This window comes from Mastacembelus armatus, chromosome 20 (assembly GCF_900324485.2).
Source record: "Mastacembelus armatus chromosome 20, fMasArm1.2, whole genome shotgun sequence".
Lineage (NCBI taxonomy): Eukaryota > Metazoa > Chordata > Actinopteri > Synbranchiformes > Mastacembelidae > Mastacembelus > Mastacembelus armatus.
Window position 1 is genome coordinate 6369375 of NC_046652.1, and position 58959 is coordinate 6428333.

A 58959-nucleotide genomic window follows, 5' to 3' on the forward strand; every position below is an offset into this window, starting at 1 on the left:
CGTCACAAGGGGCAAAGGGGGGAGAAGATGTTACTTGAAGGCCCCCAAGTTCCAGATGTCACTCTTTAATGACATAATTATGACCGCCTTATGACTCCCCTTGGACTTCAGTTTTATGTGAAGCTTTGTACACACGTACAAACACACACACACACACACACACACACACTATTATTATTCATTATTATTATTCAAATCTATGCCATTCATAATTTTAGCAACACATTTCTCAAACACAGTTAGTTACATAGCAGAGGTAGCTAATTTACATTTCTTCTTGTTGTCAAATAGTCATTTAGGCCTGTTAATCACATGAAATGTGTAGAAGAAATTTTGATGACAGATTATCAGTCAAATATCAAAAACTGGCCAACTTATTCTTTGCTGACACCCTGGAGCTGAGGCCATCTGGAACTGCCATTTTCTGGTCATTAACTATGCTCTCTTCTCAATAATTTTGGAGTACCTTCTCTTTTCTGAAAGAGTAACTGAAGCTGATACGTCTGTGATCACAGTTAGATTCACCTTGTTTGTTAAATTCTATCTTTGCTTGATGTGGGAGAGATGCTGCTTTTGGAAGAGGGCTGTGATGAAAGCCATTTATTTCAACTGGAAGCATACAGCACAACAGGGTGAGACTCAGAAAATGTTAGACATCAAGCTGAACTTTAACAAACATACTCTCCATGGATATATAGGAAACTGTGAAGAATGCACACAGTGGATACAACAATGAGCTGTTGTTTCAGTGGGAACCTGGTAATGATGAAGGCAGTCCCTTCTATAACAGGGCTAATTGGGGTTCAAAGGCAACTAATACATGATAGATGAAGACAGAGAGGGTCTCAGTGGTGTATGGCACTGCTGGCATGAGATCACAAGCATTAATTGAGCTGAACCTTTCACTCTGGGCTAACAGACATCTGTTGCCAGCAGGTGACCTCGGCTTTATCATTACGAGCTAGACCCACAAATGTTTTCCTGGCATGACAATTTAAAGCAATATATACATTTGCTGGTTAATTCAAGCTGTCAACATCATCCCTGTTTATAGGTGAATAATGGGTGCACCACACAGTGCACCAGATGGCAGGAATGGATTATCAATCTGAGACAGCAGTCATGTGATGGATGGATACTCCAGAGTAAACAGTTTCAGACTAAGAACCACACAGCGATGAAATTTGCTCACAAATGAGCACTTTTGTATCAACATTATGCACTCTTTAAAAATACAAAGGCTGACTTTGCCTGTTCATGTTTTTATAGCCAAATCTGGATATTCCAGGATAGATGATTGATGGATGGAAATTACAGGCACAATGCATGATCCAAATAGATTTTTAGGCAGTCCCACAATGACAAACCAAGAGGCAAGTGATAAACTCACAGTGAAATGCCAAATCTGCAGACTTTCAGGTCAATGCTCACCACTAACAGTGCTGGTAGCCCCAGCATGGAGTCATTTTCAGCTAAAAAACCTGCCCAGTACCAACTGACAGATAGAAACTAGCTGGTTAACCAGTGCCATTAACAGCTGAAATGCCAGACATTTCTCTCTGGAACTGGCAGAGACCAAAAACAAAGCTGACAGTCTCAATATCAGATTCGCTTTTCTGGATGTGTAAATAAACGACTGTTAGTGAACATGTTCTCCATAAAAACATTAAAGATGATATATCAGTGTTGTCTAAATTAGTTTTTACCTTCTTCTTAGTGTCTGTTTTACTTTTTCAGAGCAATACAGAACTATATGGTAAATATAAATATGAAGCTATGGTCAGCAGCTGGTTAGCTTGGCCTAGAGCAAGATTTAAAATCAGTAACTAACATACCAGCACCTACAAACATCCCTAGTTAACACATTAGAGCCTCTCATATTATTTGTCATGGCATAATGCCAAATAATAAGTACAGGATCCAAGGATTAATATTGCTGGTAAAGAACACATGCCATAAAACCAGCGTGCAACAATGACAGCAATACATTCAGTTTTTCTGAACTTTATTTTATGTGAATATGAGACATTGTTAAACATGTTGTATTCACAGTGATTTTATGTATGTTCAATTTTCCAAAAACTGCCTCATGAAAAAAAGTGCTATTAAAATAGCCTATAGTCCTATACCGTGACCCCACCATTACAATATAAAGATACTTCTGGGTAAGGACTCAAAAAGTTTCACAGTAAAATATATGACATTTCTACAAATCTAATATTATTCATATAAACATCTAGTGTGTCATATAAAAAAAAAAAATTCATGAAAAATTAAGTCTGTGTAAATGTGTACGTCTCAGCACCATTGGAAAAGGCAAATTTAGCCATTTTAAGCTTCTTTTCACAATAGCCATGTAAGGAATGATGACATCTCAGCTCTTTGTCCATAGTCCTTCCACTGGATATAGGTGCTGTTTTATTGGAAACCCATTTTTGGTACCACAGGCCGCAAGACCTGTCCTCAGGCTTTTTTTTCTTTGTCTGCCATGGATGCTGGGATGTGAAGGTGCTTCCCGGATCTCAATCTTTCCACGTGTGAAGCAAAGAAAGTTTTTTGTTTGTTTTTATAACTGTTTTTTATATATTTTTACCAATTTAGGTTAAATCCGAGTGTCATGCCATCAAGCTGACAGTCGTCACACCCAACCTGGTCATCCGGCATTGGTCAGTTTAATTTTAGTACAGTTTAATTATGCACAGCCAGCCAGATGCCATCTCAACCTTCATCAATGCAGCACCTTTTGTCATCGGCTCCTGCATCACCAAAAAAGCTCTATAGTATCTCAGACCAAGATGTAAACACAGAAGGTCCTTTTTGTCCTGCTTTTTTTTCCTACTTTTCCCAGGAAAACAGCAAATGCAGATGTGATTCATCAGACCAGGCTGCCTTCTTCCACTGCTACATGATCCAGTCCTGACACTGCCAACTGTAGGAGTTTTTGCTGGTGGACTAGAGTTAGCATGTTCATGCTGGCCAGGCTGCAGGTACACTGCCCCATATGATGCCAGCAGCAATGCAAAATGTCCTGACACCTGTCACAGCCAGCATTACGTTTTTCAGCAGTTTGTGTTGCAGTAGATCTTCTATGTGATCAGAACAGACAGGCTAGCTTTTGCTTCTCACCTGCAGCAGTGAGCCTTGGACACCCATGAGTGTCACGGGTTGTGCTGCAAATTCAAATATATTTATAATGCATTTTACAGAAATTGTCTCAATAAATTGCAAAAATAAATACAATAAGAAACAATATACAACCAACACAATGAAACAAAAGTAGGTAGGGTTGCAATAAATCAATCAAGTGCAGAGAAAACTAGCCAGCTAATGTTGGAAAAGCGATATGTTTTGAGTTGCTTTCGAAAATTAGGACAGAGTAACCTGTTTTCTTTTCATAAAACAGGTACGTGATGAAAAAAAGCTGGACTTTTTTGACTTAAGGAACAGCCAAAAAACTAGCAGGTTGAGAAAAAAAGGGTCGGGTACTACCCCACTGCCTTTAGTCAAGCACAACCTAAGTTTGGTGATGTTCAAACAGTGAAAAGCAGATTTATTGACAGATTTAACGTGGGGTCCGAATGTAAGGGAATGATCAAAAGTAACGCCCAGGTTGTTTACTAGGGAGGCACAGGGTGATACAGTTGCTCAGCCATTGTACAGCAAATGGAATTTAGGTGTTAGGGGCTGACCACCAGAAAGTCAGCTTTTAGAAATTTTGGGACATCCAAAGGTTGAAAGACAAGAATCAGTTCTTCAAGTTGGCAAGTGTCGAGAAATTGCCGAGGTTCACAGGAACATAACTGAATGAGCCAATTCCAGCTGAAATAGGGTGAGAGGCAAGGTACACCCTGGTTTGAAATCTAATATGCACTCGCAGATAAGACTGTGGACTAGTAGTGGATGAGAGGTGTTAAAAGACCAATGTTCAAACTAGTGTGTGGATTGACACTGTTGGTTATATTGTGTTTTGAGAATGGAAGAGCACCATGCCTCCCATGGTTGCCAATAGCAGGAATATTAAGTACACAATCCAGTTTAGCTGTTGCAGTAGTTCTAATGTGGTGGATAGACCTGGTGGGTCTGGGCAAATATTTTAGAGGAAAGGAAGTGCTGGACCTTCTGTTTAAATGATGGTGGGGATATTAAATATATGATCTGATTCAATAAGATCTGGTTTACTAAGGTATGAGTTGGGATGCAGTAATTGTCAGGAAAGCAGCATAGAAAGGTAGACACAATATGATATTCACAGCAAGACGTCTGGATCCCAGCTTGTTTAGACGGATCATGTTCTGAAAAAAGGAAAAAAAAAAAAAAAAAATCAGACCAGTCCTGGAGTACAAGAAAATTGTCTCCAAAAAGCAAATCAGAGAAAAATCAGTATCCTTTCATCCAGAGATATTGTTGCCTAATTCAGCAGTAGTTCAGATCACCAAAGCGAGACGCAGAAGGGACAGGAAATGGCACAGCATTTGCAAGAGTCTTACAGTGACCCAATCAAAGAGACAAGGTCTTTCCTCAGGACTTTGGATTATTGATGAAAGAGATCGTCGAGCCCAATGTGCAGTAGTACTGTGGTGATCAAATCAGGAGGCCACAGTTTATCCAAGATAACCAAAACAGTACCCCAAGGAGGGGGTAGCTTTAAAGAATCTGATATTCCTGACTTGTGCACTTATCAATTATCAAAATAGAAAAGAGGAATAATGGTGCAATCGGTTTGAAAAGCAGCAATGGAAGTGGCTGAGATCTGGACTGAAGGCAATGGTAATACAGGAGCTGGTAAAACCGGGTGGGAGTTTCGCCAGGATGTTAGGATGCAGTGCAGGTGGGATTGGTATATTTAAGTAGATGTAATTCAGGCAGACTGTTTTTTGATGGCCTCATCCAGGAATGTAGGACTTTTTTTCTTTTTTTTTTTTTACCCAACAGTGAAGAGGCCAAGTTGGTGAACTGTGGTATGGGTGATGTATTTGTTGATTTGAATGAGATACCCACAAAGAGTGTTGCTGGTGCTGTATCCAGATGCAATCCAGTCATCAAGGTGGTTTTAGAAGAATCAAAGACGTCTGCCAGGGCTGGGGAACCTACTGATTTCATCCTACAGTGGAACTCCAGTCTAGGTGTAAGGTTTTGTTGTAGTGAGGTGGATATTTTTGTGGTGTTTTTATGGAAATTGGGTATCTTCTTGGAGATAAAGGAATAAGATTTTATGCTCATGCTTGCAAGTACCAGTGTGGGTGAGAGCAGTGACCCACTCACTTTTAATTGACTGTTTCTACAGTATCAGCTCCGGTCATTTCCACTTACAGTCCTTCCATTGCCACTTATTTCTTTAGGCAGTTACTCACTCTTCATTAGGAACACTCTAGTGCTATCCATCAGAATAACAGCTTTAGATCACTGGAGGTCCAGGTCTGACAGAACCATACTGTAAGAACCATGCCATAGTTAGACCGCTGCCCTGGAAAGATCAAGAGGAGCCAACAGAGTCAGGGTTCTTCATCAGACACACACAGGCTTTGCTGGGGCTGACTTTAGAGCATCTAAGCTGTGCAACAGGTGTCTCTCCGTCAGAAGTATGACACTGCCTTCCTGCTCACCATTAGGTCCTCAGCATCTGGTGACTGGTTTATTTATCCCTTAATATCACAGACACACAAGTGGGCACATCTCACAAGACCTGCTGTTTCAGCCATCACAATTTGACCCTTGTCAAAATCAATCAGATCCTTACACTTGCCCATTTTTCCTGCCTCCAACATAGCAAGTTCAAGAAGTCAGTTTGTTTCCTGTCACTCACTTCACTTACCAGAAGCTTTAATGTTGTGGCTGATCTATACATACAATAAATTTTTGACTACTTGCAACTGGGCTTTTCTTTGTCTATATGTCCAGATTACATTATACAAGGCCAGAAGTGCGCAAGTTGTAAATAAGTCTAAAGCTGAAGGGACAAAATATGTTAAACATCACATTGATGTGTCAAGATCCTTTTTCACTTGTGTCATTTATTGTTTGTTAAAACAGCAACAGACTTGACATTTTGTCAAGTGACAGCTTCTCCTCAAAAACAACCACACAAGTCAAGCAAAGTAAACATGCAACATCCTGGGTATGAGTGGGCAAAGCAATCCAGCTGAATATCACAACATGTGCAGACAATTCCAAAACCACTGAGATGCCATGTCACGTAATGACAAGTTGAACTCTCCCAGCAAAGTAAAACTTCACCTGTTAAATTCTGAATATAAACAGAGCTTAAAGTTGCAAATTTAAAAAAAGTAACAGTGGAAGGGAGAAATGAGTCCTTTCATGATGGCGGCATCTCCATATGACATGCGACCACCAGTGTGTGCCATGAATAAATCATCCTCAATGGGGCAGAGAGAGTAAACAGTTGTGTTTCTTCACCTCAGACGCCTGGAGAGGCCTGTCAGACACAGCAGTTAACAAAGCCAACCTCCTCATCATCATGCACACCATGCTGCAGCAGTCCAAACCTGACACCATTACCCCACCCCCACATCTTCTCCTCCCCCTCTACAACACAAGAACTCACTTGGTGTTTCTCCAGAATCGACTTAAAGTGAACTTAAAGTAAGGATGGTAGCACTGCTGATAATCTTTCCCCAGAGTCTCTGCTTTATTCAGTTGTATTTAAAGACTACCCAGATTGTCTCTGTAAATTAGGCACCCAGAGCTCTGGGATTAGCTGTCAATTTGTACACAGAGTGGAAAGAACCTGTTTTAAAACCTCCATGATTTAATCTATTAACACAACTGCAAGCATGATCAGGCTCTTGTCAAGTGCAACGCAGACTCCAAGTATGATATTAACTCTGTATGCATGATACTTCATCTAGCCATAAATCGAATGAGAGTGGTGATGGTAATGCTTGTTTCAGAATCATTTTTATAAGAACAGAAGTGTAAAAAAAAAAAAATCTTAACATAAAGATTTTTTAGAATATAGTTTTTTATTTATAATTTATGATTGGTAGATACAAAAAACTCTTGAACTGTATCCAAAATGTGCAATAAATCACTGCTGATTTTTTCCAAAAGAAAAATACAAAAAGACCATCTACTTTGGAAAGTTGACAACCAATGTAAACCGTAATGAACTGGTAATTCTACAGAGGGTTTCCTACTAATGCTCTTTTAAATGACTACGGTTGTTAACAAACTGCAAATCTGCTTTGTCCTCCCAAGATGATAACCAAAGTCATTATGTCTACATACATCTACATTGGTGACATTCTATTTACCCATTGTTAAATATGAGAAAGGCAATCATATCCATAAGCAGCACAAATGTGTATAACACATTAAAATGAAATAGAGTTCTCAAATTGTACCAAGATGTTCATATGAGAGAGTGTTAAAAAAAAAGGGAAGGCAGGGGCATTTCCAAGCATAATGTTGTAAACAATTACCTTCACTCACTGAGATGCACAAAAAAAAAACAAACAAAAAAAAAAAAAAACAGAGCTTGTTAAGTGCTTAACAGGTATTATTAATTCAAAATGCTTCAGCAGTCTGAACAAGCATCAACCTCTGGAATCAAATATTGAAGGCAATAATGCTTAACAAGAAACTAAATAAGCATTTAGAAAAATCACAGCAGCAACCCCATATGAAACTGGTTCCTGCTTGTCAAGGTTTACTGACAAAGGGCAAATTAAAATGAAAACACAATTAAAAGAACATTACCGTATTTTCCAGACTATAAGTCGCACTTATTTACTCCTCTGGCTTATCCTGTGACTTATATGTATATATTTACAGTAAATTTCTCGAGTAGTGACTAGCGTTAGATGGCACTCTTCACTCAATTGAAGATCATATTGTACCACCAAAAAAGTAAAAACACTTATGTTCATGCTAAACTATAACTCCTAGTCAAACACAACTGAAAATACTGCCCAAACGGAAAAGCACTATACTGCAGACTTCAAACTGCAGAAAACAAAAAACGCAGCAGAAAAGGTTTGGACTGAGTGTCAGCATTCAAACAACCCGAGGGGGTTTGTGGAATTTAAAAGTTATCGAGGAAGTTGTTTAACGTAACTTGACACGAATTAATGAATTTCATAATTGCTTATGTGTACCCTACGTTCTTCATAGGCCAATTTAGACTGTAATTAGCAACTTATACACCTAGGCAACTTTTTTTTTTTCCCCCATGTTTTTGCTAAAAGCTACTTATACTACATTGCCACTTATAGTACGGAAAATACAGTGTATTCCAAAAAAGACTAACATTTAGTTTTCACATTTCAACTGAAACACATACATGCACCCAAAAGGATAAGTAAAACACAATATTCGTGTCATGATCCCATTTCTTGAGAGCCCATTAGCAGAGGCTTTGATATGATGCTGGTGCCTTACCCTTTATATCCCACACATATGACAAAAATAAAACAACCTCAACTTCATCTAACATTTATATGAACACATAAGGACAGAAATGTGACTATTTCTTTTTATAAAACACCATCCGAAGGACAACTCTAGGCAAGAGAGAATCCAAGCATGTCAATGCAAAATATTCAAGTGCAAAACAATGTGTTTGTGTAGTTTTTATGATTCTCATGCTTTCTGAAACAGGTCTGCAGACATACAAAATGGATACCTCAAACAAGCAAACATTCCTTTTGAACAGCTCCATCCCCCAGATGGCAAATGTCACAAAAAACTCACTAAAGTGTTCTGAAAACAAAAATACATTTCTTGTACACAGAATGTCCAGCCAATACTTGTGACAGAAAAAAAAATCATCACTCTACAAAACCAAACACACAGCCTAGATCCTTCATTCCTGTACAACTCAAAGCTTTAAAATGCTAAGTCTTTAAACATGCAACACCATTCAACGTTCCTACCTAATTTCTGCTGTGCTAAATCCATGGTAACATTCTCAGACACCAACATTTCCATCTAACTAAAACTAGAACTATACCCTAACAACCTACAAAATTTGTCCAAGAGACAATATTCCAAATACTTTTAAGGACACTGATGTCAAAAAAGATGCTCATTCATAACATGAAAACACAATTCCCTGTCATAGTATCCATATAAAGCACTTGTGGAGCATACTGTGTGCTCTTCCCCTTACACCAGCACAGCCCAGTTGAGACAACCTGCGGGGAAGTGCAACTCTGTGCAGACCAGAGGACAATGTGAATATGCAATGTCAAAATTTGTATGCTTTCTTTTTTTATGTCCTTAAAACCCATATGACACCTACTGGTGCCGTGCAACACTGATGGAGTTTCTGATGTATGATGAAACCCATGGCATCACTCCAAAATTGAGAGGAGGACTTAACTCTGGCTTTCTCAAATCTGTTTACCTAAGATAACACCACTTTTGGGATTCTTTAATCTGGGTCCAGCTCATGCTGGCATTAAGAGACTAAGAAATAGCCATCCCTAGAAACTGATTTAGGTTAATTGACTAGAGGTCTGTTTATAGTTGTAGAATAATTTAGGGCAATTTTTATTAGATACATGAAGTTAAATGCAACTGTGGATTGAACAGTCTTTTTTGTCCAAGTTGCGCTTAAACAACACAACCAAAACCTTTTACCATTTTAACTGTGACATGTTCTCTCATTTAGAGCAACTCTACAGTGTCCTTAATGACAGTCCTAAAGTCTTTACTACATGCAGATACAAAAATCGCAGCATGACAAAATTGTTCGGCCTGAGCTACATTGCAGTGTTTTTTAATTTGTAATGCAAAAAGATTTAACTTTTAATGCTAATGTATTTTGAAAATGTTTATACATCATCTTGATACGGTTTCTACAAACAGCGCAATGTTAAAATCCAGCATCATCAGTACCTTTTACGTTTGCACATTAATGGCTGCACACAGCCATAGAATTTAAAGCTAATTCTCTGACCAGCTGTTGTCTCTGACAGACTAGAAAATTTTGGACATCTTTTGCAACAAAGTGGTAATACTGTTGATCTGTAAATCTGAAAAGTTGTTTTATACATTTTCACTGATTTACTACTGTTAATGTTGGTCAGGTTTTATAAAGCCAATAGCCATCCGTATTTATTAATATCCATATCTGTACACCACTAAAAGTAAGAAAAAATGACAAAAAAACAAAAAAACAAAACAAAAACAAAGCAAGTCAGATAATACTTGAAGAAACTACATCTACTGAAAAGTAGTTAAGTTTGCAAATTAAGTATGCAATAATACAATTTCAATAAAATGGAGGTTTGTATTTGGATTAAGATGAAAAAAATGGGCTGGTTATTACCACTTGTTATAAATAAAGGCTGGGTTTCCTATTTTGATAATCGGAAATTATGCAAGAATTATGGTGTAACTCGCTGTCTGGTCATACTGAAAAGGGTGGCAAAGTTCCACAATTGACAATAAAAGGCAAAAGCTGATCAACATTGTTCAGTCTGCAGAGGGATTAAAAAAAAATTACTATGATCTTCCATCATTCCAACATTATTGCAGATGATCAATTTATAAAAAGCTGCTTCACTTGCAGTTTCATCACAATGCAAGCCTAATGTTTGCATCTAAGATTACTTGGCTGTATGCCTCTTATATTTTCGCAATAATGTGTTGACCCATGTTTCTGAAAAAAGTGCCTCCTAAAACCACTGTAAAACTCCAGAACAGCAGAGTGGAGGACTAAACAGTGACACAGTCACATGGACACAAAAAAAGAGCCAACATCTTCTCAAAACTATGGTTCTCTGTAAACCTTGTTTAAATCTCTTAACTGAACACAAAAGTGCAAATTGCTACCATTGTTCTGTGTCTGTGTCCTCAGTAGTGCTTCTCCTGCAGATAATCTTTCATCTTATTAGGCAAGGGCAGTTTCTGGATCAAGTCTATCCTTGTGTATTGCCTAATGACAAAGCGACAAAGATACTGCAGTGAGCGCACTTGCATAAACCGAGATACTGGGCTGGTCAGTCTTACAGGGTAGGTTGCAGACCCTGGTAAGCGAGACCTAGAATAACAAAAGGCTCCATTCTCTGAGTCTCTGATAGAGTGTTCAATTAAGTCAACTATGGATGTGTGTCCCTCCACATCGGGCTGTTCGTAGAAGCTGAAGCGTCCATTGGAGTGTTCGATGCGGGTGTGAAGGGTTTTGCCCTGTGACCTGAAACTCAGGCTGAGCAAGTACCTGTCGTCTGAGCTGTCTCTGACCAAGAATGAGCCATCAGCCAAGTTAACCAGCTTTTCCTCTGCCTCCCAGCGTGTGATGGGGCCCCAGTACCAGCCCTGCCTCGCCAGCTTTTTAAGCTCCTCTGTCAGGCTGGTCACAACATTGTGCCCACTGCTCTGAACTGAGTCGTACACCCGACTGACCCCAGGAGCTGAATTTGGGTCAAAGTTGAGATGGTGTCTTACTCTCTCAGCTACCTGGTTGTCTGAAGAGCTAAACCCCGAAAAGGACCTGGGGATGTGTGCATTACTTGTCATGGGTGGAATGAGTGGAGAAAGGGGAGGTGGAATCTCTACTCTAGAACTTTGGAGCATGACACCAGCAGAACCGATGAGAAGACTATTAACTGAGGTTTCCATGAAGAGATCCGGAGGCATTACACTAACCAGATCATGTTCCTCTTGTCCCTGGTCTGTGTGGAGGGACCCATTGTCTGCTTCAGTCACCACCTCCATAGGAGAGGAGCTGTCCAGGCAGAAAGAGTGGGACCCTTCCGGGTACATTCCCTCATCTAAAGGCATTGTATACTGGATATAGTCCTGGGGCGTCAACCCCAGCACCACAGGCACATCATTTTCATCAATATTTAGATGCAGCTCACCATTTTGTGGCTGCTGGAGATTCTTTAAGGATTCTCCTTGCTCCTGAAAAAGCCCTTCCATTTGGAAGTCATGAAATTCTTTCCGGATACCATTTAAATTGGGACTAGGGCTAGGAGAGTGAACCATGGCTTTAACTTTTACCTCCATCTTAATACATGCCTCATCAGAGCTGACTGAACGCAAAGGCCATGGTGAAGGGCTATAATGATGGCTCCGTAAGGACGCAGATCTAAGGGGTCTCTGGGCTTTCACCTCATTGAAGCTGATGGGCACAGAAGAGGAGGAAAAAGTGTCCTCATCATCCATTGAGACTACAGCAGAGGAGCCACCTTTCCCTTTTGCCTTCTGTTTGGCAGACAGCCTTCTCTTTAGTGATCCCATCAGGCTCTCACTCTTTGAGCGGCCCTTATTCTGGCCCCCTTTGTCCTCTTCTCCACTAGGGTCACAGCCAGAGAGCTCTTTGTAGCAACCCCCAAAAAGTGAGTCTTCCTTGGAAAACTCTGTTGTCACCGAGGGCTGCTGGAGCATGACAAACTCACCCTCCTCTTTGCCCTTTATGTTGAGGGACTTGCGGATAGTCTTAAGACTTATCTTCTTCATTCTGACAGGCCCTCCAAAGTGGAGGCATGGGATGACTTTTTTGGTTTCCTGATGAAAGTACTATCCACAGTGTCCTCCCATCAGGCCACATGAAACAAGTCATGCGTACAGTGAAGTCCTGAAAAATGAGGAAACAAGATTATAGTTATTGTTTTTGTTCCTAAATATACTTCCAGGGGGTTGTAAATTATGTTCAGAGTATTGATTTGTACTTGTTAATGACACAACGCAAATAAAAAAAAATTAAAAACAAATCACAGGACACTGAAAACAAACAGTAACATTCCCAGTTGAAAACTGCAGAGCATTTCTTTTCTTTTTGTTGGGGCTATAACTAACAATTACATTCAGCAAGGATTTGTCTGAGAAATTATTTTCATTATTATCATGAGATGAATAAAATAACACAAAAAGAAAAGAGAGGACATGTTCTAATATTATGAAGCCAAACAATGTCATCAAATGTCTTTTCAAAAATCTCAGTTTATCATCATCTAAGAAAGAACAGCAGCAAATCCTAACAAATAAGCCAGAAACTAGAGATTTTGTCTTTACAAATGTCTACAACAATGAATTGATTAATAAACAGCATAATTTTCTGTGTTTCAACTAATTGTTTCACCTAGAAAGACTCATTTTCCCTTTTACTTAACCAGGCATGTGTTGTGGCCACACTGTGGCATTTTTAGGGGAATAAATTTCAAGCCCCTAATGATGCTGCCACAGTTTTGTCTTTAAATCTCTTATTCTGGCTTAGGACCACAGACCTGCTGCATTGTTTACTATGAACCACATATGAAAAGAGTTGCAGTAACCATACTGCCTAATACATATAGCTTTTATTTTGATGTAAAAGTTATGTGCTAGTTTACAGTCCCAAGCAAAAGACAGGCTAATACATCACTGTCCAAATATTAAGGGACCACACATTTTCATATCTAGAGACATGTGCCACTTAATGCACCAAAAGAAAGATGCTTGATCAAGACAATCCGATTACTCGCCATTACGTACAGGAAAATGGTGACTCAGTTGGTTGGGTCAGCTTCCACTTCCACCACCACCACCTTTCATCTGATGCCACGACAAACAAAAGCTGCTCATTAGAAAACTTCTCCACTTCTGATTCGCACATTAGTTTTGAAAGAAAAACACGTATAACATATAAATTACCCATATTTCCACTTACAGCTAACAGTGTTAATTAATTCAGCGTTAGCAATGTTTGTCCTGACCTGTCAAGGCCTACAGACACAACAGCATCCCCCTAGCCTAGCGACGCTTATTGCCTTCAATAACATTTTGAAAGTAGCTAAATGATCCCGCTTCGATTAAACTGGCACACTTTGAATATTAAAACCACAGGAAATAAAACGAGACCCCTCGACTTAATAATCCAAAATAACAGATACTAGCTTGCTAGTATGTCAACATTGCTAACAACCAGGTAGTTTGTTAACGTTAGCATGTGTGGCTTCAAAGTACATCTGTAGTCTATAAACAGGGTTTAAAGTGTGAATATAATACTGCATCTTACCCGATCACATCTGTGCGTCCTTCAAGGCAAAATAACACGGAGCTGTGGGCATTTGTCCTGTATACGCTGTCATGAAATACCGCTCCTGGGCGATTGTTGGCTAATGTTAGCTAGGTTAGCCTGCTTACCACCTAAGCCAGTCAGCTAGTTTTGTTAACGTTTGCAGTCGAAAATACTACCTTACCATCCCTTTGGACACTTTCTGTGCCCGGAAAACACAGTACAGAAAATATAAACCGTCTACATGGGCCGGATGAGGCACTTTTCTAAACGTTCACGATTATGCTGTGGATCACAAAGACACAACAAGGTGGCATCTTTCTGTCTAGGTTGGCTAACACCTTGTAGCTTACGGCCTCTTCCTTTGTTGCCTGTTGAATTATGGGAGCAGATTGAGAGGAGGAGAGTCAAACACACACAGCGGCTATAGCAAGTTTCTACATCCCAGAGTCAGACAGAGGCAAGCATGCACATATTGTTACTAAATAAAAAATAGATCATAAAATAATCAACTAATTAATCTATGGGTAACTTATAACAAAACATAGACTAAGCTTTGTAGTGCAAATTTTGTGTTCTGCAAATTAGAAAAAACCTTCTGAAAATAATCCTAATACATTGGACAAGAAATTTATATAGTGTAAATAGTATGTCATTTGTAAATATCTTCTCTACCCAATAAGGCCAGGGAAAAGAAATTATAATCAGAGCACACCAAAAATCTGGAGGCAATGAAGTTGCCACTCCCCCTGCCCTAAACAACCCACTACTGTAGTGTATGTTTCTGAGCAAAATATATTTCTAAAACGGCTCTAATGGGCCTTCTCAGTTGCCAGAAGTACAACTAGAGGACGTGGTCATCCTCAGCATCTCCCAGGATCTGTGAATCTCTCCTGGAAAAAAAAAGATTAAGTGTTTAAACCAAAGTAAATAAGGCATTAAGTCATAAAATGTGGTTTAAAGCCATAGCAAACAAATTGTATTTAAAACAATATACAGCCTAGAATTCAACACACTTACAAAGACATGAAGGACATTTAAAGGAGATTATATTACAGTATGATATTTACCACACCGAACACTATCAGCATTAAAGAAGTGACCTATCAGAAATGGAAATGCATCATATAAATAACCAACATATTTTGCAAAACTTGGAATAGGGAAAGATTGCGGCAGAAAGCTACCTTTTCAGCTCACAAATAAGAGCAGAAACCAGAAAAAACAGCTTTCTGTGACACTTGACATTTTTAGTTATGCAATCTCTAAAATTACTTTTCATCTGAACAAATGACAGAATTTTTTTTAAGGGGCTGCTACACTCCCTCAGACAGTGGTTTTAAAATGAGTATGGGCAAGGTATTTGCACTTTTCATAAGACCATAGCAACATGGAGTGACATGCTTATTAAATAGCGATATTTTGACCTAAATCACTATGTAGTCCAGACTATTAGAAATATGTGACTCTGAAACCTGGGCACACCGTATAGATTTCAAATATTTTGTTTGTTTTGTGCAACCAAGTTCTGTAGAGAGTAGTTAATTGCAATGACAGTGTTTGTATGGGGGATTTACAGCAGCCACTTATAAAAATGTTCAGTGTTTCAGAATTAAAACTATTAACTGAAATGTTTTTTATTTATAGTTTTAGAGGGTAGCAAAGATTTTAGTATTCTCATTTTAATTGTTTAAACCATATGACTTGTATACGGCACATACTCTGTCTCCAGTGCAATAATCAGAACCCCATTTCTACCATAGATATCTGAAATTGCAGAAATATCAACACTATATTTTTACCCCTTAATTCCAGCTGTGCTTAGCTTTTTAAATGAGCTTTTCTAATTTGTATTCCAGAAACATCAAGTTGGCTCTCCAAGTATTTTGAAGTTTTTGATACAGCAACTAAAACTTGAACTCTGAAATGATATATTGGTTGCCTAATTAGTGTCAGTATTGTTTTAAAGTAGGTTGTGTTTACCACTGCCAGGCTAATTTTGCCCATATACCGAACATTACATTGTTTTTTTCCACACTGTCAAGTGTATGGCAGTCCTTCCCCAACCTGCTTAGGGAAGCTGCGTGTAGACAGGCTCTATGCAAAGACTCTAATTACCAAGCCCTATTAGGGTTGATCATGCTGCCTTCACTTGATGTGTTGGCACAGGGAGGGAGGGCTGTCGGAGGGGGAGGAAGGAGGGGTGGCAGCTCTTAGATATAGCATCAAGGACACTGGGAAGCAAGAATACAATGTTTCTACAAGCTAAATTAGACCTGACAAACAAACTTTACTGTTGTTGATATTTGCTTCTAGACAGTAAAAACAAGTAAACATTCAGCTGTGGTAAAACCCAGCCTGATTTGTCATGACAGGATAAACAGATCTTACAGTTACTAATAGCAGTTTGTTTAGATTTTACATAAACAAAATATAGCTTTGATAGTTTAATAGGAATTGAATATCAGTGTGATGTTGTCAAACACCACAGCTTATGCTCTCAAGCATTGCTCTGTCATGATCAATATGTCCAAAAGAATTTGAATTTATGTACATGCACAATTGAAAACACTGAATCTCAGATCAGAATGGAACACTGAGCAGGCCACTGTTTAATGAGATACCTCTACATGTGGGGATGCTCATTGTGTTTCATCTTAATTTCAAATGAATGCTGCATCAGCCATAAATTATTTGCACAACATGTCTGTGCTTTCTTCAGTTTGACTCAGTCCTTTGACATGACTCCTTTGTTAAGTCGGGGGCTGCTCAGTGGCCACTGTCGTATCCTTAACACTTGCAGCAAAGTGGAAGACAGGTACAGTAGGCATGTCGAACAGTGACAGAGCATGGAAGACCACTTGAGTTTTGTTTCAGGAAAGACTGTGGAATAATATAGGAAGTGTAAATCTCAAAATACAATCTGAACATTTATGGTATAGATAATGTCCACACCCCTGCTTCATTTGTTTGGTGTCTCATTGTGATTTCACCATCTTTTCTGAAATATAAAAAATAACCCACAGATGAATCAGCCCTTTATCTAATTGTTTCCCTCCTAAACTAATCTATAACATCCTCCTTGAGTTCACATTATTAATTCTAGTAGTTACTCCTTGTATTTTGTTGCCATATGGGGTGCTGAATTTTGGACAATTTTAATGATGATATGATTAATTAGCTGACTTGACCTTGTTTTATGCATGAAATGCTATAAGGGCAACAGCTGATGCTTTTGCCCAGCAGCCCCTGTGAAGGATTTGGTAATAGGTCCTACTTATTGTTCTAAAGTCCTATCAGTGTACTGTAAAGAACTGTTGGAACACTATTAGAGTGAGACAGGAGGCCAGAAACAAGATATGGTGAAACTGCTGTTTTTATTTTTGGTGGAAAGACGGCAGATTGAAAATAGTCTTAAATTTATACGTAGCCCAGATGTATATGTCAACATAGAAATTTGCGCAACAAAAATTCACAAATTATGACAAATGATTTTGCTCCGGTGCATGATTCAGGGTACAAAAATCAACTAGCTAACAGGACAATTACTGTATGTCAGTTATTTATGAGTGTCATGCAGATCTTTATAGATATTTTCCAGAGATTTTTTCCTCCTTCCCCTTATGTGTGATTATATGAAGTTAACGTTTGTATGATTTCTACTAAGAGATCAGATCAGTCTCACATTCATTAACAGCCTGAGTTGGTGAGGTGCTGAGGATGAGATTTTGCATATGATTTACAATGTTTGAAATTCTTACATTTAAAAACAATGGCAATCAAGGTGGAAAGCACAAACAACAAAATAAACTCTCAAGGTAAGTATATACTTATAAGCTTAGAGTTACACAAGTGTTGATAAACAATATAGATTAAGGGATAGGTGCAATTTTTAAGACATGACAGAAGATTAAAACATATGTCTGAAAATACATATATGGATAAAGAATACATTATACATGGCTGATGGACACACATACAGGGCTAAATGACATACACCTTAACCCATGTTTTCATTTATTTAGTATGAATTTTTGCTTCTTGTCTGCAGCTGACACTGATGAATGACACACAGTGGTTGTCAAACAAAATAATGTGATGCACTGTTTGGAGTAGGCGCAACAGCTACTGAGAACTTCCAGTCTGACTTAGGGCAATGTATTTTTCCTCCAGGTAAAGAAGATCAGCCTCAGCTTTTTGGATGTCAGACCTCTCACTCTGTATTCTCATTGTGCTTCTGTAGAATGTCAAATGCATTCATAAAAACTCCTGTATACTGTACTGTATGAGAGGTCAGGGAAACTGAAATAAATTTTTTAACCTCCACAGGTCAATGTACCCTTTGGCAGGTCAATCAATATGACTCATGTTGTGCAGAAAACCTCTGTTCCAACCCAAAAAGCTTCATCATAAATTCTGGTCAAGTTTGCAAAAAGCAAAACCAAACAAAACAACAAAAAATATGTATGTGTGGAACAAAAATATGTAAAAAAAAATCTGACAAAGTGTGTGTGTGCTAAATGATTTTCTATTTACTGCAATGGTGCATATAAAAAGAAAAATTTCAATATTAGGTTCACTCTATAGTAAATATGATCTATGATGTTTTAGAACAAGAATGGATGTGCTGTTGTCTTCTAAAACTAAATAAAACTATTCTAAAACTGTGAAAAAATGTCCCTGAATAAAAATCATTTCAAGAGAATGTAGACAGTAACACTGATAAAATGTACAAATCATTCATGGATTATGAAAGTACAAATTTATTATCTTTTCTGGCCCCTGAAACTCCTAAAGAATAAAGGCAAATTCATACTGTACAATGCCAAATTAAATACAAGTTGAAACCCCTCTACAATTTTTACAGAAATGTGTGCTTATATCATTATCATATCAAATTATCATTTGCTAAGTTGGTTAATTATCACCCTGTCGGCTGATCAAATCTGCATCACTTCATGTGAGATCTCATGCAATTGAATTTAACTTACAAGTATGAACAGAATTTGTAGCTGCAGTGCTGCACATCATCTTCAAGATTAATCAAGAATAATTTTATGATAGTATAATGTGACAGCTGTCAAAACTACACTCAATATGTCAGCAATGCAAAAATCTAATGATTTTGAAATATGCCTTGAAAGAGATGGTCCTGGCAGGAAAAATGGCTTCAGCATGTTTTACAAATTATTTCACATGTGAATGGTGCCACAACTTGACACCTCATATGAATTAAAAAAAAAAAAAAGATTTCTTCAGGAAAATCTCTGTGTATCTTGGGGTTGCTTGCCAAATATATGATTGGTCTTTGGCCTGAAAAGGTTTGACTGGCTTTACTACTTTATATGTCAAGCGTTGTTATAATATCTCTCTTCATTAATATTGCTAGTATTCAAGTGTTGTTATACGATCTCTCTTTATTGTTATTACTATTATATGATTTTAAGAATCGTTTTCATTTGTATACTTTTATTATGTGCGATGTGTAAATAGCTTACGCATGTGTCTGCGCCCAATTTGTCCTACACAGTTCCAGGTCTTGAACGCAGCCCTGGTCGACTAACAGGAAGGAGAGTGACGCTGGCGCGGTTGTTGAAAACAAACCCGGGTAGACAACTGCTCAATAAACACAAGAGTCTCGATCCCATCCTAAACTTCTGTTACTCGGCTTTCACACAAGGATACGCAATATAACTATACACTGGACATGGAGCTGTCTCCCCTTATAAGGAAGATCGGTAGGCCGCGAACTTAGCTCGTCAATTATAACTAGTTAGCTCATTAATGCTACTTTACATAACTTAGTAGAACAATAACGATACCCAATTTCTTGCTAGCTAATAATGCTGAATCTCAATTTGATTTTTTGTTGTGTTTTTTAGACATAACTTTACTATAGCGGAGTAATGTGGAGGTCAAATTTATGTGCTAGTTAACGTTGAGTGAAGTCCGTTATTCAGTTAACGTACACTTTCCTAACTAAGGAGCCGTTAGTTAGTTTCCTAAATGCTAACTGCTAGCAACTAACTAGCTAAAACAAGACCTCGCAAACTCAAACGCTATTTTTATCCTTAATTTTATACCTTCTGCTTTCTAAAACCACAGGCCACTCTTTGGTGGAGATAAGAGTCCGAGCACTGAAGAGCCTCATATGTAAGCTGAACCATTCGCTGGTTACCGTCTCTGACATCGTCCAAGAAAAGATGCTGTTTGTGTATCTTCTGGAGTGGTTTAATTTTCCTGAGGTACCAATGCAGGAGGAGGTCCTTCAGCTGCTCTCTACTTTATCAAAGGTAGATAAATAGTTAGATGACAATTACTGGTCCTCTCAAATCAGTGTAAAGCAAGGAAACTGAAAATGCACTGACAAACTAATTTGTAATGGAGTTGCAGGGCTAACCAAACTTATCATGTTGCCAAGGTTCCTGAGTATATATGATGACATTTCATGTGGGGCCTATCCTGTCCACCTTACATGTACAGTGTACTTATATATAACAATATATTTTCATTTCAAGCCTGTTTATTTTGTCATTTGGTGTTTGAAGCATCCTAGCGCATCCCAGATGCTGAGAGACGTTGGAGTAGTGGACTTCCTCACCCAGCTGTCTCCTAATGTGGAGCCCAGACTGCGAGCTGTCATCAGTGAAACCCTGGACCAGCTGCTCCAGCTACCTGAGCTACTCCCCAGTCATACCTACTCATGTGGACCACATAATAGATCTCTAAGAGGTGTTTAAATTTAAGACAAATATTTATTTGTGTTTAGAAAATGTCATCTACCAATAACTAATTGTTCATAATCTTATATTGCAAAGATGTGGTGTAGTTGTTATTTTACATCTTTGATCAAATATTTGTTGTGAAACGTGATTTTAACAAATTGGCTGTCTCTTCTTTAGCCCCTACAGTTGTTTCACCTGGAGAAGACTGTCCTAAAATGGGCTATTTCCAGAGGTGTATGCCAGCCTATACAGATGTACCACCTCATAAAATAGCAGGTGCCAGTATTTTGAAAACATAATCTCAAGTTTTCTTGTTTACATTTTGAATTATCTCTTAATTTTTATCTGAAGGTGAAGTATAACCTTTGTTCTGTTTTACATCTTTATCAATTTATGTTTTACAGTGCATGAGTCTGTGAAATGTCTGAAGTTTTCTGTCTTTCCATGGCTGACTGTGACAAACACAGACAGACACATACTTACCTCAAATGAGAGGTGAGAAGCAATATTTTTAACAAATCTATCCTCTAACTTTTACATAGCTTATAACTTATTGTTTAATATATGCATAAATTGCTGTGGAAAATTTATAGTTAACATCTTATTCCTTTTAATTTTTGAATTAACGTAGTTATAATTTAACTTAGGCTACAATTCTGGACAGTTAAACCAGACTGAAGGCCTTTACATACAAGGGGCGTGAGGAAAAAATTGTTGTTGTGGCATGTTGTTTGTTCCATAAAGTGTGATTGGCAGTTGTCGTTATTTGTGGCGCAAAAGTCCTGAAAAAGCAAACTCATTACAAAAACAAGCAAACAAAAAAAAGGAGTGAGTGTGAGCTTGTGTGGTTGTTTGTCTCTATGTGGCCCTGTGATGGACTGGTGACCTGTCCAGGTTGTACACTGAACACACCTGATCCAGGTAATCAGCAGTGGGTAGGGCAGGGATCGTTGGAAAATAAACAGGACAGTGGCCCTCGAGGACTGGAGTTTAACACCTGTGCTGTAGAGAGTTGTGAGGCCAATCCCAGCTGACATTGGGTGAGAAGCAGGGTACACTGGACAGACCACCAGTACAGGCAATTTAGAGAGCATTTAACCTAACCCAAACCTATATGTCTTTGGACTATGGGAGGAAGCCAGAATACCTGGTGTGAACATCCACAGACACAGGGAGATGCATACCCCACACGGAAAGGCCTCTGGCGGTCAGCAGAGCTCAGTACTGTGCTGCCTTGTACTTAATTCCACATTTAAATAAATATTTGGATTTGATGCCTAGCCTCACAGGAAGGATAGGTTTTTATTTAACCTTAACTTTTTACTGAAGATGTTGGATTTAATCAACTTATATTATGCAGTGATATTAAATTATGGACTGTAAATAAGTCTGCTACAATTCTTTTAAAACAGTTCTCTAAAGAGCAACAACCCCAGCTTGGTGCGGAATACATGTGAACTTCTGTGTGATGTGATTATGCAGGACTTTCCTCCTGAGATCTTCCTACAGAGGCCCAGTATTGTAAAGGTACCATTATACCACTATATTCACAGACTATAGTATTGTAAATTTGCATAGATTTAACTAATATGTATTGGTATAGCAGAATGATGAAGACTATAACTCTCTGCTGCATACTCCTCAGTATTAACCTTCACAGGTTTGAATCCAAGCTGTAACAGAGGAAGTCATCTTGAGGTACCAGTAGTTACCTTAATATGTTTTATTGTCACCTCTAAGGTTATGTCGATCTCAAATATGTAACCTAATTTGAGTATTTAATTATTTCAAAATGGGGCATTAGAATGAATGTCAGTGGCATATTTATTATTTTAGTGTATGGTTGTTGACAGTCCAAGTATTGGCAACAGAGAAAATACTATATTACTATATTTGACAAAACATGAGCTCTTAAAAATGGTTGCTTGTTGCTCACATTGGATTCAATAATAGCATCTCAAGAGAAAATTTAAAAGGTTGTTTACATACTTCAGAGATTTTTATTTTCTTCTGGTTCCCAACCAACTGTTGTTCATAATACTTGGTACTCTTTTTATTTATTTACATCAGTTAGATAAAGTGTATTGTTTTCAGTGGCTAGCATGACCATCCCATAATGGATTTATGGGATGGTCACTCTAGCCACTGTCAAAATAATAACCTGTCAGATGGTGTCCTTGGACAATACACCAATTTATAATTCAGTGTCCCTGATCTTGTAGGAGGTTGTGGAGGCCTCTGGAGGCTTTCTTTGCTTGAGCAGGTACTAGATTACGGTGAGGATAAAGCTTGGTCATGATGTACTTCTTTAGGGGAGTGGAAGTCCTTGGTAGAACATTTTGCTTCTTTCCATTTAAGGCTCTCTTGAATATCAAAGATTATGAAGAAATGTTTCTAGTTCTCCACTGCCATCATCATGGTCTTGCTGGATAATTTTGGGCTGGCTGATGCAAAGGGCACAGTTAAAACACAGATGTCTACAATGAGCCTCCTGTCCTTTCGCATTCATTGGAAAGACTTTTTCTGTAAGAGTGAGTTGTACATTTTGATGTATTTACCAGTATCATGTAATCTGTTACGGGAGCTCTTCATTTCAATGGTATAGTCAGAGTGTTGGAGGAGACATAGCTTTTCCCCAGTGAGCTGCTGTGAACATTAATATTTTGTTAATAAAGTGGTGGTGCACTAAATTATATTAGTCTCAGGGCAGTATTAGCATACTGTCACCCAGCAGTCTCATCGTCAAAATTAAATTATTATGTGAAAGTACTTGTGGCTTTACTTGCCCCTCCTTTGAGTTACTAGAGCTATTAAGCTAAATTAAAATACTTGGATTTACAAACATGACATCAATAGCTACAGAGGGCAGGAAATTTTAACTTGGAAGGATATGCTACTTTAATAATTCACATCCACTTGGCCTTTTTATTTAGCAAGCTTTATTACGACTTTTCTGTCACTATAAACAGTCTGTCTCAGCCTTAGAGCCAGTGTTATTTCTACAATATTTGGATGCCACTGGTTGTTAACTATGCCGTTAAAAATCTTTGCCTTGATACCAACTTCTGTTTTTAGAGCCTTCTGTCACTGTTGAAGTTGGCCTCAAGTAAGGGTAAGGCAAGCCACCTCAACTTACAGGCTCTTTCCTGCCTGCAACATCTCTGTGTAGCACTAAGGAGGAGACTGCGCTTTCATCAAGACCCAAGCTTTTACTCTACAAAGCAAGGTAGTTAGTCTGATGTGAAGATATTTTAAAGGGATTCTTAAATGTTAATATTAGGTGGTGTTATTGATGAAAAATTATTTTAACATGGTTAGTTTGTTTGCAAGTTATTAACGTAAGTTAATAAATAGCAGTCAGTGACTGCAATGTGGCACTGATTTTGAATTCAGTGACTGAGCATTTCTTAAGTATATTCTTAAAGGTTCAGTGTACAATATTTAGTGCAATGTAATAGCAGAAATAAAATACATTATTCATAAATATGCTGTCATTAGTGTGTAATCACCAGAAAATACCAGCCACTGTATTTTCTTAATCTTAGAATGAGCCTTTGAAATTTACATAGGGAGTAGTGGTCAGCTATGTTGCACCCCTATGTCTCACCATTATCCCAGAATGGACAAACCAAACCCAGCTCGAGACAGGGAAGCACGATTTGGCGGGGCACCTCATCTCTTGGGTTGTCTGAATGCAGACAGTCACTACAAACTTCGTTTCAGCTAAAAAATGTATTACGTGCAGCTTGAAATCTGCAGTATAGCTCATATAGAACATATATTGTTCAATATTATATTCAGTTGAGTCAAGAGTGCCATCTAACACTAGTGACTACTCGACACAATGACTGTAAATATATAAGTCGAATGACAAGCCAGGGGAATAAGAAAATGCGACTTATAGTCCAGAAAATATGGAAGTAATTTCATTCTGCTTTATTGTGCAACTATGTTTTTTTGTATTAATTATTTACTTTTTGTCTTTTGTGACTGTATAGATCCAGTATCCCACAACTCCTCTTTCTCTTACTCCCAAGAGGTGCGGGGGACCCAGCGTTCCCAGACCTCTTCCCCAGCAGTAGAGTGCTCTCCTCGGCCCTCTGTTGTGGGACGCACAGGCCAGAGAGCCAGGGGAGATGGCCAAGATGGAGATGCAGCTTCCAACAGGTGTGCACATAGACAACTCTGGGGAAAAATGAAGAGATGAAAACAAAATAGCTTAACTGTCTTGCATGTATTTAATAATTGTCCTGTGTGAGGGCAGATATTCATCAATTTTTGGATTTTATCAGACTTCCGAGACGCAGTGTTATTGTTAGTCTTTCTACCTTGATTGCGGAAATAACTTTTTTATGTGACTTGGCATTGCAGTCAGTTCTGTTCATTAGACCTTACATTTAACAAGAGAGTTTTAAATTTTTTGGAAATATGTGCATAGTAGGTTTTTTTTTGTGGCTTTGATAACGACAGAATTGCTAGTGACACCAGCAACCCACATGAGAAGATGTGAGGAAATCTGTGGAGGATTTTATTTATTTTTTTGTATAAATATGTATAACATTAAAGGATCTCTAGAGGCTGGTATAAACTGTTTAAAAATCTGTTCTGATTTGCATGAAAGCATATTTATGATTTTATGATTTATCCCTATACAGTTCATATATCATTCCTTGTATGTGACTTGTCCAAGCACAGATCATGAATTTAAAGTTGGCTTTCTCTCCTGTCTGTGATTCACCCAGTGGCAGCTCACACAGAGGTGGAGCAGCAGTCCAGGCTCCCAGGCAGATGCCTGTGTCACCTGCAGATGTGGTTAATTTGGAGCTTCCTGACCTGGGTGTAGAAGATGTCCTGGAGCTGCAGTTACAGCAGCTCACTTTGGCACAGTTCACTGTTGCCACCATAGAGCATGCCATACCACTTCTTAAGACAGGTAGGAGTCATTGTAGTTGTTTTAGTAAAGGATGAATGGAGAAAATATCTTTTGAATATAAATAAATTCTCAATTGCTGTTTGTCTTTTCATTTTCATTTCCCTAGAATAAATCTATAATGTCAGCTGTTACTTGATATTGTTAAAAAAATCTCTCCTGCTCTTGTTCTCTTTCTCTCTTCCTCATATCTTAGAGGGTTCACATGTGTTTCATCATGTTCTGGAGCTGCTGTGCGATGCCATCCTCCTGCTTGGGGACAGTGTTTGTGAGCTGGTCTGGGACGATCGCAGCCTGGTGGGGATGGAGCTGGCAAGTCAAAACACAACTCATGACAGCCTCTTATGTTGATGAATGGATACACTTCACTGAAAAGGGGAACTGGTTTGGCCACAGACACAGACACACAGACATATGGTACTGTCAAGGAAAACTGTAGGGATGTGATTGAGCTGAAGGAATTATGTAAGGTTGCAAACACTTTCTGCTGATTACAAAGAACCTCTCACACATACATGGATAACTGTTATGTGTATCCTGGGTTTATCCAAGCAGAGAAGTGTTAGGTTAGTAAATGTCTTCATTTATTATGTGCATAAAGTCCGCACAGTGGATTGTGTTGAATGGGTATGTGTTTTTATTTACCATGCAGAGTCATTTGTTATCCTCACTGACTTGTTTAAAGAGTATGTTCCTCTGCAGGGGGACTTATACACTTGTCAAGCCCAAGCCCCTGTAGCCCTCTGCTGTTTAATACATGCCCAAAGCCTTGCAGCCTGAGAACTGTTTTGTCATCTTTATGTGGAGTACAGCTTTTGTGTGCCAGGCCTCTAGGTTTTTCCTATGGGAATGGGCCGAATTGTTCAACAAGCCACAGCAATGTACAGGGCATATACTGCCCCCTGCTGGTATTTATCGTCCATTGTTCAATTTCTGCTCTAAGAACAAAGTGGCTGAGAATAGATTGTTCCAATTTATTCATACTGAGATAGGGTGGATCTGTATCTCATCCCAAAATAATCCTGAAATCTGATTACATTCAATTCCTAACCCCTGGAACGAATTTTTCTCTTGGCTCCCAGCCACTAGCTGTGCGTTGGTGTGTGTCTGTGTATCTGAACTTGCACATAATGTGAGTACATATGCATGTGTTTGTGTGGCACGTGTGCTTTTGTCTACATTTTTGTCTGTGTATATTTTAGAAGGAGAAGCTGCAATTCTGCATGGAACTATTGGGGGATATCCTGAGCTACCATCAGAGCTATTCAGCAGACGTTCCTCACAGTGCTCAGATTCACCACAGATTGGCCTACATAGGCACTGCAATATTCACCATTAAACTCTTACAAACCATCCTCCCTCCTGAGAAGGTATATGTTTCCTTCTCAGACTATATCTGTTATTACTTCACTGCAGTTTTGTAACTAGTAAAGTTTTTGTCTTCACACAGGCTAGTGAGAATCTCCCAGAAGGCACAGCAACAGCTGTTTTCCACCTATGCTTGGACACATCGTTGGGAGGTTTATTGCCCAACCTGCAAGAGACAGCAGTGGCCTACTTGGAGCAGGTGAACTCAGATAACCATGAGCTCTACAGGAGGGTTACTCGCGCTGCCCTCTGGATGGAATCCACTTACAACTTCCTCAAGGAAGCACAGGCAGAGGTACGGTATAACCCTTGGTGTATAAATATACAAACTGCATTTCTAGAATAAAACTTTAACAGAACTATATCAGGTTGTTGGTAGGTCTGTGTAGGCTGTGACTCATATATGTATTTTTCATTAATTCCTGGAATTATTTCTTCATCAAGGGTGAGAAGAATTGGTCAGAGTTATTGGAGCTGGCAGACTACGCCATAGATGGCCTCCCATTTCACCAGCACATACCCATTGTCAAGGAATGTGTAAACATTTGCTCTTACCTGTAAGATCAAAATCATAATTTCTTGCAGTGTAAAGTCTGTTGTTATCGTTTAAATATTAATGTTTATATGCATTGTTATACGTTATTTTCATTGCCTTTTCATTAGGTGGAGGTTTGATGATCCCAATCCACTCCTACAAACAGAGAGCCAGAAACTTCTCCTAAAGCTGCTGTCCCATCCCTTGGTGTCTGTCAAGACAGAAACATATGAATGTATTTTAAACCTGGTCAAGGTCAGAGCAAGCATCTTATATAGGCAGTCAGTGTTTAAATGAGTGTACAGGTTCATGGGTAAAATCTACCAGAGCAATAATGTGGATCTGTTTGGTGGGGCACTGACACATAAAACAGTAGGATGAAGATAGATGAATCTTTGACAGTGTGCTATAAAAAAAAAAAACACTTGACATTTGAAATCAGACTTCCTTTTCATTTACCAACGACTGTCTGATTGCATGACAACATTTTAAAGTGAATTGGAGTTCTTGTAGGCATGTAAGAGGATAGCGATAATTTATGATGTGCTTTGGTGTGATTATATACACCCCTAGGACTGCCTTGGCATCCAGAATGTGTCACGACAGGAACCAGGATCCTGTGGTGCAGTCAACTTTCTTCTTCACCACAGGGTGCTCTATGAAATAAGCACTTTTGGACTTCAAGACTCTGCAGATAAGGTACTGTAGACACGTTGTACACCCCAGTACTGTACAGTACTGCAAACCTTTGAAGTACTGTACTGGGGTCATTCTGGAGACTTTTGAGATTATGAGTTAGATTATGAATTCATGTGTAAATGCAGTCAGTCAAGTATTTCTGAACAAAAAGTACTAAGATTGTTTTGTGTGTTGTTGTTGTTGTACATTACTATTGGGTCATGTTAAACTGTCAGGCTTCACCACTGTCATGTAATTTAGATGTTTTAAAAAGTGTCACATACAGTACCTGCTAGTAAATATTTTCAGTCATCCCTTTGTGAATTCAGCAGTTTACCTGTGATCTATAGGTGAATGTTGCTGCCAAGGATATTCTGCTATTCCTGCTCAAGGGACGATTAATGATGACAGCATCAACCTGGGACAGATTCACTGAGGCAATTTACCCGGTCATGCCCATATTACAGGTGCTGTGCTCTTTGTCTAGGCTTCATTTTACTTGTACTGCAGAGCTCGTAAAGCGGCATCATGTTTGGAACTTATTGTATTTATGGAAGAGGAGGGAGGTGGGGGATGGGTAGGAGGGTTGTATGTTCTTCAGAAAACATCAAAAGATCTATGATCAAAAGTGCAATTTTTGCACTCTTGGACCACAAAACTGCATATTGAGCTGCCAGTGAGAAAAATTTTGTTATTCTCTCATTTGCATATTCTCTGTTATATTGTTTCCTTTTTGGGTGTAAAAAACAAGCTTTTATTAATTGTTCAGTTTCAGGCCACAGAAAGCCTGGAAATTTTTCATGAATATACATGAGATTTTGACTAGGCTGTCAAGTGTGATTTAATTCAAGAAGGCCATTCATAGATGGGCCTGCCTTGTCAACAGGAGACGAAATGAAACCAAGCACAATCAAAGTGGTGCATATTTTATTTACTGTTGTGCTACTTAGCTGGAAATCCCCATTGTTTGCTCCATTGTGTGTCAAGGCAGTTTGAGCATTGTGCGTCTCTCTCTGTGTGCCAGGGTTACGCTAGTACTGAGGACTCACTGGGAAACTGTGTCCTGCTGATAAGTGACATGTCAGACATGGCAGGAGACACTGTGTTTCCAACTACAGCCAAGCTACAAGGAGCACTTCGACTCCTTTTCTCTAAACATTCAACGTGAGTCTGAGTTCTGGGTCGTTGTTTTCTGCTTGTTATTTTTTGGTGTGTGTTAATGGCCATGGTCAGGTATTTGTGTGTGTTAGTCCAAGATCATAAGTCCCAGACCTTGAATATTGAGAGAGATGAAAATTAACACCATGTTGTTAATAAACAATAGAATTGTCAAAGAAACAAACATGAAAAACAGGTAACGTCTTAAATGATGTATCAGTGCTTTAATGCAGTTAACATAGTGGTTTATAGCATAAACAAGTTGATTTATATTGATTTATAGTCACTGTGAATTACATCTTTGACACTATACTTTATTCATTAACAGTGTGAGAATAGCAGCAGTGCAACAAATCCTTCCTCACTTAACTAGCTCTGATGAAGCCAAATCAGCCAGACCCGACTTGGATCAACCAACAATCTCTTCACTCTCCAAACTCTACTGTCTCAGAAACTCATTAGATATCACACTGGACAACAGCAGCAAGTCTGTACTCAAGGTATGAATCTACATACAGGGTAAGAAGAGCACACTAGCATATACTTATACAGATACAAAAATTAGTGCTTAAGCAGTGTGTTTTATGGTGTGTAGGTGGAGTTGGTGGAGAAGCTCTTTTGTGTCCTGTCTGCAGACACTGTTGACATCTCTTTGAGAAGATCAGCTGCAGAACAGCTGTCTGTTGTGCTACAAAGTGAGTAGCCTGATAGAAGATAAATGAGAGCAGTAATATACAATATATATACATATATATTACATTGTATATTACAATATACAATGCCACTTATAAGTTTTATGTGTATGTGTGTGTACATATAAATACAGGCTCTGGAAGGGTAGAAGTTTTAAATTACTGTCTTTGTCTAGTTCTGTGAATTTCTCTTGATATGGTTGAGTGATTTTATTGTAATGGGAAACACACTTACCAGTTACACTTCGGTCCCTTCTAACTACCATATATTTGGTTGTGCGAAACAACCACTGTGGTCTACCCCACAAGTTACTGCTGATCTGTAAATGGGATACTTTCCTGAATATACAAACAGAGTGCAGATGGGTAAAAATTCACATGAATCTAAGGTTGATTTGAGAGTGATAACTGAGCTTGATATACTATAATGATATATAGTACCTGAATTGTCATCCACATAAAAAAGGTTTGACTAATTAGTTCTGGATTGACATTTTATGCACATGACAAAATTAGAAAAATAACTTTTTTAAGGTTTGTGCAATAAGACTCCCCTTATGAAAACAGCAAATTATAGCAGAGTGCAGGATTAAGTTTGTCCCTTCCCACCACCATATGTTTTAGAGAAGCATTGTTGAGGATTATGCAGATAATTATTTTCAGTATACTGAATTCTCTTACTTCCCTGCAGACACCACAATGCACCCGGTGCTGAAGAGTCTTGGAATTACAGACAAAGTCATTTCTTTCATTATGGAGAGTGTAAACAACAACAAGGTAAAAACAAACCTGCCTGGTAAAGTAATAAATTGATGTGTTCCGAATAAATGGTTGTTATAGCCATTTGTAACCGATGCTGTATCTTATAAATACACTGATTTGTGCTCCCGTTTGTGTACATGCCTTCACTTATGTGGTCATGTAAGTACATGTATTGCCCAGAGGATGTGGAGGAAATCTGAGGCATGCATGAGAGAAGGATGAAATGGCCTGTATTAATAGTGTCAGACAGGCCCTGGTCAGCAGTAACTTGCCCTCTAGATACTGCAGTCTGCTGATCATTCCAAGGCCTTGATTCAGGAGCTGCTAACAGGGGCAGTCCTCCACCATGTCTGGTTACATCGAGGTGGAGGGACAGTGACACAGAGAATGACTTTTCTCAACTATGTATAAGAGGGATCCCTGCAGGTTGTATGTGTCCCAACCCTTCATTGCCTGCAACCTGTGCAGTCACGAAATTTGGGTTTAGTTTAAGTGAAGTGGCACTAAAGAGATTCTGTGCTTTTGAATGTGTAAGAGCCAGTCGGAGGATACAGAAAGAGAATGTGAGTGTTTGTTTGTGTTTTCCCTCCAATTAACCACTGAGTGCGTATGTTGGTGTTTTCCCCAGAGCTTGGATTGTCTGCTGGAGCCTTTCGTATGTATCCTGAGGAAGCTTGTGTATGCTGATCCGTCTCTGAGGCACAGCCTGGCACAGCGCAACCTCCTGCTCCTCACACTGCTCAGGGGTATATTCACTCATTAAGTAACATCTATACATGTTGTGTTGTGTAGCTCAGGGGCACACTCTCCAAAAAAGATTTGAAGTCATCTAGTGAGGCACAGCTTTTAGTCATGTTGTCACACTGTAGTAAGTAGCGTATTAGTATGATGCAACTTGTTGCTATGGAGTTAATCTCAAATACATTATTTTGAGATTTATCTATAAAGCAGAAGCTGGTGAGATACAAACATTTTTGGTGCATAACTGGTAGTCAAATACTGAAGGTTTTACTTTAAATTAGGGAGACATTACAGTCTTAACATCCTGATGATGACTACTTGTATACTTATAAGAATGTTATAGAAGTTTTTTGTGCAAAAAATATATGTGCCCTTTTATATGCATTAAAGATATTTGTACAATTCTGTTTTAAACACTGATTTTATTAAGCCTGAAGATGCTAAATTATGGGGTTATCTTGTTACAGTGTAAACAGAGCTGCTAGTGGTGTGACAGTGTCTTCTGCTGTTTCCAACCTTCAATTTTGAAGCAGATCTTTTAAGTGTTTGTTATTCTAAAGGATTTTTAAGTTAACAACAAACAAAACAATTCAATAATCATCATGGTGTTATGTAAAAATATGTGTGCCCATTCTAGCATCCCTGATATTGAAGGAGAACAACGGCAATGGAAGTGATATTGCTGTGCTAATGTGTTTACTACTTTTCGATAAAATTGCCAGCATTGAATTATGGTGAGTTTTGTTCCTGTCTTTGACTTGAACCATATCTTCCTCAAAAATATATGTCCATGCAGCACTTTGTTTTACTATGTCCTTGCCTGTGATCTCAGGTCAGACAAATCCAACATAGATGTGACTTTTGCAACGTTCTCCCTACCACTTACAGTAATACGCAGGTAAGTTGATCTGTGGAGTTGTGAAGGTTGTATCAGGGCTGCTTTCTCCTCATCAGCAGTATCTTACAAATGATATTCCCAATAGACATTTTACTCATCTTCCCAACTTTTCTCCCAGGTATAATATCCCTTTTCAGGCGGCAAGTCATCACGCTGTCAGCCCATACTGCTGCATTCTGCCTCCATCCTCTGACCTCCTGACTCTGGCCCCTGCCCGCCAAGTCCTGACAGTGACCTGGAACACGGCATGGCATTCTGGGATAGACAACCTTTTCGAAAAGCTGCATGGTATTTCTACCACGGTTACTGAGTAAGAATCTTAACGTTTTTTTACTGCTAGAAGCTGTGATCTTAAACTGTGTTGTTGTTTTAGAACTAGTCCTTCTCTATTCTAAGTAACAAAAATGTGTATCTTGTCATATTTTTTTTAGTTTACAGTATAGTAATTAAACTATTAATATTAAATTATTTATGAAGAATTTTTACTCTGTTTTTAGATAATCCTGATATGATTTATTGTAGTTGGAAATTGAAAGTTGGATATCAAAGAAACTTACCATAAAAATAATTCCATTGAAGGACTATTTAACCACAGAAAAGGGTACAGTGTTTTGTCATGTGGAGAATTGTTGGGAAGAATTTGTTTCAGAAGCCTTGCATCTTGTTTCATCTGTTTTCATTTATTTTGATTGTGACCTAATTCAAATAAATGAAAATGTGTCTCACACAGTTTAAACAAGCTTGGCAACAGCAAAGATTCAGAGTTTCAGATGATCAATCTGCTTGAAACTCATACAGCATTTATTAGTGAGAGAAGACTACCTTTTTCAGGTGAATTTGTAAAAACTGAGAGGTATCTTCTTTACTTCTTATTTTATGTGGAGTACTGCGCACAGGCCTATATCCTCTGATAGTGTTGTTGTTCTTACATATTTTTTTCATGCCAAGATTTTTAAACTTTTGGTTTGTACTGTTTCTTTACGTCTTTGTTTCAGTTGCAATAATTATTACAATTACAAATCTCTCCTTCTATTACTTTAAAATATGTAAGTGATCAAATATGTTTGTTAATGCAGTTGTCGGTATGCTTCTGACAATTCCAATTACACATTTTGAATGCATCTTAAGCAATTTCCTTTTTTTCTGCACAGATTTCATCCTGATCTGAAGCTGTCAGAAGCACAGATTCTGTCACTGCAGGCAGTGCATCTTCCGACTGCACTGCAGGACTGCATCCAGGACATCATTACAGCAGCAGAACACAGTTTGGTAACCTCTGCCCTCTCCAGGCTCAACTTCTACTTGCTGATTGACAGAATGGCCCTCCCTCACATCCCCACCCATAGCTGCAGAGAGATCCTTCAGTCTCTCAGTTGGCAAATAGCAGTGACCAGGTACAGTGAATTTAATGAAAGATTCAACTACGTCAGTAGAAATGTCTTGCAAATGATTATGAATTATACAAATAATGGGAGGGTTTAAGGCTGCCATTCAAATTTCTTGCTAAAAGTACTCAACCTAAAAGTTAAAATATTATAACTTGATATAGTGATAATGAAGAACAGGCCAACCAAAGTAGATTTAAGTATTTTAATTATTTCATTTGATTCAATAAGTTTATCACCATTTCTCTGCCAATATTTCTATTTAGAAGCATATGTATAAAATTAAATTTCCACTGCACAATTTTTTACAATAAAATAATAATAAAGAACACAGATTAGAAAAAACTTTTTTACTATATATATATATATATATATATATATATATATATATATATATATATATATATATATATATATATATATATATATATATATATATATATATATATATATATATATAGTAAAAAAGAAAAAAGTTTTTTCTTACATATACACACTCAGTTTAATTGTGTAATTAAGGAAAGGAAAGTGGGTGTAACCTTTTAAAAACTGTGAACAGTTCAAACATGTCTCATGAGTTCTTTTGATATCTTGGTGGATATCTCCTGTTCCAACGCTCAGAACAAACAGCACAGAGAAGAAAAAATGTCTTCTTCATTTACAGGGATACACTAAACTGACACAGAGTAAATGTCTATAGTCAAATTAATGAGCGTAACCTTTTAAAAACTCAAAATAACTGAAAGATGCATGATGATATAATTTTTGGGGTTTTGTATCTTGGTAAGTTTCACCAGTTCCAATGTTCAGCACAGAGAAAAAGTCTTCATCATTTAAGGTATTGTGCTGCTAAACTGGCACAAACTGCTAAACTGTTTTTACAGAAAAGAGAAAATGAAAAGAATTTATCTGAACACCTTTGATGAAGTAGCGTAAGAACATAAGAAGAGCTGTAATGAATGAGTGCCCCCCGTTTCAGTGAATTTCTCAGATGAGTCTTTGTAGAATGAAAAGCACTCATACGAGGAAAAACAGCACACAACATTCATTGATTTCAAATAACTGATGCAAATATAATTGATTAGCTACAGAGCATTCATCTCATACAGTTTTAACAATTATTGTAAAAAGGTGGAGGGGAGCCCTATGGTAATGTGTTAATATTCTGAATGTGAAATGCAACTATTTTGGTAGAAATGTTGTGTTGTAGTATTTAGTTTTGCTCTGGGTCTCAGTATTTTTGTTTAATTACATGCAATATATCCCGTTGTCTATCTCTGTATTTACTGTTTAAAAATGCTATAATTTCGAGTCTCTTACATATGAAGTATCTTTTAACACTTTCTTCCTCTCTTGTCATGGTGTCTGCCTCTTAATTACTGCAGGTTTCTGCAGGTACGTCCAGCCTGCGTTGAGGATGAGAAGTTGCTGGTTGGCATAGTAGCATTTTTGAATGCCTACTTCAAACACATGCACACTGAGTCTGCATCTGACCCAGAGGACAAGGACCTGCGCTGGATATTGGAGCTCCTTCTCGAACAGGTACAGATAATTTACAATGTGTAGACAAGTGGAGAAATAAAATCTCACTACAGTGGTGTAGTATTTCATTTTAAGGTTTTGACTACAAAGGGATTTTTGACCCATTTTTTTTTTTGTAAAATAGTTTATGGGTCCTGGGATTTCATAGTTTCATTTCTACTGGCCATTTTAGTAATATTTTATGTTACTGGGGGAATTCCTGTAGCTTGTGTTTGGTGTGAGTGAACATCTCTGTTAACTAGTAATCTGGTTAGGTTCTCTCTTCTCCAATACAGAAGATTATATGTCTGTAATTAAAACTTGACTGCAGCACATATAGTCAAACAAGCTGAACATATTACTCTCTCTAAACAACAGAAAAGTATTATCACAGTATACCACCTCAGACCTGTGACAAACATTATTTCCTGAGCTCAGAAAACATAGTTGGATTCATACTTTTGCCCTAGGAGATAACCCACCACACTGTTTTATTGGGGAGAGCTACTTTTAGAATTTAATCTGTCTCACCTTTCTCATTAATGTGTGTCTAAACAATACATCCTCCCATGGCAGCTAAAGCAGACTCATATTGAATGCCTGGTAGGGTTGAGGAGCTTTGCTCTGCTCTGACTTTTCTGTAATTACTAAGCTGTTTCAGGAACATCTGTCACTCCCTATACTTGCATTAACTGTCTATTCAATGTAAATTGCTCAGTAAGAAATTCTACATCTGATTTTTTTATAGGGAAAGAAGATGGTGTTTGGTCAAATACACCTGTCAGCCTTCTCTACAACCTCCCACTGCTTTGAACTTGAAAAGTTAACAGATAACATCTGTTTTACTAGTAATTTTTCATAATGAACAATTCTTGACAATTGTAATGTCTTTGTATAAAAAGGAAATACAAAACATAAAAACTGATGAACACTTGCATAACCTGTCAAAATTCAATACACAAGACAAAGAAAAAAATATATTAAAAAAGACAAGCAGACAAAGACAAGAAGTACTGTTGCATCACAATACCCTAAAAGGTTATAACTGCATATAATTAAAAAAGCAAAAGAATAAATAATCTATTAATGTCCTTTAATCTACCTGTCATCCAGGAGACTATTTCCCTCCTTAATCTCTTGCTTGGTGTGGAGACTCAGAACCCAGCTCAGGACCTAGGGGAACCAGAGGAACTGAAGAACCATGTCTGCCAGAGACTTCAGAGAGAACTCACCAGCTTCTTTGACACCTTACTACTTAGACTAACACACAGCACTGACAAGTAAGAGGATTACCAAATGCTAAAGTCCTTCATTTTATTTACTTACTGCTAATATGTTTTGAAATTTAATTGGAAACAGCTACATCAGTCCAATTTCTGTTAATATTAATAAGAGAATAGAGTGAACAAGAATGGAGTCAACTATAGATGTCTGTACAAAAATCGTGCAGACAGGATAGGCTACCTATGTATGTATGTATGTATGTATGTATGTATGTATGTATGTATGTATGTATGTATACATATATGCCAAGCATGTGAAAAATCACAGGTATACTAGGAATTGGTATTTTAATTGTCATCTTGTCTACCCTCTTGTCTTGTCTGTTTTGATTTTATCTCACTTTTTTCCTGTCTGTCCAGGCTGTGTTTGGCTTTAGCAGGCCCCTTCAAGAGCCAGCTGGCAGTCCGCTTGCTTCAAAGCCTGCGGGTGTCAGACGCCCCGCGTTTCTATGGCCTTCCCAGTCTGGAGAGAACACTGCAGGGTATGGTCAGCCTGACTGCCCGGCATGGCTGGAGCTCCCACTGCCCTGATCTGGAGCCCAACACCCTCTGCTCAAAGTATCTCAGTGGGCTATTAGAGGTGTGTGTTTGTGTTAGCATATTCAAGCCTCCTACCATCTCACCAGAAATGAGACTGCCTACAGAAATGAATAAAGCAAAAAGTGTGGTACTTTCTGAGGAATTAATTAAAATTAAACTAAATATGGTTATGGGACATGAATCGCAATAGGTAAAAATCTCATTGATTAGATATGCCATACTGTGAAGATGCTGATGAGATTAATCAACCTTGGCTGTTCCATCTGTTCACTTGTTCAACAGTCCATAAAACAATAGTGTAACACAGTGCAGACCAGCTTGCACAGTAGTTGTCAGCACAGAGGTGTCCAAAATTTTATTTTGTTTGGGAATGAAGTCCCCCTGTGGAATAGATGATTCTGTTTACACAGTACCTAGCACTGTTCATTTAGTTTGTTTTAATTACCCTGGACATGAATTAACATTAGATGAAGATTGAAGGTTAATTCTTTTTCAGACTAAACCCCCAGTTGCAGCTGGGGTAACAATCAGATACCTTACACTTTCACCTCAGCCTTCTCAACCCTCCAAACTACCTCTCACCTGATACTTCTGGCACTGTAGGGCCCTACAGCTCATCAGGCCTTGGGCTCCTTTTGCTTCCTTTGCTCTTCAGAGCAGTCCCACATCCTGATGGCACATCAAAGCAAAATAATTAGTCTCAGCTGTGTTTAGCTGTGCTTTTAGATGCAGTGAGTTGCATGACAGGCTAGAGTAATCACTAAATTCGAAACAAGTACTCTTTGTTCAGTCAACTGGTATTCAAATGACAAGCAGACGCTAGGAGCAACATAAATACTAAATACTTAAAATCCAAAAAGCAAACAGTTCTGTAAGTTCCATTTTTACAGAATGAAAAATTATGGATGGAAAACAATAAAATATATGATTGCAGTGCACTTTCTTATAATCTGTGTCACAGGTAATCTCTTCGTTTTATGTTGAGTGGGGAGGCAACTCTATGTCTTTCATGGGGAAAGGTGTGACCAAGAATGCTGTCATTTGCTTGCTTCATCTGTCCCATGAAATGATGGCTGAGAATAAGGACAAGGTAAGTGTCATCAATGGCTATAGTACTGTAAGGATGCTGGTTAGATGCTGGTTGGATTTGCAAAATTGATCACAACCCTTCATGCAGTACACTAGACGAGAGTCTAGTCTTTTGACAGTGTGTGGACCCAAGAATGTGCTATACTTGTTTATATTACAATAATTTTGAATCTAACCACAACCAGGTTATTCATTTTTATTTTTTTTTTCCTTAGGACTTCATTTCCCAGTGGTCTTTGGGAACTGAGGCAGCTTCTGGGGAGGCTAGTACTTCTCAGTTGGGTTTGGCCTGGCTCATTCCACTATGGGTCGATCGAGATCAAGAGGTGCAGACAATTTTTTCAGATTTTATATTTCTCTTACTTATGCCTTTGTGCTAACATCGAAACATAAAGTACATGTGTATTATAGGACAGTGGTTCCCAGAATTTTCCTGCTACAATAAATAATATATGAAACAATGCTATATAATTTAATTTACTTGTTCAGCTCCATAATGTCAGACATTAATATTTTCAGATGTACAACTAAGTGTGTACTCTCTTTCCAGCCATAGTGCTGGTGAAGGTGAATCTGCCTCATCCTCATTTTTGTCTTTGTTTTTGTAACTGCCAAATTTAGAGGTGTTGGGGTTGGTTTGGCATCTGCTTTACTTGGCAGTTCTTTCAAAAACTTCTCCATGCTAGGATTGTAGTACCATACATTGTTTATATTTAGTCATCGCTGCGCTCCCCTGTTGTAACTCCAAATCATTACTTTTTAGAATTCTACTTGAACGCTATACACAACCTGCACAGCCAAATTCACATCTAATTTAGCTATAGATATGGTCATTTTTCATAAAACTAACAGCCTCTTTTGTTGATGTTAGAGGCCTGTCACTATATGTATATATAGGTTATTGTTCTATATCCTTCTCTTCCTGTTTTTTTCTTTCCTCAAACATCCACCCAAATTCATATCTCCATTCTCATGTCAGGTGAGGTTTGCCAGTTTAGGTTTGGGTGCAGCTTTGTCTTCAGTGCCCAGCGGGTGTCAGGCTCTGTGTGCCAGCTGTCAGAACATCAGCGGAGGCCTATGGGGCACATTGCTCAACATCCTCCTGGATCAGCAAGAGAGTAGCATGGTCCGTAGAGAGGTATGATGTTAGAATGCAAATCTGGTCTATAATTGTCCAAAAAGCCCTTTTTTTGTGTGTGATACACAGGAAATAAATAACTTGCTCTACTGTGTCCTTGGACAAATAATAGAGCACTAGATGGGTCATTTTAATATTTGCCATTGATGAAAGATGGGTAACAGTTGAAAGTAAAGCAAACTGTCAAAATGCAGGACAGACTGTTGGTGTTTTTGTCTGAGAATGACTTTTTTACTTACTTTTAATACTGGCTTAAATGCCGATGAAGCATAGTGGAGCAAGGCAAATTTCACTTTTTCACCAGTGCTTGACTATTATGTTTTACTAGCCAAACACTGGCAGGTGGCACTGTTGCTGATTCTAACTTGACCTAGTGTGTGTCTGTCTTTTTTTGGGGGGTTTGTATGTCCAGGCTGCATTTATCCTGCAGAACTTGCTGGTGATGCCCATGCCTGCCAACGCAGAGGAGGCCAAGGACTCCAACTGGCAGGTCAGTAGCTCTGCCAGCTAGTTAAAAAGTTTTTATAGACCATGAGCTGCTTTCTCTCTGCATGTCTGTTTCTCTATTTCTATCCCCTCCTCTGTCCCTCCAAGTTCTAACTCTCCTTTAGTCTCTTGTTAAGCCATGCAGGGATCAGGCCAATTGCGTTGCTAGAGTTGAACCTTTGTATGGAGGCAGGAGTCACATCCAAAAAAATTAACTTTAAATACTAATGGCATTTTCATTTAAGATTATTCATTAACAATGAAGATAGATGTATATCAAAGATGAAAAGAGGTACATTTTTTAATTCTTACCTTTATAACTAATTATAATCATATGTGTTGGTTTATAACACAAAAAGCTACAGAAAAGTGAAATATATAAGGTTAAACTTGAAGATCTGGAAGAGTTGCCATGTTTAACAGTATCAATTATAACACAAAATGTCAGTGTTTAATTACAGTTTTATATTCCTGACAGAAATTAGATAGTAAGAATCAAGCAAAGCTGAATCCAGTGGGATTTTACCAAAAACTTCACCCTAGTCCTAGTCCTTTTTTCACATCAGTGGAAGTTCAGTCAAGGTCATAACTGTATAATTGTCTTTTATCTCCCTGCATATTTCATATATCTCTGCTAGCTGTATGCCAGAGGTGAAACGGTTGCATTTTCTATTCTTATCTTTCAAAAGGCTTTGGTTTATAAAATTGTCAGAGCAAAAGCTACAGGAAAAAAAAGGCTAAACTTGAAAATTTGATAGACTTGCCAAGCACAGCTTAATTAAAACAAAAAACAACTCAAATCATAACACGTCTCCTTGTAGATATTTAATTACAATCTTATATTCCTGACAAGCATTACATTATTAGGAATCAAGCAAAGTTGAATCCAGTTGGACTCCTCCCTAGTCCTAGTCCTTTTTTCACTTCAGTGGAAGTTCAGTCAGTGTCATAATTGTGTAATAATTAGCTGTTATTGCTGTCTATTACATATATTGCTGCATTGGTTCCATTTTCACCTTCTCTCTTCCAGCACCCATGTGTCCATGATGAGGTATCTGGTGTGTCTTTGGTGGGTCTTCCAGCACTCCAGGCTCTGCTCTACCACTGTCAGTACTTCCAGCATGTGGCTCTCTGTGCCTCCAGTTGTTACCATGGCAGGTACACTTTACACCTACGTCCTCACACTGGTGCTAGCGGTGGCTCCAACCATCAGGAGAGCACCTCAGTGGGTAAGCTTGACATTTATTATCCTCCTGATGGGGTACAGAAAGAGAAATCTGGTATAACTTTTATAATGTGTATCTCAAAAATGAAATTAAAACAGTAGCTGAATTTCTGAAGTTTTTTTTTTTTTCTTTTCTATTTTTATCCATAAAAAAAGTCTTCTGTAGTCTTGATGTGTTATGTGTGTATGTTTATCTAGATTCTGAAAACTCTGTTTGGTTTTGGAAGTACGACCCCCAAGCACCAACCGGCAACTCTAGCAGATCTTCAAGCTCTCTCTCTACATCGAGCACAATGGTCAGCAATGATTTTATACACTCTGATATACAAACCAACAAATGCATTAAGTCAAGTGATCCTCAAATCTTCACATTGTCCATTACAGATAAGAGGCTCAGGGCCGCACACACCTAAACCTGTCTCCCCATTGAGCATCACAGATGACAGCCCTGTGAGCAGACTGATGGCTCAAGGTACCACAGAGTGTGTGTATAACCTGTGTGCATATGTGCATTCACAGTGATAGTAACACTGCATGGTTTTTGTTCTTCATACAATATAAATCTTCACATTTTTTTCCTTTTGAAGCAACCTCACTGTGGTCAGTGATATTTAGAAGCTAAAAACTGTTCCCCATATTTGTATTTTTACAGTATCTACCTGTCTTTCATTAAGAGGTCATCATACCTTTACTTACAGACAGAGATGTGATTTGGACAGTGTGGGAATCATTGGGAAAGTCTTTTTTAGCTATCTATTGATGTGTCTCACAGGCCAGAGTGACACAGACACCGGTGACTCGATCACCTCTCAAGACTCCCGACAGGGCGAGCCCTCTGCTGGGGAACCTGTTGTCATGGTAACTCATGAACTCCTGACAGCCCACTGTGGTCTGTTGACTAACCTGTTGGCCATCCTGCCATGTTTCACCCTCACTGCTATTCGACACAATCAGCTCCTCCAAGTCCTGTCCAGGTAAGATGTGTCCTGTAATACAACATTTGTTATGTTCAGTCTACTGCAGTGTTAATTTTGGTAGCTATTTTAGCATTAGTCTTCATTGAAAACACTTCTTAGTCACTTTTTAGGCATTTTCATCCTTTGTTGTTTTAGTCTAATTTTAGTCGACAAATAACCATTATGGTTACACTGGTCTACGAGGAGAAAGCCTCAGAAATAAAAGTAGCTAAATTTTACCAGAATTGGGTCACTAATAAAGGAAGCTTCAGGTCAAAATTGCATCAAAATAATTCAGATAAGGAGGGGGGTGTGTGATGCTTAACTATTCTGCAAAATTTGATATAGCAATGAGAATAGTGCCTCACCAATCCAATTATTATTTATCTTTTAATTGAGACCAATAATGTAACTTTCCATTCATTTCTTGATTTTTCATGTAACATTTTCATGCTTTTTTTTTTTCCAATGAAAAACTGACCGAATCGTGCGTGGCTTCTACTGTACTTTGTCAAGAAATTACGAGGCATCATGATCATCAGACACCCCTTTCACTTGTAGGCAAATATACTCGCCTGTGTATAGATAATTATAAATCTTTATCGTTAAATATTCAGCCAGTACATTCATAACCTTTTTTCAAATTCATCTAATCAAAATATATAAGATTTAGCACATTTTATCTCGGCAGTCAATAATTTCCCAAAATTTGTAGACCAGTGCTATCAGACATTACTTTTAGTCTAATTGCAGTTTTCTTCCTACCGAATCCCCCAGGTGTAGAAGCCATGTAATTCTGGTTAACAGCTCAGAGAACGCTCCTCTGCTTGGTACTGTCAACTTCCTGAGATTACATCTACAACACGTCCCTTATCCAATCCAATGAAATACAGTGCTTAAGCGAAAACTGAACATGAGACCAGTTTTGAATGTCTAATATCTGGAAAATAATGTTCTAACCCACTCTCCTGAAGAAAAAAACAAAAATTTCATCATAGTTTCTATCATCAGATATTAGTTTTAGCTCACCAGCACCTAGTCCTAGTTATTATGAAAAAAAAAAAAAAGTCATTATCGAACATTTTTCTCATCATCTTCATTAACAAAATTCACGTTGAGTGTTAAGTTCATTGAGGAAATATGTTGTTTGAAAGAAAGATAATTATATAAATATTCTTGATAACTGATTATTTTATATCAGACATTATAGTTGCAGGAAGTTTTTCTCAGGTTAAATAAGTAATAAAATCAAGAAGTTGAGATTTTATGGTAATTGTAGCTTTAGTCCCCTGTAGCTAGTCTCTTGAAAACACACATTTTATGTTATGTTTTTTCTCTTTCAAAGTCTGGTAGATATTGGACCCATTGAGAAATGCCTGGCTGAGCTGAAGATACCCAGCATCCTACCAGGAGAGAGAGAATCCATCAAGAGTCAGGTGAGGAACACAGTGATAGACAATTCTGAAGTGTTTTTTAACTTATTTTGTTACTGTGACTTACCTCAAAAAACGTGGGCTGGTACAGTTCAGCGCATTTCTCAGTGCAGTGTTAGAGTATCTGAGGGCACTTCAAGATTTTAGAGTGGGTGGAATATTTAACAAGCTTGTACTCAAATCGTACCATTGTTTTTGCAGCTTAGAATGCAGGCTATTAAAATATTCTGTTATTACCATGTATCTGTTTTCATCTTTTCTCTAACCTTACCTACTCAATAAATGTGTGCAATCTGTTCACATGCAGATGTGTCTAATTTGCATTTTTCTTTTTTTTTCTTGTGTATATGCACGTGTATTTCTAGCTTGTCACCCAACTTCAGTTCATGTCCAGCTTTTCTAAGCTGCTGCAGTCATGTGTCATAGCAAGCCAGGAGCTGATTGGCCAGATGGACTTCATGAAACAGCTGTTAAGCACTCTGGTTGCAGTGCTCATGCTGGACACCAAAGGATTAGGTCTGAACCTTATGTTAAAATTGAACTTCATTGAATTGTCAAATTTAAATCATTTTTAAGAAGTAAAGTTGGTAGTAAAGCTCCAAAAACATTTTGAAAGGATTTTTCATTCCTTACATAGTATATGCTGTCCTGTACAGCACCCACCCCCTATTAATTTTTTTAAAAACTCCACGATGCTGTCAATGCAAGCCCAGTTTAGGCATTTATCGCAGTCTCCCGCAGTAGGCTCGACAGTTGATATGTGTGTGACTGTGTCACTGTCTAGTTTTTGTGATTCACTCTTTCTGCTTCTCAGATGCAGATACACGGGACGTGGTATGTGCATGCTGGGCAGACGTGTTTATGCTGCTGGCTACTCTGGTGAGGAGGGACAGCTCAGCAGCCTACCCATCTGTCTCTGCTGCACTGGGAAGACGCTGGTGGACATTTGCAGGTACACAGATACTCTGTTCTTCCTTGTGTGTGTTTGCATTGATTTGAAGTGACAAAATTCATTATTCTGGTTTGGACAACAGAATTAATAACATAGATAATTTTCTCTATTTAGGTTTTTTATTTAATTCAAATTAACCATAGTGATTTAGGAGTCAAGATCTTGACACATGATGAAATTGGGCTATAAGTTGTTTGTTTTTTTTCCTTTAAATTGTAGAGAGAAAATCATGTTGAAGGTAATTATACTGATTGCAGCTACTTGCTAAATAATCAGGATTAGCATTGTAGATATAATTGAGAAGCATTAATTCTGGTTTTAAAAAACAATATCAAATTAATACATTTGTTGCATCATTACTGTGTTAACTAACTTTCCTAAACAGGTGCATGTCATAATTGCAACATGCCTTTTTAGCACCTTTACTCCCCCTACTCATCTTCCACTCTAATGTATGGCTCAGGAGGGAAATCTGATGAATCCAATAAAAGATGAATACTGAGCCTTTGTGTGTGAATTTAGGTCTGTGGGAATATGTTGGGTATCTGGATGTCTGCATACACTTCAAGTCAGTATGTTCTCCACCAGTGTATACTGCCACAGTCATGGACAAATATTCAGCATTAAAAAGATTTAAACAATACATTTGACATTTGCCTTGCTGTGTCTCACTGTGCAATGTGGTGTCATTCATTAAATGAAAACTCTTCTCCTACCTTCTCACTTTTTTTTTATCTTCCTTGTTCATCTGCAGGAACAATAGCAGTGTGTGTCACTGAAAAATTCGCAGAACCTCGTCTCCACACAGTGGCTCTGCACTTTCTCTGTACGCTTTTCACAGAGGAGACTGAGAATCGCAGTGTAGGGACCACAGCCTCACACTCTAAACATGCTTCTACTTTGTATGCCATTGTGAATAGTCCTTCAGCCAGCCAGCTGTGTGAACTTTTACTGCAGGTACGTAGAAGTGGAGTATGCACAAGTTAGAAGTCTAGACACCATATAAAACCGTATGTGCTCATGACACTAAGTTGTAATGCATGATTGTTGTGTTCCTCTTTGATTGTTGATGCCAGAGTTTTGAGAAACGAACATTTCAGGACCCGTTCAAGAAACTGACAGCTAGAACTCTGATGACATTGCTAGCATGCAGTCCCACAGCTCAAAACCATGTGGCCAAAGGTAAATCCTCAAACCTCAGGAAAGAACAAGCAAAGTGTATTCTTTTCTTCAAGTTGACCACAAATTTTGAATATTTTCGAACATCAAATATTTATTTAAAAAATTTTAATACTTGCTTCTTTCAGCCTGTAACTTTATCATGATCATTCAGAGCTCTTTTCCTATATAGAGTGCAAATATTATTATATAATAATGTGAGGTTAAATCTGTGATTTTGCTTCTTCTGAATGTCTGATTGCCTTGTGTTGCAGCTGGTTTAATTGACAGCTGTGTGGAGCAAATGAAGCAGAGCCATTCCCAGCTCCAGCTGGAGTCAGTCAGACCTAGCAAAGGTTCTCAGCGCAAAAAGGTGAGTGGAGAATGACCGGAAATTTCCAATATGAATGAGTTTTTGGATAAATATTATGGACATCACCTCACTTTTTCTGAACAGTAAAAGTGCAATAAAAGATATTTTTAAGTTGGGACAATTAAACACTGTTCTTTGTTTTGTCTTCCTGTATTATCAGGAAGAGAGCTATTTAAAGGAAGTCAAGCTGACTGTGGAGATCCTACGGAGTGCTCTTTACCACAATGATGAATGCAAAGTGAGCCTCTCTACCTGCCTTTTCAATTCTCCACTGCTTGGTTTTCAGTTGAACTTCAGTGCTAGTGCTGTCTGTGTAAATGAGATTTTCCCTGTGAACATCTCAGCAAGTTTAGCTTGTTAAACCCTGTAATAGCATTACTTACAGAGCGTATTAGCTGGTTCTTATCTTCTGAGTGGCATTTTAGTCATGGGTAGTTAACTTGGACTAAATAGCCAGTTACAGAAATGTTGAGGATTTTTAGGTTGATTATTGCCATCTGTGCTGTTGTATAAATCAGTTTTATTTTATTTCATATCTGTAATCATGTACATACTCATATGTGGGCGTTTTCCTGTGTCTGTGCTGTGTGTGTGGGTATGTAAATTTGTATTTGTGTGTGTGTAGGTGGTGGCCACAGATGCTCGCCTAACACTGGCACTCTATGCTCTTTGGCCGTGGTTCCTATTGGATGACCCCACCATGGAGGCAGTGCTGGAGCTTCTGTGTGTCTATACTGCCAACTGCACCACAGGTCTGTATGTGTGCGTCTGTTTTGGCTGTGTATGTCTGTGTGTTGGTGTAGGCACTGTGCCTAGCCTGTGCCTGCACATCGCCTCTGTCTGTGGTTAGCAGTCTGACTGAGTCACTCACACTTTGCACTAAGAGCCCCGTTGTCCTCACGGATGACCACTGAACAACATTGCGTCTCACTGTATAAGACCAGTGCCTGCTTGCCTGCCAGTCACAATGGCCACAGTGTCGAAATCTGTGAATCAAACTGCAAGGCTATCTCACTCTATGTATGGCAACAGGTTCTAGTCTAGAGGGAGATGATGTGAGGAATCACAGAACATTTGTGTGTTAAATGAGATATTGGTCTTAAATCATGCAAATGCAAGAGCAGTGTATGTGGAAATCAGAAGAGCAAACGACTTTTTGGGTGTAGCAAAGACAAGATTCGTGGAGCAAAAAGTAGGGAAATTTTACTTTGATAAACTGCTTGAGGTCCCTTTGATCTATTTGCGTATGTATGCATGCATGTATGTGACTCGTGTATTGATGCAAAGCATATCGGTTTGTGGTGATGGAAAGGAAGTTTCATGTGCAACACTTATGAGTGTGTGTGTGTCTGCATGCGTATCTCTGTTTGATTGGCACCGGTTCCTCAGTGGGTGTGTGCTCTGATCTAAACTCACTCACTTTAGACCCCCCACAAGCTCAAGCTGTGAAGCACCAGTGAAGTTGGGCTCAGAATTTCCCTAAAGGTTAACTGAACAGCAGGTTGTGTTCAGGCTGCATGCAGCCAGGCTCAGTATTACACCATCCACCCTCAGGCTTACCATTTCTTCTCCTGAGACTACATTTCTACTGAATATCTACTGAATGTTTAATCTCCAGTCTACCTCCTTCATTCAAGGCTTTATTTGTACTGCTAGTTCAATTCAGATTGTTGTTTTCATCTATGGCTCTCGCATTTTCAGGTATTTTTGTAGAAGCCTCAAAACATGCTCCTATAGACACGCATTACATTTCTTCTGCACTTTTATGGAATGATTATACTATTGTATGGTTAAAAAACTAAGCAGATTTGAGGCAGCAGTGGGAATAAATGCACTTTACAAGAATAAGTTGTAGCCACAGTCTAAAATAATGGCTAAATAATGTCCCTCCCTCACAGTCAGTAAGTTATCATTATCAGTCACTAATCTGTCATGATAAATAAAATTAAAAGGCAGCTAAAAGATGAAAATTTTTAGAGATGCTCTCAAAGCTTTCAGATTTAACTTGTGAAACCTTTGTTCTTTCATTTATCATTACTAAACTTTGTATTAATTGTGAATTGTGAGTGCTATGTCTTTGATGGCTACTTCTATTTCTTCGTCTGCTGAGTTCTACTCATCTTCATTTTTTATTTTTTTTTAATTTGCCTAGACATTGATTACGTCAAAACAAGTTGTGCATGCAGGTGTGCAGAGATGTTTTGTTATAGATGGCAGACAACTGTGCAGTCAAAGGGGGCAGTCTTTATTTTTGTGGCTCCTGGCTGGCCAGCTTGCTAGGTCAAAGATAAACAGAAGGTACAAAGCAATTCCAACAACAAAAGGATGAGCATATCACAGAGTTTGTATTTTTCCTATTCTATTCCTATTTCTAAAAGGTTTTAAAAATACACCCTTTCTCAATGTAATACTTATGGTTGTACCCCCCCCCCCATTCTTGCAGCATGCAGTTCTCTTTGTGGTGGGGGCCCAGGCATTGTTCCAGGATCTAAAGGTACCTCTAGTACCTCTGTGATGCATTGTGTCATGAAGCTGGCCTCAGGGTTAGCCCCAGACAACAGCCCCACCCAGAAACTTGCCTTCTCCCTTCTGGCTAACCTTGTCGTGTCCCGAGACTGCAGAGGTGTTCTGCAAAAGGTATCACCCAATACATTGTTTATGCAACCTTGTGAGTAGTCAGATTAAAACAGTAATACTTCACAGTGAGGAAATTGGAAGAAATTCAGAATACACAGTGATTAGATTTTTCAGTAAATGAGGAATAACTTGCTTTAGAATAAACTTACTCAGATGATTCAGTTTAAAACTTAAAAATAAAAAGACTTCTAAAGAAACTTTGTTTTTAAATGGCTGTGAAAAACAAATTTACAGATTAAAAATAAATTCAGTGAGATATACAGTGTTGCAGAATTTCAAATTGCATTACACATGCTATAAATGACATACGCTTCTGTCACACTTGCCCTGTTCAACACCTCACCCTCACCCTCACACTTACACTATACTTGTGGGCGAAATATCTTCAAACCTGGGGGGCAGCTCTTAGTAACCACATGACACTAAAACTCAATTAACTATCTCTTCTCTGCTTCCTTTCTCATTCTCAGAATAATTTCCTGCAAGCCTTCTTGTTGGTCCCAATCCCTAAGGCAGGTGGCATTAAGGCCATGTCTGTAAGTGGTGGTGGTGGCCTAATGGGCCTGTGGCTGAGGTTGCTGGTCAGTCTCTCGTTTGTGGAGGATGGCCAGCAGAGTATCCTTAGGGTCACTGGAGCCCTGGAGCTGCTGACAGACCTGGCACCACATCGACGGCATGCATTGCTTACCCTCCACAACCTCTGTTTCTGCCCTACCAACAAGCCACACATTGTTGCCAATGGTATGGAAGGGGTTTTAATCATACTAATCTCATGCAGGGATGTGAAATGTATGACATACAAAAGGCAGGTTTTTTGGAGATAAACACCATTTCATGTGTTGACAATGGCAGCCAGTAACTGTGGTAAGATTATGTGGTAAGATTATGTGCATCTGAAACTTGCAACACACTGCCTTCTTTTGTTTTTACTCAAGCAAAACAGGCGATGGGACCGAAGATATGTTTCTATTGAAACATATCAGACAAATGTGACAGCTGTAATACGCAGTTCTGAGTTGCACTCTTACTGAGTAACACTTGCTGCAAAAAGCTTACTGCAAAAAGGCAGTTTTTATCATTTGATTGCTCTCCGATCACCTAGTTTGAAGGTAGGAAGAGAATATCATGGCATTTGATAAAGAGTTTGACATTTAGTAAACACATTTGCTTTCATGCTTTGATTTGCCTTGAAACAATCAACACTTCTCTAGGCTACTAGTTGTGCAGATTAACTGTTTCTTCTATGCTTCCATTTATGCTGTTAACTCCCTCCTGCCTCCATGCTTAAGAGTCAGTTTACATAAAGAAGTGACTGGGGATGAGTAATGAACATCTACTAAGCTGAGTCACATATGTGTGTTTTTCCTGGAGTGCTAAACTACAGCCAAGTGTAGAGTGAATATTGCTTTTTATAAACTAGATGAGTACAGTAAATATGTAATTGTTTGGCTAATGGGATTATCTAAAAAGAAATACAGAGTTTATATTCAAACTCTGTTGCTGATATTTTGTTGCTCCGTGTTGAATAATCACTTAACACAGCTTAGAAACTTATTGAAAGCGGTAGTCTTTTGTCACTTGTTCAGTAGTTGTTTCTAAAATGGATTCAAAACAGTAACTATTTATAATATTCATAATATAAATTCTGAGTACAGTTTAGTCTATTCAGGTTTAAATTTAGAATTGTAGGTATAATGCAGCAGGTGATTGTAAGATGCATAGATGCAAGAAAGGAGAGAAGTTGCAGGGAAGACAGATTTTGTCAATTTTACATAATGCATGTTGCAGGTGGGAGTTGTGGGGGCAGGTGGGTGGAATCTACTACGTGACCTTTTTTCTTTCCTTTGTGAAGATCACATTTCCTGTGTATGTTGTACAGATAACCCAGTGTTAACTCAGTAAATCAATCATATTGTAAGCAATGTCTGAGATGGCCACATCGCCACTGTTTTTATTCCAAAATGTGAAACTAACGTGTCTGTGAGTTATGGTAGTGTCAACTAAATAATGCTGTGATAAGGTTTTGTAAAACTTTATCCCTGTTTTCAGTATGTTGAGGCATCCAGGTCATCAGTTTTCTATACACTAATATAGAAATATGTATTTTGATAAAAAGTGAAATCCAAGGGTGCTGCTCTTGTTTAGAATTATATTGTGCTTTTTTTTAAATCTGCAAATTGATGGATAGTGCATGATTGTTTCACTCTGATTATCTGCATATCTTTCTTTAGAGAAAGCTGTGAAGGTACTGCTATGGTGTCTGGAAAGTAAGGACATGGAAACCCGCAGCATGGGAGCTTCTGCACTTTGGGCCTTGGTCCATAACAATCAGAGGGTACACACACACACACACACACACACACACACACACACACATGCACTAAATGTTTTAATGACTCTATTTAGTGGAAAGCATTGGAGGTTATTGGTTATGTACAATATGTCAAATTACATTCTAGGGTGTCTGCACTCTAGTTTCAGTGTCAAAAAATGTACTCTCCTTCTCATTAAGACAGTTCTTCTTAATCTTTCTAATTTACTCCCAAAGGCCAAGACTACTTTGAAATGTCCCTCTGTTCGACTGAGAATTGAGGAGGCACACACCATCACTAAGAAAGGTATGAGAGATTATCAGCAGCTGCCCTGAAACATTTCCTATCATTACATTTGTATGTTCTGTTAGTTATTTTGTGCTTTTCCCCCTTAAACTACAGATGCAGAGAACAAGCACAAACCTACTGTTACCTACTTGTTGAAGTGCCTTGAAAACCTTTCCCAGTTGTTAAATAATTGAGTGTATTTATATTGTCTGTTTTATATCATGTTTTCTATCCGATATTGTTGAATTTTGATATTAAAGTGCTATGTGGCTGATTGAGCTGTGCTCAGTCTAGCAAAGTGTCACCAATGATGTTTCTTTGTGTAGGTTTCATTTTAAAAGCAGCTATTTTTGGTTCTCTTTTTCATAGCATATCACCTGGGGTTCACTGATGTGGCGCAACTTTTAGAAAAGTGCAAAATCCGGTTTACTTCAAGTGTAGGAGTCTGCAACTACACAGTGCACAGAACAGAGCAGTTCTTCAATTGCTAACATCAGCATGCTTTTGAAGAGAATACTACAATGTTGATATTTAGCAAGTATAATATTTACCATGGTGACAAACATAGTTAACCAAGTTAGCATATTAACATTTAATAAGCAGTTTTTCATGTCATAATAGATAAAACAATTGTCTTGATAGTGGTGCTAGAGGAAAGGTCAGGAGTGTTACAGTCACAAGTCGCTTTATAAATATTAATACCTCATAGATAATATTTTTGATACATTTGTAGGGCACCAGGTTTTAACTGGTTAACAATTTTAACTGAAACTAACTAGTTAACAATAAACCTTTAGCAATTTAAATCTTTATAATAAAAGGATAATTCCAAAGACATTTGCTGTGTGAGAGAAAGTTTGATACACAAATGTGAACCTTTATGGTACTGGAGATAAAATCAGGGGAATACCTGTGTCATTAGGTCTCATCCTGTAGGGGTTATGAATGTCTCTGTGGTTTAGTATGTACCACCACTGCCATCTTATGAATAGTTGACACATTTTAGGACCAAAGTAGTGAACCAAGACACAGTGGCGACTGTTTTCACTTCTCATTATTATTTCAAAATTTTAAATGCCAAAAAACTTCTCAAAACTTGTGATTGAGGGACACGGATGGATTCAAATGTATAATTAGCTAAATTACACTGATGGGAGCAGCATCAGTACAGTTCTCAAAACTTTAGTAGCCCACAATGTAGCATGATGCTATAAGCTTGACATCCATTCCCAGTCCTTGTGACAGTGTCCTGAGAAATAAGTCAACAGTGGAGCACCATGGAGTATTCTGCAGCACATGAAGTGAGGAGGAGCACTAAGCAGGAAGTGCAGCTTGTGTGCCTCTTCACTGGTCTCATCAATGCAGCTTTCATTCTCAGTGGGGCACGATGGAAGCTGTACAAAAGGACCACTGGTACTTTGTGGTACTCATCTTTTTGCCTTTTCTTAAAGGTATGGATCCTATATGTGTTTCTTAAACCTTTAATAATGTTGAAAGGAATTTTTAGTATTTTACAGTATACTCTGAAAACTTTTAATTTACCTCAATCTATTAATTCATGTGGTTTCACAATAAGTTTTCATAATGTTCAACTAGCAATTTAAAGAAACATTTTTAATAGGTGGTACTTGCCTATTTTTGATACTAGTTTAAATTAGCCTAATTACCCAAGGGATGATCTCAAAGAGGTGATTTGTGCTAATCTTCAGCTGTAAACCATATTACATAGGTGTAGGTATAATTTATTAATGTTGAGGATTTCTGAACAGCTAAAAATAAAATCAAATAGAACCAATCATAATGAATTATTGTCAGGTTGTTATTTATGAATGCATGTAAATTCAGATTTTGAGATTATGTCTAGATTCAGATACATTAATAAAAAAAACATCCCTCTGTCTAGTTGCAGTCCAGCAAAAAGAACCTGTCATAGTTCATCTGGAAGAAGGGATGGTTCTCAACTGTTTATGCCCGTGGGAGGGGAACCTCAGCATGGTGTCCTGGACCAAAATACCAGACAAGTATCCAGTAGCTGTTTTTCATCCAGAGTATGGAATGGCCTTCTCTCACCATTACAGGGAGAGGATTGAGTTCCTGAGGACCACACCTCTGGATGGAAGTATTTCCATGAGGAACGTCACTCATCAGGATATTGGGCTTTACCACTGTTCTGTTCAAACCTTCCCACAAGGACCCTGGACCAGGACCATTCAGGTGGAGGATTTAGGTGAGCCAGCTCACAGCTGACAGACACTGTTCTTGTGGTAATTCTTTAAGAGAATCTACATCATATGACTCTAAATTTGAATCTAAAATTAGAATTTATTTTTTAAAAAATGTAGGTGGAAATTTCAAGCCACTACACTCTTGCTGCTGGAATCTTAATAGAATATCATTCTTTAATTTCCATTACGCATTTCAGTTTCCTGCTCTCGTTCTCTGATGACATATTTTCCTTTGTTTGTCCACGACATTCACGTGTTAACAGATGAGCCCCCAGAAGAGGACGATAGCACAGAGCCCCCTACCCCAGAGGTGATCATCACAAACACAGAGCTGGTAGCAGAGCAGAACAACAACCTGACTATCAACTGTAACCACCAGCACAATGGTACTGTTTACCAGGCTGTTTTGCAAAAGATGCCGCACGGCCAACTCTGGGATCTAATTGGAGTGTGTAAGAATGTGGACGGGGGCCTGGTGGGTGAGGACTACAGCAACAGGGGCCAGGTCATCTGTGCAGACAGCCTGGATGTCACTCTGCACCTGACACATGTGATACAAGAAGATGCTGGTTTCTACCGGTGTATCTTTAGCACAGATGTGGGGGAGCAGACCGTCACCGTGCTGCTCACAGTGCTCGTTCCAGGTACAGACAACCATCACGTAGTAAAACAAGTCAAGTAGTAGTACAGTAGTCAGTTAGATGGTAAATTTTTTTTTTTTTAAATGCAAAGAGCACAGTGATTGATGAAATATAATGCATACAATAAAACAATACCTCTGATATAAATCCTATGCCATGTTTTGGCTCCACAAACAGGCTCACACCTGCTGAAATGCTACGGTGTGGCCCTGCACACTGTGTGGTTTTTTTTTTTGTTTTGTTTTTTTTGAGGCTGTGAACTGTGGTTGTCTGAAGCAAATATAACAGACATCACAAACACTAATGAAGCAAGCAAGTGGTTATCATATCATTCTATCTCTGCATTTCCTGTCTGTCACTATAATACTATCAGATAAAGGCAAAAATGCCAAATCATTTTAGAAAAGAAAAAATCTTTTAGGCTGTTTTCTTATAAAATTTTTCCTGTTTTCTAACCAGGTGGATTCAGTCTTTCTGTGTACATGATGTATGTTTACACTGGGACTGGAGCTGCTGTGCTGGTTCTAATCATTGTCATTGTCATACTAGCAGTGAGGCAAAGGTAAGACCCCTCAGGGAGTTTCTGTGCATCTTTAGCAAACAAAACTCCAATAATAATATTGATTATTAAAAAATGAAACCTGAAACCACTTATGTGAATAACAAGGCAGTTCTTGAAATGAAAACGGGACGCTGGTATTTAACATTAGGTGTAACGTGTTTATTAGACTACCTGGGGAACACAGAATGAATCGTAGAGCAGAGACTGCAGGAGCGATAGAAACATGCAATATCTGTGGTCAAGGAGTCCAAGGTCAGCCATGAGACTGACTGGGAAGAAGTTAAGATAATTGAAAAAGAGACTATAGACAGAAGAATGATGATTGAGTACCAGAGCTAAAAAATGACCCTGTTCTTTGATGATTTGTGCTTTTTAAAGTAATATATTAATAAGAAGATCTAATTTCTAAAGTTTACATCTTAAAACTTGCAGTTCTGTTGCATTTTAAAAATTGTGTAACATCCCCAATTCTGTTCAATTACTTTTGTCACCAAAGGAGAAGGATCAGGAGAGAGGAGTACAGAGTCAAACTTCACCCATCGCAGAGACAGGTAAGCACTGCAGCACTAATTCTATCTACTGCTGTCTGCTGCTTGGCACTTTTAACATACTCCCTTATCCATTAGACATCCACTCAATTACACTACCATTATACCTTACTATTAATCTTACTCAACACATGCTAGAATACTTTGTAGTAAATGTTTACAGACTTGCTGCTTTGCAATAACAAACTGTAATAATTTCTGGTTAATGTAGTACAGCAGCTTGTTAAAATGTAAAAAAAAAAAAAAAAAAAGGAACAACAAATTTTATCTGAAAATTGCTTCTTAAAATAATAGAAATATTTGTAGTCAGTAGTGATTATTTCATTTTATGTAATAAGTTGACCTAATGAATGTAAGAATATCAGGAAATATAATAATATTGTTGCTTATTGATTTTTTTTTTTTTTTAAATCATGTGATTTTGTTATATTCTTACTTCAGTGTAGCTCATTTATTTATGCATAATTGCATTCAGTTTAATAATGAATGAAGATTCTTTTGCACCATTAATGATTTAATAACAGCTCTGACTTTATGCTGTCGGAGCATATTTCATAATTTGATGCTTTGGGGCCCATTTCGTGAGACATCTTAGAACTTTTTGCCAAGCTGCTGCATTGAGCCATAACACGTTAACCTGCCACATGTCCCTTGTCTTACCGCAGATATTAACACACTGTATCACATATTCACAGCCAAACCTCTACGAGAACATGCCTGTGTGTCCTAGGATTACAAAGAAGGCGAGGCAGATCAGAAATGTCCCTGTGTATGCCAACCTACATACTGTACGATCACACAAAGACAGACGTCAGCCTCTTGAAAAATGAGCATATGTAAATATAATGTACTGCATCATGTGAATGTGTTGTCTTTTCTTCTAAATTACCAAGCACTGATTACAATTATTTATCTGAGTGTTCAATGAGATACAGGGACGCTGATTAAAATTTATACTGTAGTTTGAGACAAGCTAGTGCTGGTGTAAAGTTGACAGGTTTTTTTTGGGTCCGGCCCTACTCCCACTAGTTAAATGTACTATGTACTTCATAATAACAGTTGAGAAAATATTTGTTTTGGGCAAAACAGTATTTGACAGTAACGGGTCACACAGAAAGAGCAGACAAAAGCCTGTATAATTCTTTTCACTTCCCTAACCCCTGAGTAAAACAAATGACAAAAGCCTGTGTAATTGCTTTTCGTTTACTTTCATCCCTCCTGGTTTCCATTCAGAGTTTGACAATAGTGTCTAATCATCTAACAGAAAAGAAAAGCAGTCACTCACACTCTGCCGTCATTTGAGACTGTTTCTTTACCCAGAGGATTTTTCCGTCTAGGATGGATGCATTCCAGTTACAGCATACTCTTATTAAAAAGCCTGACTCTAATTAGCAGATCTTGTGCTTTAGTTATACTTCCTTACATTTTTGTCTATGTGCTGTTTACTGATAAATGTTTTGGGTGATTTTACTCTGCAATATATAAAACAAAACATGATATGATGCTTTCACAAGTTGTCTTTATTTTTAGTTTTCCTAAATTGTTGTAAGTTGTTGTAAATCAACATTTAAGGCTTATGATAGCGGCCTACTGTTAATTTGTGTGTTGTTTATGTTTGATGTGATTCATTTGTTTCCACAGAAATGGAGGCAGTGGCAGAGGCGGTAATAAATATGTGCTTTGTTCCACTAAGAAACAAGATAAATGAGGACAAGATAGAAATGTGGAACACAAAGGGACAACATCTTTTGGAATTACCAATTTTGCCTCCTCCTGACAAAACTGTCAAAACTGCAACTGTACATTTGCCTTTGATAATTGTGATACACTATGTGTGACCGGCATTAGTGAAAGTGTTCCTGACTAATCAGGTCTAAATAAAACAGTGTCATTACCACTACCTCGCTTACTTCCTGTGATGTGGGAGTGTGATGAGAGATAGATTTAAAAAACATAATAATATTCTGCAGAATGAAAACTACTTTTAGTAAACCCAATACTTTACTGTGAAACATCAGTCTCTGTTTCTGCACAGTCTTTTAAATTGTTACGGGAAAGTTTGACATTTTCTGATATATGCTCAGTTGCTTTGTTGTTCAGAGAGATATGAGAACAATACCACACTGATGTCTGTATGGAAACTATGAGGCTGCCAATTAGTGTATCAATCTCAAAGTGTTAAAACCACAAGTTGTGAACTTACAGGGGCAGGATTGCCTGAGCACAGAGTTAAGCTTGCTGTTTCTGTTGTTGTAAGTATTTGTATTATGCAAGGGTGCAGCTGCTGTCTGGTTTCAGCGCCGTCAGAAAGTATAACAGAAACCTGCCCACCAGCTCTGACTTTCTTTTAACACATAAGATCTTGTTTGTTTAATCTATGACCAGCGAGTCTATGGATTCTTATCACGGATGAGGTTACCAGCTCAGCAAACGCAGCTACTATCTCAAGCCGAGACATGAACTGAATGGACAACGCTGCTACATGATAGAACATTCAATTTATTACCTTTTTTTATCATCAAAAACATTACATATGTACATTTAGTGAAAACTGTAGTCCTATGGCGTAGTTCAAGTGCTAACATATAATCTGACACTAACAGAACACAAAACATGGTGGATACAAACACCATTATATATAATAACACAAATCATAGACATCGTCAACTAACTTTTGTCCAGTCACATCAGGATGTAGTCAAACTATTATACATAGATGAATTTATTTGCCACACTACGAAAAAGTGTGGCCAAATTCATCAACTGCCTGCCTACACCCTGCTTTTATTACTGACTGATACCTTTTTTAAGATGAAAACTTTGAGGCTCAAATTAATGTGCAGTTCTGTTGTGTTAAAACTGTATTTTAACACGAAGTAAGTGCATGAACGTTTATATGCAGTTCTACAGGAATCAATCGACTGTATTTCTAGACATTGATCCAAGATGAAGCAAAAATTAACATAAAAACAAAAATCACACTGAATGACTAATATGACATAAAACATTTACACCTTTCTTTCTGTGCCACAAAAAGCACAGCATCCTTACCATACCACAAATGTTTACAAAGATGAACTACTGTCTGCTGACAATCACAAACAGACTAGAATTATACTCAACTTTCTGTAAGATCTCTGGTAAAGTTTTGTCACAAGTATTCCAGTTGCAACATGGCATTTAACAGCTGGGTCTACGGTATTTAAGATAAACGTAAGCCTCGTTTTGGTACAGAGCTAACTTTTCTGCCCACAGTGATCAACATGAAGCCAAAGGCGTTGCTTTGGTTACATCTTTAACACTGCGGTCTGCTCAGAAGGCACTTCTTACTGGAGAACATTATCATCACAGCAAACGTGTATTCAGTAATACATTTCACTCATGCTATGACAAGGAGTTAATGAAATGAGTTAAGTAAGGCTGAGCTCAGCCTTTGGGACAGGGGGTGCAGCCCAGACACTTGGAGAGAGCTCAGAGGAACCTCTGCTCATTGGCTTTGAAGGCCACCAGCATTTCCAACTGCTAGGATCCCCTGAAGTAAACTCCGATAAGTGGCAAAAGATGGATAGATGGTAGGGGGTCATTTTATGTATGATGTGTATCTTTAAAGGAACAGGTTGTCAATTTTAGAAACTAGACTTTTTGTGGTTTTCTCAAAGTGAGTAAAATATACGTCAGAAGGATGTTGCTTCTGTTCACTGACTATGCAGTCTGGTGCTGTTTGGTGTGCTCCATTACCTTTAGACAGAGCCAGCTG

The 58959-nt window shown here is 38.2% G+C and overlaps 3 protein-coding genes across 7 annotated transcripts; 2 read left to right on the forward strand and 1 right to left on the reverse strand.

Moving 5' to 3' along the window:
- Positions 1–9747: 9747 nt before the first annotated feature.
- socs6a (suppressor of cytokine signaling 6a) lies at positions 9748–14350 on the reverse strand. Of its 2 annotated transcripts, XM_026292326.1 has the most exons (3): positions 13964–14350; positions 13441–13500; positions 9748–12544 (listed from the first exon to the last, which is right to left on the reverse strand). In XM_026292326.1, the coding sequence occupies exon 3, from the start codon at positions 12424–12426 to the stop codon at positions 10819–10821; it is 1608 nt and encodes a 535-aa protein (XP_026148111.1). In that variant the 5' UTR covers positions 12427–12544; positions 13441–13500; positions 13964–14350; the 3' UTR covers positions 9748–10818. The 2 variants fall into 2 exon arrangements, with proteins under 2 accessions (XP_026148111.1, XP_026148112.1); XM_026292327.1 differs by lacking the exon at positions 13441–13500.
- Positions 14351–19520: 5170 nt separating this feature from the next.
- rttn (rotatin) lies at positions 19521–51534 on the forward strand. 4 transcript variants are annotated; one of them, XM_026292125.1, is made up of 49 exons: positions 19521–19701; positions 20069–20256; positions 20512–20695; positions 20866–20964; positions 21093–21183; positions 22101–22215; positions 23764–23914; positions 24687–24855; positions 25431–25621; positions 25815–25930; positions 26821–26988; positions 27069–27281; positions 27431–27543; positions 27650–27776; positions 28095–28220; positions 28550–28666; positions 29224–29363; positions 29686–29857; positions 29953–30052; positions 30741–30826; positions 31440–31557; positions 32190–32286; positions 32385–32450; positions 32569–32760; positions 33602–33844; positions 35221–35377; positions 36470–36636; positions 37000–37219; positions 38141–38269; positions 38484–38594; positions 39248–39406; positions 39819–39896; positions 40923–41121; positions 41307–41413; positions 41502–41589; positions 41890–42091; positions 43419–43509; positions 43872–44022; positions 44321–44458; positions 45213–45415; positions 45535–45640; positions 45892–45989; positions 46150–46227; positions 46615–46741; positions 48433–48626; positions 49097–49367; positions 50858–50961; positions 51175–51244; positions 51341–51534. In XM_026292125.1, the coding sequence occupies exons 1-49, from the start codon at positions 19671–19673 to the stop codon at positions 51418–51420; spliced, it is 6741 nt and encodes a 2246-aa protein (XP_026147910.1). In that variant the 5' UTR covers positions 19521–19670; the 3' UTR covers positions 51421–51534. The 4 variants fall into 4 exon arrangements, 3 of the variants coding, with proteins under 3 accessions (XP_026147910.1, XP_026147911.1, XP_026147913.1); XM_026292126.1 differs by having other exon boundaries at positions 41316–41413; positions 51341–51420; XM_026292128.1 differs by lacking the exon at positions 20069–20256 and having other exon boundaries at positions 19549–19701.
- A 737-nt stretch (positions 51535–52271) lies between these two features.
- On the forward strand, positions 52272–56701 carry cd226 (CD226 molecule). The gene is given in 7 exon segments (XM_026291721.2): positions 52272–52600; positions 52603–52677; positions 53130–53453; positions 53715–54095; positions 54552–54654; positions 55151–55205; positions 55898–56701. Coding segments are annotated over 7 exon segments (1170 nt in total). The 5' UTR covers positions 52272–52503; the 3' UTR covers positions 56033–56701.
- The last annotated feature ends 2258 nt before the right edge of the window (positions 56702–58959 follow it).

Excerpts from the sequence above, each read along its gene's own strand:
- socs6a (XM_026292327.1), bottom strand. The coding sequence starts at position 12,426 with ATGAAGAAGATAAGTCTTAAGACTATCCGCAAGTCCCTCAACATAAAG.
- rttn (XM_026292125.1), top strand. The coding sequence starts at position 19,671 with ATGGAGCTGTCTCCCCTTATAAGGAAGATCG. Across the intron at positions 25,931-26,820 it reads GCCTGGTGGGGATGGAGCTG|AAGGAGAAGCTGCAATTCTG; the intron begins GCAAGTCAAAAC and ends TGTATATTTTAG. Across the intron at positions 45,641-45,891 it reads TCAAAACCATGTGGCCAAAG|CTGGTTTAATTGACAGCTGT; the intron begins GTAAATCCTCAA and ends CTTGTGTTGCAG.